Genomic DNA, 72089 nt, shown 5'->3' with positions numbered 1-72089 from the left:
TGTTCTCAGGCATGGCCGGCACAGCTCCACTATTTGCTGTAACATGTCCCTGTCCACCCTGTAATGCTCCACCATCTCCTGGTCATGTAGCCCCTGGTAGGTCACCCTTGGTCTGAACACTCTCCTCCTCCTCCAAGGCCTGCGGTGGTTGTCGGCACCCTCCTCCACAACACCGTCTGTCTCTAACACATGCTGATGGATCACAGCTATGGCAGTGCTTAACATGTACATTTTAAAAGTTCCCCGTGTGTTTACACCTATGGTGCGGCATTTGGGAATACACGGCTGTTTGTTGTGTGCATTCACACTTTATACTATTGTGCTGTGCACGCCGATGATGTCATAGGGTGCGTTTGTACGGCCGTATCTAAGGGTTATCTTCCGTGTTTTACCGATGGAACTACAACGGTGTTGCCTTTGGTGTTGCATTACTCTTGCCTGCCATGGATTACCTTTCAACCTTTCCTTACTATTTCTGCACGTTGCACCTACCATTTTCTGGCATGCATCCTGCAGAGCACTGTCATTTCTACTTTCATGGACATGGCATATCATGCGTTTTGTGTGCTACTGCCGTTGTGCTGCCTGTCCGCTTTGCTCTGCTGTGTCAGGTCTTCTATCTTTGCAGTCTGCTACCTCCCTACTTTCTTTGCATTCATATGCCTCCCCTATCCCGTTTTGCAGGTTTCTGCATGCAGAGTTGTCAGCTGCCGCCGATTGGCCTTCGTGGGTTGATTAGTGTTGATTGCTCATTAGTACTCCAATTACACTTCTTCCACATTTCCTTATATTGTTCACATCACCTTCCTGTTTCCGATATTGTTTGCGGGGCGTGCGTCACATGACTAGGTTCCGGGAACGTTGACATCCTCGTACACATGCACTTTTGCGCACATTGTGTGCTCTCAGCTAAACTATTACCCCACACCCCGGTCCTGCAGCTTTGATTTGCGATGTACAGCCCAGGTTTGCTGTGCTCCAATGTGCTTACTGCTACAGTGGCACACCCCTCTGCAGATGTCATGTATTCCCTCTGAGCCACTCCTCGGTGTATTACCGCTGCGCCATTTGGTACAACCTTACTCCAGCGGGGAATTTGCGATTCAGTATTATCTGCCTCATTTGCATGGCATTGACTACTAATTCATAGTTACCACGCCAAAGACTGCCGCGAGTCCTTGGCAACCCTTGCACCATGGTTGTGGCATTCCATGCATACCATGGTGTATTATGCTGTGGACCTGATGTCTATTACGATGCTGTTTTATAACATTGTTATATTATTTCATTATGTTGCACCTTCCGCACACATGTCCTGCGGTTCTGATGTGAGTTACTGTGGACATGCCATTTAAGTTGTTATTTACATGTTGTGCATGTTTTCTTTTGCCATTCTCTGTGTATTTCGCCATTGGCATATGGTAACAGTGTGATACCTGGGTCTGACACTCTTCTGTTACTCCGATGTTATGTTTGGGAAAATGTAAACCGTTTTTTTTGGTTTACATTGCCGTGGGCTTATGCTACGCCTGCACCACTTCGTGAATCACTATATGCCTTCATTTGCATGGTGACACACCGCACATGGGGTATTTAGCATACCTACGCTGGGGGCTATGCAGATCCGGCGCACGCCGGTAGTGCACGTGGAATTGGATCGTACCTGAATCGCTCGGGGGCCATATTTGGCGTTGTAACGCCTACGCTATGCGTGCGCCTGGTGCAAGGTTCATGAATCCCGGGGTCTGTTGCTGATCTTTCTGCTTCGTAACAACAGTGGTTATTCATGGTTAGAAACAAAATCTCTTCATTAGTGAAATATATACATCGAGTTTCAAAGTATGAATAATCATGCATTTGTTTCTTTTGACAGGCATACAAGATATCATTACAAAAATAGAGATCTCTTATCCCTAACCTTGAACTGATTCACAATAATGTATTTTGGGTAAAACATAACCTGAATCAAAGATGTTTCCTATTTACCAAAACCACCATAAATACATTGAAAATGAAGGTATTTGTCTATAATTCACAAAAAGAAAATAAACTAGCTTATTTACCTAATTAAAAAATGAACAAAGGCATACTGCTGCAGTTCAAAATACTGTTGCACATCTACTTTTGTGAAAATGTTAAATTACCAAACACTAACATAAGATTTGTACAAATGTTGTATGTGACATTCAACCAGCCCTTAGGTAAAACAAGGTCATCACAACAGGTTATCAAACAGGTAATTGGATACCCTAAATTTGTTATTATAGTACAGTATTAACTATTAAAATACAGACTTTGTTATGATAAAATGGCCAAAGAAGTCATTTTTGCTTAATATTTGCGTGACACACTTATATACTTATATATTTTATACTAAATTTATTGACTGCACAGTTTTAAAATTAATGATCATCACTATTCGGAAAATATAAATAAAATAGGTTTAAAAAATCATATCATAACAAAATCAAAGTCAAGGATAACTTCTAAAAATACTTTACTAAACTACTGAATTGAATATGCATGTGTGCACACACACACGCACACACACAGACACACACACACACACGCACACACACACACACACACACACACACACACACACACACACACACACACACACACACACACACACACACACAAGTGGTACAGAATTCACATCATGTAACAGAAGGAATGCTGCAACAGCACATCACCCCTATATAGTATATTATACCCAGTGAAGAAGACATTAACATGCTTTAATGAAAGGCACTAAACTGTATGTACATATCCAGGCAAGCACAATGAAATCCATTGTGTACAAATTAAATCTTATTGGGGTAGCCTTTTATGCAATAGCAGTCTCATTATCAAACATAAAGGCGAAATTGAAAGGGTACACGTTAGACAATAAGAAAAATAGCCATGTTCATGGTGATACGCATTGCCATGTTCATGGTGATACGCATTACTTACAATACACACTATACAGTCAAAGGCGTGTAATAAAATAACTTAATTAAATGTACATTTAATTACATATTTGTGAGATATACACATACACACACACACACATATATGTATATATATATATATATATATATATATATATATATATATCATCTTTCTATATCTATCTATATACATATATATTTATAACTGACTGAAACTGAATCACAGTTTGTTAAGTAACAATTGACTGAACAAAATTCTGTAAAACATATTTGAAAAAGTTCTCTGGTACCAAGGACAAATTTCCCCTTGTCAGCATAAATACTACCTCAGGCAACATTTATTTAATTGCAGTGTGTTCTTGAGTTGGACCTGTTGACTTAAGACCAAATAGTTATCTGAGTATATTAGTGAGAGCACAGGTTTCTTTAATGACTTATTTTGATAAAATTTGAAAACAAGCTGAGAAAAATCCTACTAGAGAGCATTTACCTTTTGTGGAAAGGGACTGCAAGATCAAGGCAATGTATGTGAGACAGAAAGTCAACCATGGTAGATAACAAACAATACATTCTTTCTATCTGAGGAATTTAGAGAGAAAGATTAACAAATAGGGACTGTTTTCTGGTAATATGAGTCTGAAACAGCAGGAATTTACTTTATGGTCAGTTAAGCCATAATAATTTGTATTGTCTGCACCTGTATAAACAAGAGGCATACTTGTCTGAGCACCAGTTATTAAAGCCAATGTCCTGAGACCTGTCATGCCAACAGTGCACTTTCTGCAAAAAGAGAGAGAAAGTGTTATGGTGCTCTGGGATTTGTGTGTGTGTGTGTGTGTGTGTGTGTGTGTGTGTGTGTGTGTGTGTGTGTGTGTGTGTGTGTGTGTGTCTATGAGTATGTAGGTCTGTATAGATCTGCATACCAGGATTACCGCCATAGACCAGTTTCTAAAGACCATAGTGGTTAAAACTGAAGAGATAGTCACCATAGTGAAGTCAATGGCTTACCCAAAGACAATGAAACCATTACAACTTCTGACCAGAAGGTGGGCTTTGAGTTACATCTTATCACTTTATAGCAGTATGTCCACCATGAATAATGGAATTAACCTGATTGGGCCATTATCTTGTCATTCCTGGAAATTGGAGAACCACTGATAGCCTTCCAGGATATGGACGGTATTGATTATCAGGCTATGATAAAGTTAAAAAGAATCTATTTGCCATTGAAGTTGTTACTCTGAGACAAAAGCTGAAAGTTTCTTAGCTGGGTATTTTCTCATAATAAAACAGTAAGGGCACAATAATGTAGCAAAGCATATTATTAATTTATGAATAGATACTGAAGGTCAGGATAATACGAAAAATGATGGAAATTATGCTATTAAAAATGTTTATTCATGTGTCACACTGGCCCCAGGTAGTAAGAAAATGTAGTAAGACTGGAATGCCATGAAATCATTCTAAATCAGAGCTGTTTAGACCTGTACTAAAACTTGTGTCTAACCTTGGAAATGAATTAAAAGTAACAACTCTAACTATACTCTTTTTTTCAATGTGGAAAAGGATGTCAAATAGACATATGTTGTAGTAATGACAGAGCTACTTTTATATCTGTGCAGACTACATTCTCTGATATGCATGCTTCTAATGATATTATACCTGTAGCATGTGATGAATAGTTGAAACTGCATTCTGTTACTATACAAATGCCAAATTAAGTGCAGTGTTGTACTTGATGGCAGATAACTGCAAGGCTTGTTAGATTCAGACAGTATGCTGACACTTAAAATAGCAGTATGTCTGTATATAAGAAGAAAACTATTAGTAGCATAGCAATAAAAGTTGTATGCATTCATGGTAATATAAAACAGTACTGTATTACTCAGATAGAAGTAGAATGTGGGTTTATAAAGGAAATTCAACCAGTTTCTACCATTCCCAGTGTAACATATAACGTGATTATGGGGAAAGATTTTCATTTGAACAGGTGTGGAGGCAATTGGAAGTTGATATTTTTTTGACAGACCACCTTATCTATGTGATGAGATGAACCATCAGGTAAATAAACCTACAGATGTGTCTCTGCAAAACTCAGAATAAGGGCTGAGTATCTACCTGATGTACTCATTAGAGTGCATGAATTCTGCAAAGATCAAGGTATACTGTTACAAAGTCCTAATGGTAAAACAATTTATGTAGGAACATAAAAGGAAGAAGAACCTATATTAGCTGAAGATATATGTCAGAATACTCCAATATGGAGTTGATGCATATCCGTAAGACAAACTCCACTCATGCAATCTGCACGTAAGGCCAAAAACTGGTCTGTGACATTAATAGAACTGTCTGGCAGGATAGATTTGTGTCCCAGAGATTCCCCCATCTGTGGAATAGACTCTGTCTCCATGTTAAGAAGAGTACCTCTCTAGCTCACTTTAAAAAGAACCTGGACAACTGGATGGGAAGCAGAAAATACACCCCTGGGACCCCACCTGTGTCCCTGCTGGACCGAGGAAATGGGTGCTGACTTTGTGGGAACATGGATGAAATTCTTGGCTAGGCTTATAAGGGCCTCTGGGCCAATAGCCTAGTATTGTCCTATGAACCTATGAAAGCCTTTCTTACCATTGTGGAGACATGGTAGTCAAAGGAAAGGCTGCTGTCAACCTGTGTGCCCAAATCTCTCATCACTGATTTCGTGCTTAGAGTGTTGTTATTAATGTGTTAATCTGCATGAACATCATCCTTGCTGAAGGGGAAGATAATGCATTGTTTTGCCTTGAGTTTTAACCCATGACTTTAGCACCAGTTGTTAGTCTGTTTATGTCCCTCTTGTAGGATTTTGACCTCATTTGTGGACTCGATGACTGCACCAAGTTTGCAATCATCAGCAAACTTTGTCAGCCATAGACCTTTTGTTTTAACCTGTACATATGATATGTAGATTCCAAACAATTGGAGCCCCATTACCAGTCTCTGTGGAAAACCACTGGTTATGGGTCTGCTGGTAGAGGTAGAGTTACCTATTTTCACTGTGTGCGTTTTATCGGTGAGCCAGTTTGCAACCCATCTGACAATATATGGGTTGATCTCCAGCTGGGTGAGTTTATCAATGATGCTTGAGTGGAGAATAGTGTCAAAGGCCTTGGCCAGGTTCAGGTAGGCCATATGCACTGATTTGCCTTCATCCAGGGCTTTGCTGCCTGTCTCAAAGAAGTCCACCAAGTTCAAGAGACAGGATATCCCTTTAATGAAGCCAAACTGGGTCAGGTTGAGCATTTGGAGGTCTCCTATATCTTTGTTGATAAGATTCATGATTATTGTTTCCATAGCCTTGCAGATCATCCAAAAATAGACTGCTGCCCCTGGTTTAACTCCAGAAACCTTGTTGTTGCCACTTGTGTAGTGTAGGTGCCAGCTTCTGTAACTACTGTTATGCCTTGTTAAAATCTGTTACAGTCGGCTAGAGTGCATACCCCAGGGGCAATAGCGGCAAACCTTCTTCCTCTTAACCCACCCCCACCCCTTTCATTTTGGTTCACTGTTGATAATTTATTATATGTGAAGGTATTTATCCCCTCTCAATAGTCATAGCCTTCAGCCCCTCCTCCTCAATACTTGTTCTTCACTAAACACCAAACAGAGGTGCAAAGTCTTCAGCTGCTTTTATTTTTAGCTACATTGTGTGCAGCAAACAATGAGCAAAGGGGAATACAAATATAAAAGAGAATAAAATCTGCCATTGCAGACTAGTAAGCAGCATACAACTTCCACCTGTGGTGTATTCATACACACAGTTTTTCTTGGAGAAACCTTCCAGTCCTTGAACAAGGGTGCCTGTATGTTTACCTTATTTCCTTGGCTGTCCTTGATAATTAGCTAGGTTTAGTAGTGTCTCTTGGATTCTACCCTGCTACTTTAAATTCCAATTGAAGGTTTCCCTCCCTTCCCCCACCCCCCAAGTGATTGCTCAGGTACAACACACCAAAGGTTTTAAAAACCCTGGATGCCGTATTTGCTCTAATTGCATCTGAAAACCCTCCAGGTTTAGCATCTCTAGTAAGTGATAGTATTATTTTTCTTTTTTTCAGTGTTGTATTTCACACTGTAAACTCACTGTCCCTGCATAGAGTAGTACAGTACTTTCTCTTTAAGGTAGCTTTAGCTTTCCAGTTATTTTTTTATTTTTGCTGGTATGGTTTATATTTGGATATTAGAAGCTTATGTTTTTGTTTTTGCTTGCTCCCAATTTCAGTAAACCTGATTCAGAGTTCCTCTAAATGATAGTTTAGACTACTTTATAATGTCACAGTTCTACTAGCTTAAAAGTGGTTCCAGTAGCTTCTTTCAAAAATAAGGGCATGAATATAAGCTACTTTATTGTGGCTTCATGTAAAGTTTTTTTGTTTGTTTAATTATCATAACTACCTGCTATGTGCAAACTCTTTTTTCTCTCCTCCACGTTTGTCTCTCTTTCTCCCAAAATTACCCTGCTCCCCATTGTGCTGTTCCTGATATAGTCTCTAAGAACCTACCTACTTTGTGACAAAGGACCCTATCGAAATACCTGCAGTCTCATCTAACAGCCTTATTTTTCCTGCACCCTCTCTCAAGGAAGCAAGAAAGTATGTGGTTGTCTAAGTCCTGCTTGTAAAGCTGACTACTGTCTACTATTGCTTCAGAGGTTTTAAAGTACGCTACATGCCTGAACAGCCAGCAGCCTTTACCCCCCTTCTATCTACCCTGTATCCAACAAACCTCTTCTACTTTATAATAACCCCCTTTACTAGCTATCACTCCTTCCCTAGTTCTAAACCAGCTAGCTCCCTTACATTCTTACCTGCAATACTAGATCTGCCCACTAGGTGACTCCCTTATCCCATCCTTTATCTCCTGCTTATCCCCCTGCATTTCTTCTGTAATTACACTACATCTCTTAAGTCCTAGACCTGCTCTTATTTTCTCACTTACCCTTTACTTCAACTGTCTACACCCACCTGTTTTTTTCTCATAGACTTCTGTTTTTTCTCTGATCTTTCCCACTCCTGACTTGCCTAACTTTCCCTCAGTTACTAGCATTGCTGATAGTTTCTTCTCTAGCTTTTCCTTCACTTGTCTCTACCCGCTCCGTTTGCCCTGCGGGCTCATTCCTTTCCCCTACCCTACCCCCAAATCTCACCCACCCCAGGGGTCCTACTCTTATACCATCTAATCACACCCCTTCCCTCTTCCACCAATCACAAACCATTCACCATTGGCCACTTAACTCCAATTCCTTCCTTTCACTTACCACTCCCTATCTCTCCCACCACACCCTCCACCTATTCCTTTCCACAACTAGTATACCTCCAAGCCTATAACAGCAACCTAACAACGTACCCTTCCAGATGTATAAGCTACCCACCCCAGCCCTCTTACAGAGGCTACTCATACTTACACTTCTACCACCTCTAACTTTAGCTTACCTGCTAACCTCCTATGAACACCCATTATATCCACACGTTCTCTACCTCAATAAGCTATCTACCTCTCCTTCTCTACCTTATTTCACTAACCATGTTAACATAATATCTACACCCAGCTATCTACTAGCAAAATACCATAGGATAGCCCACATTAGATATGGCTCTCCCAATCCCAGAAAATCTCTACCTCTATATAGTAAATTCCCAAATCCTTGACTTCAAACACTACTTTTCTCTTTAAAAGATGGAGACATTCACCCAAACCCAGGCCCAACAACTACTACTACCACTCAGCTCCTCAAACCCAACCCCTCTACTATCCATTCCCTTACCAAACCACCTAACTCACTCTTATTAGCTCACCTCAACCCACATAGCTTTAATAACAAAGTTGCACAACTCCATGCTCTCTTGGAAGTCTACTCCTTTGACATTATTTGTTTAACAGAAACTTGGTTAAAACCTGTAACTAAAGACAATGAAGTCATCCCACCCAGTTATCATATTTTGCAACTTGACCGTGCAACCAAAAAGGGTGGTGGTGTAGCTATCCTGTTTAAATCTGGGTTACAGATTATTACCTATGACTATAAACCACCTCAAGACTCTGAAATTCTTACTACCAAGCTTCAACTTAACACATTCAAATCCATCTATATTATCTGTATCTATCTTCCTCCTGGTAATATCATTGCCACCATAGAAAATATCCTTTGTTGGTTATCCCAAAATTTACCCCAAGAAACCATAATCCTAGGTGATTTTAACATTGATTGGAAGTGTTGGAGCAGTAGGCACCCTACCAGCCATATTAACCTTTTTGGTTTTTCTCAAACCATTACCTCGCCTACCAGGATAAACAAGCCTAATAAGATAGAAAGTACCTTAGATTGGATTCTCATAAATATTCAACCCCAGACATATGAAGCTGGGACCCTCCCTGATGACGTAAGTGACCACTCACTAACCTACATCATCAGGCTTAAATCCAATCTACCTATTCCAACCATATCTAGGACAATTAGAACCAAGAAAAACTTCAACCCCAATCTCTTCCAGAGAGAACTAAGAGTATGTAACTGGTCTCCCTTAAAATACCTCACACAGGAGGAAGCTGTTGATTACTTTAATTCTAACTTCCTAGCCATACTAGACCACCATGCACCAACCCGCTCTATTAGAATGAGAACTAAATCTGCCACATGGCTTTCAAAAGAAACCAGGCAAAAATCCATCTCAGAAATAAATACTGGAATAAATCTCATTTAACTAAAAACCCAGTAGACTAACAAAACTTCAGACAGCTGAGAAATGAAACTAAAAAAGATATACTGTCTGACAAAAGAAACTACTACCTACAATTCCAACAGACTAACCATAATAAACCACAAACGTTCTAGACGAGTATTAATCAATTATTACAACCAAGTCAATCCATCACACCAAACCCACAAGGCACAGACCAGGAGAATCCCAAGCAGACTGCTAATGCCTTTAATATCTTTTTCACTGAGGCCATTCAAACTCTTGCCAGTCAGCTATCTACTCAGAACTTAACTATATCCAACTCTAACTCTAACCCATCCCCTCCATTTCTCTTCCAACCAGTCCCAACAACATATATTCTTACCCTTATCCAAAAACTGAAACCGTGCACTCCTTCACCAGACCAACTACCCACTGAATATCTACAAAAGGCAGCCAAATCCATTGCCTATCCCATTTCTGTTCTCATTAATAGAACCATCAGTGAAAGACACATCCATAAAATCTGTAAAGTATCACATATTATCCCCCTTCACATGGGTGGGAACTCTACCGAGCTCTCCAATTATCGTCCCATAGCCCTACTTTCTCCCTTAGCAAAGATCATGGAAAAATGCATCCACAGACAATTGCTAGACCACCTAATCCAAAATAACTTACTTTCAAACTCTCAACATGGTTTCAGACCTTCCCACAGCACTACTACTGCCCTCCCTTCCTTTACTGACTGTATTAACAAAAAACATAACCTCAATACGCTTTCCTCTGCACTGTTTATAGATCTGTCTAAGGCATTCGATATGGTAAATGACCAGATACTTATAAATATCCTCAAATCCCTGTCACTAGATGCACTAGTTATAAAATGGTCCCAGTCCTACTCAGATAACAGACAACAGGCTGTACTTTGGCATAACATTCTATCTACCCGTCTGCCCATTAACATAGGTGTTCCTCAAGGGTCCATATTAGGATCTCTCCTGTTTTCTATATTTATCAACAACCTTCACCTAGCAATCCCCCAAGCTACATGCATACAATATGCAGATGAGTCCACACTTATATGCTCAGCCACATCTATATCTGAACTTCACTCCCTTACCCAAAATGTATTTAACACAGTTGAACAATGGTTTACACAGTGCTGTCTTGTTCTGAACTCCCAAAAAACTAAACTCCTCTTTTTTACTCCTACTTGTATGTCCCCCCAATAGACTTCACAGTAACATCCAATAATGGTACTCTCATATCCTCAGATCCAACTACCAAACTACTAGGTATCACCATAGATAACAACCTTAACTTCGACACCCATATTAGCAATACTCTAAAATCTGTTAATAGAAAACTAGGCTCTCTCTGCAGGATCAAACCCTTCCTCTCTCCTGTAGCTAGAATAACTATTGCTCACACCCATCTAATTTCTACTCTTCTCTATGCCTCACCCATATATACTAATCTCTCTAAAAACAACCTTAATAAAATGGAAAACTCCTACAATAACATAGCCAGATTTGCTACATGTAACCCTTTCAGAACCCACCACTGTTTTAATCTAAATCAGCTAGGATGGCTTGAATTACAAAATCAGCTTAAATTCCACAAACTGACCATTGCCCATAAAACCCTTTATCAACCTACCAATACCCCTATACTATCTACCCTCATTACCCCCTACAACAATCTAAAGACCTTAGGATCATCACATAAACTTCTTGTAAATATTTGTAAATCAAACAACAGGGCTGGGGACTCTCTATTCTCTAATACTGTTGGAAAATCCTGGAACCTTCTTCCTAACAAACTTTCCTCTCTTCCCTCTATATCATTCTTTAAAACCAAAACTGAAACTTTTCCTCAGAAAACACTGGTTGTGCCCCTGTACTAAACCTGACTGATCAACTAGCTGTTCTTACTTGGTTCAACCTACCCTCCTCTTCTCAGTAATCAAGTTCCTTTTTCTTAATAACAACTTACCTTGTCCTTCTATACTATTACTTACATCTTCAGAATCTCATTAAGGAGACTACTTTTACTAATATATTGTATAATTTCAGCTCCTACGTTTTCTTTATGACTATTTGTATACTAATATATTGTATAATTCAGCTGCCATCTTTTTCTTTATGATTTATTGCAACTACATTTTGTATTGTACTAATTGTATCTGTATATTTTGCACTATGTTATGAACGAATGACCTCTGATTATTCTCTGTACTGCACTTGCAATGTTCATTGTATACATTCATTTTTGTATATGTGATTTTGTTTCTTTCTTTGGAGTTTATCTCCCCGGGCCTCTACTGAAAATGGACATATATCCAGTTAGACTAGCCCGGTCAACAAATGTAAAATAAAATAAAAATGAGGCTGGTCGGGTTTATGGGTCTATAGTTTCCATGGTCTGTGGAGGCACCTCCTTTATATAATAGGATGGTGGTTGCTGTTTTCCATTCAGCAGGTACAAAACCAGTGCTTAGACTGTGGTTAAAAAAGGTACCCAGTGGTGTAGCTAATTCCTGTTATAATACATTTAGAATGCAGCCTGGGATATTATCAGGTCCCACAGAGGCTGTGTTTTTTGGCTTTGGAGAGAGCATACTGTATACGACCTGCTCCTTGGAAATACTAGGTGGAGGGCAGGTGGAAGGGATGCTTTGGGGAATATGAGGTGGGGACAGGGAGGAGAAGTTTTCATGAACTATTCAGTTAGCAGGTTGGCTATTTCTGCAGGTTCATCATATCTGGTGCTATTAACAACCAGCTCTCTGCAAATCTGGGTTTTTCCTTTAAGGTTTCTGAAATAGTTAAAGAAGGCCTTATGGTTATCTTTAGCAAAGGAGGCTAATTTGGATTCATAGTTAGCTTTAGAATGCCTTACAAGGTGTCTTATTTGCTTGATTAAGCCAAGGAGGGAATGCTTCCAATTCAGAGAGCACTCCTTTTTGCTCTTGGACAGCAATTTCTTTCTCTTATTGTATAACCTGTTAATGGCGGATGTCCACCAGGCAGGCTTGTTCTTTCTTGTTCATAGGTTCATAGGTGTGTATTAGGCTAATAGCCCTGGAACCTTTAAAAGCCTAGTCCTTGTTTTGATCCTATTCAGTACAGCTGAGTCAATACATTTGTACAGATGCTTATACAAGGCATTGGTGTAAATCCTGGTATAGGTGTCCATGTCATCAGTGAGGGCAGGGGCTATGAAGCTATTAAAGCTGTCACATATTAGGTTATAATTGGCTTTGGTGAAGTTTTTTTCATCTAGTTGCTGCTAATGGGGGGTCAGAAGCTACTGTTACTTCTAATGAAACTGATTTATGATCAACCTCACTAGGGACAGCTGCCCACATGGGGTGGTCAACGATCACTCAATTTAGTGAGCACCAGATCCAGAATGTTTGGCCCCCTTGTAGGGATGTCAACCAACTGGTCCAGGGCATTTGAGCTGATGATGTCCAAGAACCTTAGGGTAAGTGTGTTAGTACATATATAATTTACCCAATCAATGGATGGCTAGTTAAAGTCCCCTAAAACCAGGATGTCTGGTTGTATCTTAAGCGATTCAAGTAGATCCAAGTATGCAGTGTGGTATCCTGGTTAATGAAGGGGGTTCTATAACTGGCAATAACTTGGAGAGGGATCTTACCTACAGTCAATTGAACCTGGATTAGTTCAAGGGAATCATTTTATTTAACCAATCTACAGGTAGACTTATCTTTAATAAATATTGATAGTCCACCTCCTTTAGTTCGCACACTTTCAGTTTGTGGTCTGAATGTATGGAAGGCATTATAACCCGGTATGGCTGGGGTGCTTTCTGCAACTTTAAACCAAGTGTCTGTGACTGCACAGATGTCAGCATCATCTAAGGTGAGGGCTGCTTTCAGTGAATGCAGTTTTAGGTTTAGACTCCTAGGGTTTAGCAGCATAGCCTGAGGTTGCGTTTTAAAGATATTTTTAAGTTAGGAATTTTGTTTTTGTGATATTGCATAAAAATGGACATTATGGGGAGGTAAGAGTCTTAGCCAGTAACCGAAATCCCAGAGTTGACAGATGAAGACCATCTGTGGCAAAGCACCATGGTCTATCTACCACATCATCCCAGGCTAACAGGTACTGGATCCCCATAGAATGACACAACAAACTAAAACAATTATTGAAGCCAATCATTTTTTGTTTATATTGTGGTATCATTTTAGGTGAAGGTAGTATGCTGCTGAAAGCTAGGGACATACCTGCCTGAGACACATATTCAGAGAGCTCAGTCATATCTCTCTTCATATAGTGAGGTACATGTCATGTCATTCACACCAACATGAGCTATGATGGAGTCATAATGGTACTTGTGGAGAGACATGAGTGCGTGTGTGATCCGGTGGATCCTGGCACCTGACAGACAGCTGACTGTAACCTTCTCCTTGTCCAGGCTATTGAGTGAGACATCTGTGTGTCTCACTATAGGATAGCCTAGCCTATGACCAATAAATTTGCTTTAGATGTGCTTTGCCTTAGAGCCTTTTTTGGTGAGACACCTGTGCTTGTGGTTGCATGTGTATTGAGTGCTGTAGGTACTGTGTTAGGTGTAGCATGTTTGTGTTTCAGAGGTCTCTAGTGTTTAGGTAAAGTTCTGGTGAGCATATCCACGTATGATTGTTTATGTGTTGAAAGCGTGATTTGTGCAGAAAGTGTAGTATGTGGGCTGACAACCAGTTCAGTGTCACTGTTCTGTGAATGAGAAAGGAAGGATTCCAATTTCTAAGGGTATATGCATCTCTCACAAATTGAGCTTGAGTTGTTTAGGAGTAGTGGGTTGCTAGTGTACATGAAGCAATTAATTCACTGCCTCAGGATACCCATGTTAATCAGGTTGGCAGGAGAAATGGAGAACTGATCATCCATAATACTAGGTATAAATTTGTTTACTTTAATGAGGAAGGATGTGGTCTAATCAGGGGCTTAATGCTGGTTCTGTACTATTGAGGCTACCAAGGGGTATGAGATTATTAGGGTCACAGGTTCATAGCTATGTACTAGGCTATTGACCCTAGGGCCTATATAAGCCTAGCCAAAAATGTACCCTGGCTTTTGCCACCCAAGAAAATTATTTTTCTGTGCCCCTGTTGAGCAGAGCAACAGAAGTGATCCCTAGGGTGAATTTCCTATCTCCCATCCAATAATCAATATTTTTCTTGAAGAGTGCTAATGAGGAGCTTTGTTTGATATAGACAGGTAGTTTGTTCCAGAGTATGGGAAGTCTCTGGGACAGGAATCTATCCCTTCAGCATGTTCTGTTTATTGTGGTGACAAGGTTTAGGTCCCTAGAGCATGTAGTTCAGAGGGATTGGGATTCCTTTAAGTGGAGCATGTCGAACAGCTCTGGGTTTGACATAGCTTTGTATGTTAGGCAGAGATCGCCTCTGAGTAGGCGATATGTGATGGAGTAAAGCTGGAGTTTTTTGAGAAGGTCTGCATAGAGCATCTGTTTGAGGCCGGTAATCCTCTTTGTGAGGTATTTCTGTGGCCTTTCCAGTTATTGTAGATGTCTTATGAGGTACATACCAAAAAGGGTGTTGTACTCTATAATGGGTCTAATGAGTGCTGAGTAGAGGGGAACGATGACCTCTTTTTTCCTGGATGAGAAACCTTTTGTGATGAGGTGTGCCATGTAGAAGGATTTCCTGACTACTGTGGTGATGTGATTATCAAAGGAGAGACTACTGTCCACCTGTGTCCCATGGTCTCATCACATTTTCGGTGTAAATTTGACTACCACCTCTGTAGTAGCTCATGGGTACATAGTTTTTTTACCAAAGGGGATGACAATGCACTTTTTGCCATTGAGCTTGAGGCCATGGCTTTGACACCAGGCATCTGTCTCAGTGAGGCCCTTTTGTAGGATGTCCACATCATTAGGAGTTTTGATTATGGTTCCTAGTTTGCAATCATCTTCAAACTTCATTAGCCAAAGACCTTCTCTGTTAGCCTGTACTTCAGAAAAGTAGATACCAAACAGTAGAGGACCCAGAAGGGAATCCTGTGGTACTCCACTTGTCACTGGTCTGAAGTCGGATTTGGAGTCTGCTACTTTCACAGTGTGGGTTCTGTCAGTGAGTCAGTTGACAACACATGTTGTGACATAGGGATTTATACCTAGTTTAATGGTTTATCTATAATTCAAGACTGGGGGTTGGTGTCAAAAGCCTTGGCGAGATCTTGATAGGCTGTGTGAACCACAGTACCCACATCTACAGCTTTGGTGACTGCTTCAAAGAAGTCTATCAGGTTTAGGAGACATGATCTGCTTTTTACAAACCCGAACTGGGTTGGGTCTAGAGTTTGGAGATTACCAATGTCTTTGTTTACAAGTTCCATGATGATACATTCCATGACCTTGCAGACCAGGCTCGTTAGGTTAATGGGATGGTAATTCCCAGGGTCCATGGTGGCTCCCCCTTTGTGGAGTGTGTTAACCGTCGCTGTGCACCATTCAGTGGGCACAAAGCCTGAAGTGAGGCTATGATTAAACATGGTGCTCAGGTGGGGTGCCAGTTCATTCTGTAGTTCATGTAAAATGCAGCCTGGGATGTTGTCAGGTCCCATGGATGGTGTGTTCTTGGCTTTGGAGAGTGTGGTTTGTACCTGTGCAGCTGTAATTACAGTAACTTTGCATTCTTCTGGTATAGAGATGGGCCCTTTAGGGGGTGAGAGGGGGGTAAAGTTAGCATTGAACCTATCTGCCAGGATGTTGGCAATATCAGTTGGTTCTGTACATTTAGTGCCATTGTGCTGTAACTCAGAGCAGATCTGAGTGCTGCCATTGAGATTCTTGACATAGCTATAGAATGCTTTGTGGTTGTCTTTAGAATCAGTGGTGATTTTGTTTTCATAACTAGCTTTGGAGGATTTTATGAGGGATCTCAGATTCTTACTGAGGCTGAAAAGGGAGTTCCTCCAATCATGGGATTTTACTCTTTTTTTTCAACAGTTTCTTTCTTCTGTTGTAAAGTTTGTTTATAGCAGGGGACCACCAGATTGGCTTCCTTTATTTGGGGGATAGCATCTTGGTTCTGTTAGGGATAGCATGATCCATGCACTCGTGTAAGTGCTTATAAAGTGCATTTGTGTAGGATTCAGCAGTCGTAACTTTATTGTCTGTCTGCATGGGTGTCATGAAGTTTGCCACTTCTGTCTTAAGAAGTGTGAAGTTGGCTTTGGAGACATTTCTTACAGTGGTTTCCCTAATGGGGGGTGGGGGCGGGATGTGGATGTCTAGGGTGATTAGCTTGTGGTTGGATCTGACCAACGAGAAATTGACCTCTGGTGCGGAACACCAGTTGCCCATGTTGGTAACGACCAGGTCTAGGATATTGCTGGCCCTGTTGGGGGTGTGGATAACTTGATTCAAGGCACTGGATTTTTTGAATTCCAGAAAACGTTGAGCAAAAGAGTTGGTACATGAGTAGTTTTCCCAGTTAATTGTGGGGTAGTTGAAATCACCAATTATTAGGGTGTTGGGTTGTACCCTATAATTTTCCAGTGTATCAAGAAATGAGGAGTGGGAATCCTGGGGCATGGTGGGGGATATGTACCACGTTACAATTTGGATTGGACTCAGCACAGCTCCTCATGGTCCTGCAGAGTGGGACAAGCAGCAGAAAGACGAAAAAGAACGACTTTTACCAGATAAAGTATTTTTTTCTGCCTTTTCATTAGCGACTGCTTATTCTCGCAGAAAAGTGAGTTTCTAACTGCTCTACTATCTTTAAAAGCTTGTTATTGCAATTTTTACTGTACCTGCACTTTAAAATTTGTTTTTGTGTTAATTTAACTGTTTAGGCTGCCCACTCAAGTGCGCTAGCCTGTGTAAAGTATTTACAGTGTTTTCTTGTTAATTTCTGCTACTGTTCTGCAAAAAAAGAAAAAAAAATATCCTTGTTTCCCGCCTTTTCTGAGCTAGAATAGTCAAGATTTCGTGTTTTACTGAATTCTGGGCTTTGGTATAAGCTCCTGTCTTGCACATATCCTTAATTGGATAGGAGGAAGCTTCTCTGTTCACCAGTGAGAGTGGGCAGCTTTGAGCAGCCTATCTGTCCCTGGAGGAGTGGTCTCAGCTCAGAAACTAGTAGATTATTGGCTGTTTTGGGCTAATACCTAGCTCTTTCAAGTTCCCTGCCTTAAAACCTGCTTTTGCGTGGTTTTGCACTTGTTTCTGACTCAGTACAGCTCCTCGTGTTCCTGCAGAGTGGTACAAGCAGCAGAGAGATGAAAAAGAATGACTTTTACCAGATAAAGTATTTTTTCTCTGCCGTTTCATTAGCGACTGCTTATTCTCGCCGAAAAGCGAGTTTCTAACTGCTCTACTACCTTTAAAAGCTTGCTATTGCATTTGTTTACTGTACCTGCACTTTAAAATTTGTTTTTGTGTTAATTTAACTGTTTAGGCTGCCCACTTAAGTGCGCTAGCCAGTGTAAAGCATTTACAGTGTTTTCCTGTTAATTTCTGCTACTGTTCTACAAAAAAGAAAAACAAAAAAAACAAAAAGAAAAATATCCTTATTGCCCACCTTTTCTGAGCTAGAATAGTCCAGATTTCAGGTTTTGCTGAATTCTGGGCTTTGGTATAAGTTCCTGTTTTGCCCATATCCTTATTTGGATAGGAGGAAGCTTGTCTGTTCACCAGTGAGATTAGGGAGCTTTGAGTAGCCTATCTGTCCCTGGAGGAGTGGTCTCAACCCAGAAACTAGTAGATTATTGGCTGTTTTGGGCTAATTCCTAGCTCTTTCAAGTTCCCTGTCTTAAAACCCGCTTTTGCATGGTTTTGCTCTTGTTTCCGACTCAGCATAGCTCCTCGTGGTCCTGCAGAGTGGTACAAGCAGCAGAGAGACTGACCAGATAAAGTATTTTTTCCTCTGCCTTTTCCTTAGCGACTGCTTATTCTCACCGAAAAGCGAGTTTCTAACTGCTCTACTACCTTTAAAAGCTTGTTATTGCATTTTTTTACTGTACCTGCACTTTAAAATTTGTTTTTCTGTTAATTTAACTGTTTAGGCTACCTACTCAAGTGTGCTAGCATGTGTAAAGCATTTACAGTGTTTTCCTGTTAATTTCTGCTACTGTTCTGCAAAAAGAAAAAAAAATCCTTGTTTCCTGCCTTTTCTGAGCTAGAATAGTCCAGATTTCAGGTTTTGCTGAATTCTGGGATTTGGTATAAGTTCCTGTGTTGCCCATATCCTTACTTGGATAGGAGGAAGCTTCTCTGTTCACCAGTGAGAGTGGGGAGCTTTGAGCAGCCTATCTGTCCCTGGAGGAGTGGTCTCAGCCCAGAAACTAGTAGATTATTGGCCATTTTGGGCTAATTCCTAGCTCTTTCAAGTTCCCTGCCTTAAAACCTGCTTTTGCGCAGTTTTTCCCTTGTTTCTGACTCAGCACAGCTCCTCGTTGTCCTGCAGAGTGGTACAAGCAGCAGAGAGATGAAAAAGAGTGACTTTTACCAGATAAAGTATTTTTTCTCTGCCTTTTCATTAGTGACTGTTTATTCTCACCAAAAAGCGAGTTTCTAACTGCTCTACTACCTTTAAAAGCTTGTTATTGCATTTTTTTTTACTGTACCTGCACTTTAAAATTTGTTTTTGTGTTAATTTAACTGTTTAGGCTGCCCACTCAAGTGAGCTAGCCTGTGTAAAGCATTTACAGTGTTTTCCTGTTCATTTCTGCTACTGTTCTGCAAAAAAGAAAAAAAAAATAAATAAATAAATATCCTTGTTTCCTGCCTTTTCTGAGCTATAATAGTCCAGATTTCAGGTTTTGCGGAATTCTGGGATTTGGTATAAGTTCCTGTGTTGCCCATATCCTTACGTAGATAGGAGGAAGCTTCTCTGTTCACCAGTGAGAGTATGGAGCTTTAAGCAGCATATCTGTCCCTGGAGGAGTGGTCTCAGTCCAGAAACTAGTAGATTATTGGCCGTTTTGGGCTAATTAATAGCTCTTTCAAGTTTCCTGCCTTAACACCCGCTTTTGCGCGGTTTTGCACGGTTTTGCGTGATTTTGCGCTTAGCGCAACATCGTGTAACGTAGCACAGCGTCATTTTAACTGTTTTAAACTATTCCCGGCTCAGCAAAGTCTGCTCTTCAAATTTTCCCTTAGAAGTACTTAAACTCTCAAGGAAAGCACTGTACTTTCATCTTACAGTCCAACACTTACTTTAGCTTCTCAAGGAAATCTTTTGAACTACTCCAACTCTTCAGGAAAGCTCTCTACTTTCCTCTTACAGTCCAGCACTTGCCCTACTTCACAGTAAATGCAAATAAACTAAAAGCACTTACCCCCTCATACAAAACAGTAGTAATAGGCTCTGGATTTTCCCATAAACCAATATTTAAAACTTTCCAGGCATGTCCAAAGTGCAGTTTCAATCATACTCTCCAGTCCAGCTGGTGAACCTGGGAATCCTGAGGCAATGTTACAATTGCCTCATGTACACAGACAACCCCCTCCTCCTACCATCAACCTCTAATGTATGCGAGAGATAAAACTATACAGCTAAACTGGAGGCTAAGCTCTCTCAACCCAAGACTGGTGCTGCCAGTCAGGAGGAGATGGTAAACACATGCACCTCAAAACCAGTCACACATAGACTAATCACATCTGAAAATATGGCACACAAACCCACAAAGACATACTTGGAGGCTCTAAATAAAAACTTACCAAAACAGCAGAGACCTCCTAAGCAGACACACAAGCACTCACTACCCAACATAAACCATACACATACCCCACATAGACAATGTGCCACACAGTCACAGTCCTTAAGGCCAAACAACACCCCTAATACACTAGTAATAGGTGACTCTATCGTCAGGCACACTGATGTCCCACTCACCAGACTGAACAAAGAGAAGGTCACTGTAAGTTGCCTGTCAGGTGCCAGGATCCACCACATAACTCACGCACTCAGGTCACTACACAGCAAGTACAAATATGACTCTGTCATTCTCCATACTGGTGTGAACGACTTGAGATGTACCTCCCTGGACTACATGAAAAGAGACATAGAGGAGCTCTCTGATCATGTAGCCCAGGCCTGTATGACCCTGACCCTGACTAGCATCCTGCCCTCACCTAGAATGATGCCACAGTATAGAGCAAAATGATAGACTTCAACAATTGGCTAAGCTACTGGTATCATTCAAAGGGGATCCAGTGTCTGTCAGCCTGTGACGACATGCTAGACAAGCCACGTTGCTTCACCAGGGATGGCTTGCACCTGTCACCCCTGGGCTTTCAAATACTGGCCAAGGCTCTTGCCACCCCCATAGTGCCTTTTTTAGGCAAGGCTCAAAAGACAAACCCACCTTCTTAGACAATAAAAAAAATAAAAAACTAAGGGTAATGCTACTCAACGCCAGAAGTCTAAACCTAAAGATGCACGCACTCGAGTCACTCCTAGGTATGGAGCAAATTGATATCTGTGCAGTGACAGAAACCTGGTTCAAGGCTCCTGAGAGCTCCCCAGCATTACCAGGATTCAACTCATATCATACTTTTCAGCCACAAAACTCAGACAAAATCACCAAGGGAGGGGGTGAATCCATCTTCTTCAAGGACACCCACATTAGTGGCATTGCATGATACATTGGAAACCATTCATGTGCAACTAACAGTGGTCAAAACTGCCTTCCAAGTCATAGCCTGCTATAGATCACCCTCTCTGTCTCAGGACCCACACGCAGCCTTCCTGAGAACACTAGAGAATATGAAGATCCCACCAAACACCATAATATTGGGGGACTTCAAGTACCCAAACATCAACTGGGTAAACTACTCGAGTCCAAACTCATTTGCCAATGGTTTCTAGAATTCATCAACTCAAACGCCATGGAACAAATAGTCACTGTTCCTGAAACCACAGTGAAAAACCTCTCAAAAACAAACTTCACTCTCCTCAAGACAGTAGTAGGAAGCTTCAAAGCCCCTGACAAATTGGAAAATGTTACCCAAACCGCAGAATCCTATACAAGCGCACTCTATATGCACCTACAGAAATGCATGGATCGTGCCATCCCAAGTAAAACCAAGGCTCACTCCTCTAAAAATAGGAGACCAGTCTGGTGGACTCCAGCCATAAACAAGCTATACAACAAAAGGAAGAGACTACTACATGACAGGGCCAAAACCCTAAAAGGGAAGGCATCCCTGATCAGTATTAGCAAGAAACTTCGCTCCACCATAAAAGGCTCAAAGGCAAACTTCGAAAGAAAAATTGTCAAAGACTCCAAAGATAATCACAAGGCATTCTTCAGTTACGTCAGGAACCTGGGAGGAAACACCCAGATCTGCTCAGAGCTAGTACAAAGCGGCACAAAATACATGAGAGACCACAGCTCTCTCTGTTCTGAGTCAGCACTGTCTTTCTAGTTGCCCACCTGTTATGTTAATCTGACCATATATCTCATTTCTCTCTACTTTCACTGGCTTATGTGAGTAATCACAAAATCATCATTTTTGAAATCCCACCCCTTCAATTATTTAAATTTATTGGCCATCCTACAGTATTTCATAGTACCAAAATACAAAAGTGACCACCCCTTTTAATCCATCTTGCTGTTTTAAAAATAATAACTCTCCACTAAACCTTAACTTTTTAAACAGGTAAAACTCAAGTTACCTACTTTCACATCTAACTTCTCTAGTGCACACTGCAGAGTGCATTCTTTTCAATCTTACCTTTAAGCATCCCTGTGACTAGCACTTTCTCTAATACCTGCTGGAAAGCCCTAGGAAGCCTTAAACTCATACAAACACTGGACTCTCCTTGTTAACAAGGAGAAATTAATAGTAGGCACTAAACAGCCTATAATTGCAAAGTACCTTGCTAAGGAAACAGCTCCTATACTTTACAAAGAAAAAAAAAGCCTCAAACCAAGCATGTCCAAGGGTCAGCTTCGGTGATTTCTCCTGTCCACCTGGTGAATCTGGGCATACTGGGGCAATGCAGCAATTGCCTCATGTACACAGACAACCCTCTCCTCCTACCACCTAACACTACAACCTGTGAGAGATGCACTTACATAGCCAAAATGGAAGCAAAGCTCTCTCCACCCAAGACTGTGCTAAACAGTCAAGAGGAGAAGGTTAACACCCACACTACATCTCAAGCAACACATAGCCCTTCTAAACCCGCACCACCAACACCCACATATAGCAACACTAAATCCACATATGCAGAGGCCCTTAACTGTAACCTGCCCAAGCAACAAAGACCTCTGAAGCTGAAAACAAACACCAATCACAACCAATGTGTCACATAGTTCACAACACCAGTGTGCCACCCAGCAACAGCCCCTAAGGCAAGACAATGTACCTAACACTTTAGTCATAGGTGACTCTATAGTCCGGCACACTGATGTCCCTCTCACCAGGTTGAATAAAGAGAAAATTACAGTCAGCTGCCTGGGTGCCAGGATCCGCCACATAGCATGCACTCAAGTCACTCCACAACAAGTACAAATATGACTCTGTCATTGTCCATGTTGGAGTGAATGACCTGGACTACATGAAAAGAGACATGGAAGAGCTCTCGGATCATGTGGCCCAGGCAGGTATGACCCTAGCACTGAGTAGCATCCTGCCTTCGCCCAGAATGATACCACAATATAAGGATAAAATGATTGACTTCAACAATTGGCTAAGCTTATGGTGTCATTCAAAGGGGATCCAGTATCTGTCTGCCTGGGATGACATGATTGACAGACCACGATGCTTTGCCAGAGATGGTCTGCACCTGTCGCCCTGGGATTCAGGTTACTGGCTAAGGCTCTTGCCACCCCTATAGTGCCTTTTTAGGCAAACTTCAAAGGACAAAACCACCACCGTAACAGGTACAAGCATGCAAAATCTGAAGGTAATGCTACTCAATGCTAGAAGTCTAAACCTCAAAATGCACTCTCTCGAGGCACTCCTAAAAATGGAGAACATCGATATCTGTGCAGTAACTGAGACCTGGTTCAAGGCTCCAGAGAGCACCCCTGCAATACCAGGTTACAACTCTTACCACACTTTTCGACCACCAAACCAGGACCGAAACACTAAAGGTGGAGGAGTGTCAATATTCACCAAGGATATTCACACCACCAGGCTAGTTGGCCAACACAATGTGTCTGAAATTCTCCAAGTGCAACTAACACTAGGTAAGACTGCAATCCAAATTGTAGCTTGCTACAGATCCCCCACCATACCCCAAGATTCTCACTACACCTTTCTAAACATACTGGAAAATATTAAGATAGAACCAAACACCCTAATACTGGGTGATTTTAACTACCCTGCCATTAACTGGGAAAACTACTCATGTCGCAACACCTATGCGCAAGAGTTCTTGGAATTCATAAATTCCAATGCCCTGGGTCAACTAATGCATAGTCCCACCAGGGCTCCAATATCCTAGACCTGGTCATTACCAACATGAGAAATCAATGCTCCATACCTATGGTCACCCCCTTGTTTTTCAGGTCTGACCATAAGCTAATCACCCTTAACATCCACATCCCACCCCCACCCCCCAGTAAAGGAACCACCATAAAGTATTCTCCCAAGCCAACTTCATGCTACACCAGTCAGAAGTGACAAACTTCATAACACCCATGCAGACGGGAACTGAAAGTTCAACTGCTGAATCCTACACTAAGGCACTGTACGAGCACATCCACTCATGCATGAATCGAGCCATCCCAAATAGAACCAAAATGCTCTCATCCAAAAAAAGGAAGCCAATCTGGTGGTCCCCTGCCAGAAACAAACTTTACAACAAAAGGAAGAAACTTTTGCAGAAAAGAGGAAAATCCCAGGATGCAAAAACTCCCTTACTAGCCTCAGTAAGAAACTGAGATGCCTCATAAAATCCTCCAAAGCTAGTTACGAAAATAAAATTGCCAAAGATTCCAAAGACAATCACAAAGCATTCTATAACTATGTCAAGAATCTAAATGGCAATGCTCAGATCTGCTCTGAGCTAAAACAGAATGGCATTAAATATACTGATCCAAAGGATATTGCCAATATCCTGGCAGATAGATTCAGTGCCAACTTCCCCCTCTCACCCCTAAATGGCCCATCTCAATACCGGAAGATTGCCAAATTCCAGTAATAACGGCCACACAGGTACAAAACGCACTCTCTAAAGCCAAGAATACAGCATCCATGGGACCAGATGACATCCTGGGCTGTGTACTACATGAACTACAATATGAACTTGCACCTCACTTAAGTGTCATGTTTAATCATAGCCTCACCTCAGGTTTCGTGCCCACTGAGTGGTGCAGAGCTACAGTTATCCCAATCCACAGGGGGGGATCCACCTTGGATCCCGGAAACTACCGTCCCATCAGTCTGACAAGCCTTATCTGCAAGGCCATGGAGCATATTATCATGGAACTTATAAACAAAGACATTGGCAACCTTCAAACACTGGACCCCACCCAGTTTGGGTTTGTGAAGGGCCGATCTTGTCTCCTGAACCTGATTGACTTCTTTGAATCAGTCTCTAGAGCCATGGACAAGGGTAAGGTGGTCCACACAGTCTATCTAGACCTTGCCAAGGCCTTTGACACCATCCCCCACTCTGGAATAATAGATAAACTTACTAAGTTGGGCATTAATCCCTATGTCACCCAATGGGTTGCTAAATGGCTTACTGATAGAACCCACACTGTAAAAGTAGCCGACTCCAAATCCAGCTCCAGACAAGTGACAAGTGGAGTACCTCAGGGTTCAGTCCTGGGGCCGCTCTTGTTTGGCATCTACTTCTCTGAAGTACAGGTCAACACTAAGGGACTCTGGCTAACAAAGTTTGCAGATGACTGCAAACTGGGAGCCATTATTGAATCCCCAAATGATGTGGATACTCTACAAAAGGGCCTTACAGAAACAGATGCTTGGTGCCAGAGCCATGGGCTCAAGCTCAATGCCAAGAAATGTATTGTTATCCCCTTTGGGAAAAACATGTATCCATGAATTACCATATAGGTGGCAGCACACTAAACACAGAAAGTGTGATAAGAGACTTAGGGACACAGGTGGACAGTGGTCTCACCTTCGATAACCACATCGCCACAACAGTCAGGAAATCCTTCTATGTGGCACACCTCATCATGAAGGGCTTTTCATCCAGAAAAAAGGAGGTCATTGTCCCACTGTACTCATCCCTCATTAGACCCATTATAGAATACAACGCCCCATTTGGTATGTACCTCTCAAGACATCTGCAACAACTGGAAACGCCTCAGAAATACCTCACTAAAAGAATTACAGGCCTAAAGCAGATGCCCTCGCTGACAAAAACTCCAGCTATACTCTGTCGCATATCGTCTACTCAGAGGCGATCTCTGCTTAACATACAAGGCCATGTCAAACCCAGAGCTGTTGGACATGCTACACATAAAGAAATCCCAATCCCTCAGAGCTACACGCTCCAGGGATCTAAACCTTGTCACCACAATAAACAAAACATGCTGGAAGGATAGGTTCCTGACCCAGAGACTCCCCAGACTCTGGAATAGATTGCCCATACATGTCAAGCAGAGTGCCTCTTTGGACCTCTTCAAGAGGAACCTTGATGATTGGATGGGAGAAAGGAAATTCACCCCAGGGATCACGTCAGTCGCCCTGCTAGAGCTAGGGTCCAGGAAAGTAAATAATGTGGGAAGAAATAGCCAGGGAATTGTTATGGCTAGGCTTGTATAGGCCCTAGGGCTGATAGCCTAGTACCAACCTATGAACCTATGAACCTATGAACCTATGGAACCAACTGACATTGCCAACATTCTGGCTGACAGGTTCAGTGCAAACTTTACCCCCCCCTTCCCCCCAAAAGGGCCTGTGTCTATTCCAGATGATAGTAGTCCCCCAGATATCTCAGACACACAGGTAAAAGCAGCCCTCTCCAAAGCTAAAAACACAGCGTCTATGGGACCGGACGGAATACCGGGCTGTACCCTGCATGAGCTCCAGAAAGAACTAAACCCCCACTTAAATTCACTATTCCAACTCAGCCTTAAAACAGGTTATGTACCCAAGGAATGGTGTACAGCAACAATGATCCCCCTCCACAAGGGTGGCCCCATAACGGATCCTGGGAACTATCACCCCATAAGTCTGACTAGCCTAATTTGCAAGGCTATGGAGTGTATCATTATGGATCTCATAAACAAAGACATAGGGAACCTCCAGACACTGGACCCTACCCAGTTCGGTTTTGTTAAAGGCAGATCCTGCCTCCTAAACCTGGTTGACTTTTTTGAAACAGTCACCAAAGCCATAGATGAGGCAAAGACAGTTCATGCTGCCTATCTGGATCTCGCTAAGGCTTTCAACACAATACCTCACTCTGGAATCATAAACAAACTAATCAGATTAAACATAAACCCATATGTCACAAGATGGGTTGCAAACTGGCTTATGGATAGAATGCATGTGGTCAGGGTTGGAAGTGCCATGTCCGACTCTAAACCTGTTACAAGTGGAATCCCACAGTGCTCAGTCCTGGGGCCCCTCTTGTTCAGTATATACTTCTCTGAAGCACAGGCCAGCACAAAAGGACTGTGGCTTACCAAGTTCACTGATGATTGCAAACTGGGAGCCATAATAGACTCCCGGACCGACACAAGCATCCTCCAAAAGGGTCTTACGGAGACAGATGCCTAGTGTCAAAGCCATGGCCTCAAACTTAACGCCAAAAAATGCATAGTTATCCCCTTTGGGAAAAACAAGGTGCCCACTAATTACCACATAGGAGGAAACCCACTAAGTACAGAAGAAGTAATTAGGGATCTGGGGACCCAGGTTGATAGTAACCTCTCCTTTGACAATCACATTGCCAAAATAGTCAGAAAATCCTTCTATATTGCCCATCTTATAACTAAAGGGTTCTCGTCTAGATCTAGAGAGGTCATTGTGCTGCTATATTCATCACTCATCAGACCCATAATTGAGTACAATGCCCCATTTGGGATGTACCTTACCCGGCACCTGCAGCAGCTGGAGAGACCCCAAAAGTTCCTTACCAAAAGGATCATGGGCCTCAAACAGTTGCCCTATGCAACTAAGCTAAAGAAACTACAGCTCTACTCAGTTGCTTACCGCCTGCTCAGAGGTGACCTCTGCCTGACTTACAAGGTCATGTCCAACCCAGAATTAATGGACATGCTCCACCTTAAAAAAAACAAATCCATTAGAGCCACATGCTCCTTGGACTTAAACCTCAGCACAGCAATAAATAAGACATGCTGGAGGGATAGATTCATATCCCAAGGGCTTCCCACACTCTGGAATAAAATCCCAATTCATGTAAGACAAAGCCCCTCACTGGCCCTCTTCAAGAGAAATCTTGATGTGTGGATGGGAAACCATAGGTTTGCACCTGGGATCACTCCAGTGGTGTTACTGGACAGAGGCTCTAGAAGTTAAATTATAAGGATGGAGAACGCCAAACACATTTTGGCTAGGCTTATAAATGCTCTAGGGCAGATAGTCTAGTATAAACCTATAAACCTATGAACCTATGAACCTATGATTGCGGACTTGCCCAGAGTTAGTTGCACTTGGATAATCTCAGATGCATTATGCTGAGCAACTAGCCTGGAGGTGTGGATATCCTTAATGAATATGGACACACCTCTGCCTTTAGTGTTTTGGCCCAGGTTAGGTGGCCGAAAGGTGTGGCATGAATTATCGCCTGGTAATGCAGGGATGCTCTCTGGAGCCTTGAACCAGGTCTCTGTCACTGCCCAGGTGTCGATATTCTCCATTTTAAGGAGTGCCTCGAGTGAATGCATTTTGAGGTTTAGACTTCTAGCATTGAGTAGCATTACCCTCAGATTTTGCTTGCTTGTACCTGTTACTGTGGTAAATTTGTCATTTGAACTTTGCCTAAAAAAGGCACTATAGGGTTGGCAAGAGCCTTAGCCAGCACACAGTATCCCGAGGTTGACAGGTGCAGGCCATCACTGGCAAAGCATTGTGGTCTGTTGATCATGTCATCCCAAGCAGACAGATACTGGATCACCTTAGAATGACAACAGAAGCTTAGCCAATTGTTGAAGTCAATTGTTTTGTCCTTGTACTTTGGTATCATTCTGGGTGATGGCAGGATGCTACTCAGGGCTAGGGTCATACCTGCCTGGGCTACAAGATCAGAGAGCTCCTCCATTTCTCTTTTCATGTAGTCCAGGGAGATACATCTCAGGTCATTCACACCAACATGGACAATGACAGAGTCATATTAGTACTTGTTGTGGAGTGACCTGAGTGCATGTGTTATGTGGCAGATCCTGGCACCTGACAGGCAGCTGACAGTAACTTTCTCCTTGTTTACCCTGGTAAGTGGAAGATCAGTGTGCCTGACTATAGAGTCACCTATGACTAGAGTGTTGGGTATGTTGTTATGCCTTATGGGCTGCTGTTGAGTGGCACACTGAGTTTGTGGGCTATGTGTCATTTGGGTTGTGTTGTGGGGTGGAGGTTGCTTGCGTTTCTGCTTTGGAGGTCTCTGTTGCTTGAGCAGATTTTTATTGAGAGCTTCCGTGAATGTAGATGTGTGTTTTGTGTTGCTATGTGTGTGTTTTGGTGGTCTAGGTTTTGAGGGACTATGGGATGAGTGTGGTGTGGTGCAAGTGTTTACCTTCTCCTCCTCACTGTCTAGTCCAGTCTTGGGTGAAGAGAGCTTTGCTTCCAGTTTGGCTATATAAGTGCATCTCTCACAGGTTGTAGTGTTGGGTGGTAGGAGGAGAGGGTTGTCTGTGTACATGAGGCAATTCCTGCATTGCCCCAAGATGCCCAGATTCATCAGGTAGACAGGAGAAAACACCGGGAGCTGACCCTTAGACATGCATGGATAGGTGCTTATTTATTAAGTACTAAAAACTGTTTTCCTCTAGATAAGTGAGGAAAGTTGAGTGCTGTAGTAATTTGTAACTTATTTAGTGCTTACAATGAGTTCTAAACAAGTGCTGAGCTCAAAGAAACAGATTTGAGTGCTAAAACTAAAAAAACTAGTTCTAAGGGAAAATTTGAAGAGCAGACTTTATGGCGCTGGGAATAGTTTAACCCTAGCCAAGCGGTGATGCATAAAGTGTATTTTTTTTTAATATAACAGTAGCAAATGAGCAAACTGATTTAAACAAATTAACCAATTAACCAATAAAAAGCTAAAAACTGAGCCCTGTTCTAGCAGTCTTTGATCAGACAAGTTCTAACTGCACACTCCTGCCAGTAGGGTGCAGGAGAACCTTCTCCAAAAACAGATGGTCTGGATTAGTGCTCAAGTTATAAAAGCAAAGCTAGATTCAGCAGGTCTGAATTTAGTCTATGCTACAGCAAACAAGGTGTACTAATTTCAGAAAGAAACAGTTCAAATAAGCAGGCACAATTAGTCTTTAACCAGAAACTCCCAGCTCAGAAGGGCAGAATCTACCCTCTCCTCCACCAAGAGTGCAGGCCACACCTTCTGAATGTAAAATAACTGGCCCGAAGCCCAAGTGCTTAAACCAGAACTAATACACTTTTAAAATAACAGACACTAAGCCTTCAATCAGCAACTCCCAACTTAGAAGGGTGGTGCAGTGGTGCAGCGGTAGCATTGTCTCCTCACAGCAAAAGGTTCTCCAGTTCAATTCTCGGCTGGGGTGCCTTCTGTGTGGAGTCTGCTTGTCCTCCCTGCATTCATGTGGGTTTCCTCCGGGTGCTCCAGTTTCCTCCCACGTTACAAAGACATGCATCTAGAGTGTTTCTCCCCGAACCCCCACTGAAAATTGGCTCTGTTCCAAGTCAGACTTTCCCAGTTAACAAATGTTAAATAAAATGTAAGCTACCTGGCCTGCCAAAACAGTGCTGACCACAAACCTTCTTAATGTAAAACGATGGGTCTGAAGCCCAAATGCTTCAACCAAAGGCTTAGAATAACAGTTACAAAGGGTGCAGGTGGTCCTCTTAATGTACGATGGCTAGCTTTGGTGCTCAGATAATGCCAGTCTAGATTCAGCAAATCTAAATCTAGCCTATGCTATACAATACACCAGTACCTGAAAGTACAAAGTGCAGGAAAAACAGTCTCCAATAGCAAACAGTTGAAACAGTGAAACAGCAAAACAGTTAAAATGGCTAAAAAAAAAAAAAATAAAAGTAGGTGGCAATTCAGTAATACATGGTTTAAAACTGCAGTACAGTGAACAAAAATACTCATTTTTTCTGTGGATTTCAAAGGATGCCTTAGATTTCATTTGGATTCACTCCAGAGATCAGGGAGAGCACAACAATCCTAGAGCAGCTCTGGCAAACTGAGCACAGGCCCTTGAAAATGTGCTACCTAAATACATGCTAAGTTAAGCAATTTTCAAACAATATAGCGGGAACAGTCACTTAAAAAAACATTTGATGGCTTTGCTGACGTTGTACAGTCTGCTATTATATCACCCTCTACTGCCACAGCACTGCCTGAGGCAGTCTGTGAAGAGCTGAAAAAAAGTGCTGCTTTTCTTTTGCCACAATACTGTGATATGCTGAGGATCGTTTTGAACTAAAGGTCATATATATAACACACATGAAATGAATGATCCATGCGCTTGATGGTAGAGGATGCATATGGAGATTTGTGGGCATGTGCACCTGATCGATTGCATGCAAATTACACATATGGCATGGCTGAAGTTCAACCTACATATATGTATGCCACTGACATCTTCTCTGGGGTATATGGCCAGTACTTCGAATATGTTGGCAAGTCACACTGAAACACTAGCCCATTGTATTAGTAATGGGACACAGCCTACCACAGTGCACTGCTGGCATATCACTATTATGGAAGTGATGCCATCACCGTCATCATACAAACATTGTCTTGTGATACTACAGTGCACTGCTGGCTTTTCACTATAACAGCAGTGATGCAATCACCATCATCATACGGACATTTTCTTGTGATACTACAGTGCACTGCTTGCATACGTATATACTATACTATTCTTTCTTCTGATGCTTCAAAATTTGGTCTTGGTGCAGTCATTCTTCAAGAGGGTAGAGCAGTAGCCTATGCATCCAGAATTCTAACCCAGACTGAGATGCAGTATGTACAGATAGAGAAAGAGCTCTTGGCAATTGTGTTTGCATGTTCAAAGTTTCATGATTATATTTATAGCCACACAATTCAAATCAAAACTGAACACCAACCTCTAGTCACTATTTTAAGAAAGCCTATGCATACAGTTACTGCCAGATTGCAGCGCATGATGCTCAAATTGGAAAAGCATAATTTCATTCTTGCCTAATCAAAAGGCAAACTTCTTTATCGTGCTGATTCCTTATCCTGATTTTCCAGAAAAAAACAACAAACAGAATGAAAATCAGGTTGCTCATCCAGTCGTTGATTTTGAAGTCATGGAAGTAAGAAATTTTTCTTCCACATGTCTTGATGAGCTTAGAAGTCACACAGCCTTAGATCCAATACTTCAGAAACTCAACCACTTTATCAGTTGAAGATGGCCCTCAAAGCAATCTTGTTTATCTGTAGAAATGCAACCTTATTTTCCTTACAGAGATGAGATTTTGTTTGACAATAGCATCATCTTGAAAGGTCCCAAAGTGATTGTTCCAAAATCCTTACAACAAGAGTACATTATCATCTTGCATCATGGCCAACCAGGAACTGATTCTACCAAAAGAAGAGTGAAAGAAATAATATTTTGGCCTTCTATGTCAAAGGATATTGAAAGAGTACTTTCATCTTGTACTGTATGTAATAGCACTAAGCCACATCAACAGGAAAAAAACACTTAAGCTAAATCAGATTCCTGAACTACCTTGGTCAACAGTAGCTACAGTTATTTTCAAATGGAACGGTCAACATTACTTGGTGTTATTAGACTCTTATTCAAATTGGTTCGAGATTGACCTTCTTCCTAATCTAGTGTCTAGTACTGTCACTACAAAGTTGAAGCATCATTTTGCAGTCCATGGTAGTCTGCACAAAGTTATTTCTGACAAGGGTATACAGTTTACAAGCCAGCAGTTCAAGAGATTTGCTGACCAGTGGGACTTTATTCATTTTACAAGTAGCCCTGAATAGCCACAGTCAAATGATTTGACAGAATGTGCAGTTCAAAGTGTGAAACATTTATTAGAGAAGTTGAAACGAGACAATAGCGAATTTTTTTGAATCTCCTGAATCTCAGAAATATTCCTCATGGTAAACATCAAGGTTCACCTGCACAAAGGCTTTCGTCGAGACAAACCAGAACCACACTACCAATAAGTAGCAATTTGTTGGTTCCCTGTGCTAAGAACAAAAAAGCAGTGAGAGCTCAACTAACGAAAAGGCATTAGTCCCAGAGGTCCTATTATGATAAGTCCAGCAAACCGCTCAATCCATTATGAGAAGGGGAGATAGTGAGGATGCAGAAGTCCAAAGGTTTTGATTGGATTGGAGGCATGAAAAGTGTATGTCCAGAGCCAAGATCTTACATTGTAGAATCACAAGGAATAGAATTTAGGTGGAATAGGAAACATTTAGTACCAGTATCCAAGCCTGTATTGCAGCATCTTGCATGTGAAAAAGATTCTAGATCTCAGAGTGAGTCATCCAGTGTCCCAATTCCAGAGGCCATTCCAGCAAATATCCCTGATCATGAGAGATTCACGAAATTCCTGAAACAGATTATTCACCAATGACTGTCCCTTTTACTAAACCCAGTCTTAATTGCTATATCACTAGATCAGGTTGCATTTCCAGACCATGTTCCAGATACACAGCAACTTGGATATGAATGTTGTGTTTATTTCTCAGTGTCTGTATAATTGCATATCTTTTTTCAGATGTCATTTTATTGTGGGCAATTCAATAAAGAGGGATGATGTAGATCTGTATGTATGTATATCTTTAAGAAGCTTTCCATAGACTTGCACATGTTTATAAACACTAAGCCCGTGCAAGCCAGACTGCCATTTTGTAGAGAGCTGTTGAAATGTAAGCATGCATGTATGCAATGTTCTGTCATTTAATCAGTCCATTAATATTTTATGCTGCTGCTATCCATCCTGATGCATTTCTATATAATAAAACATATAAATGAACTACCCTGCCTGTTCATCTTGAATCATAACATAGGAAAATGACACTAGCCTTCAACTGACATGTATCCAAAATAGTAAGGAAATCCTTCTATGTTACTCGGCTTATAAGTACATGTCATCTAGGGCCAGGGAAGTCATGGTACCACTATGGTTGGACCTCATCAGACCCATCATTGAGTATATTGTCCACTTCGGTAAGTACCTGATCAGACACGTGCAGCAACTGGAATGTCTGAAAATGTTCCTTACAGAAAGAACACCAGGCATAAACACGTTCTATGCAGATCACCTCAAAGCTCTGTCTCAATACTCAGCCTCCTGCAGACTACAGAGAGCTGATCTATTCCTGGCATTCAAGGCATCCCTGGACCCCATTCAGATGAACCTTTTGCACATCTGTGAAACAATCAATATCAGAATTACAAGATCTAAATACCTAAATTTTGCTTGCAATATAAACAGGACATGTTGGAGAAACAGATATGTATCTCAGAGAATTCCTTTTCACTGGAACATGCTCCTCATTCATGTGAAACAAAGTCCCTTCGTAAACTAATTTAAGACTAACTTGGAGTATTGGATGGAAAATCGAAAATTCACCCCTCGTCTGGCACCCACATCTCTGATGGACAGAGGCAGTCAGTAAAATCTGTTGTGGCTAAAACTATACAATAGAAGGAGGAAGCTACTACATGATAGAGCAAAATCCCAAAAAGGGAAGGCATCTCTGATCAGTATTAGCAAAAAACTAAGGGCACTCATAAAATCGTCAAAGGCCAGCTTCGGGAGAAAAATTGCACAGGACACTAAAGATAATCACAAGGCTTTCTTTAGTTATGTTAGGAACCTGGGTGGGAATTCCCAGATATGCTCAGAATTAGTCCAAAATGACAAAAAATACACTGATCCCACAGACATTGCCAACATCCTAGCTGACAGGTTCAGCGCAAACTTCTCCCCCCCTCCCCACAAAAAGGGCAAATATCTATCCCAGCAGAGTGCTGCCCCCCCGACATCTCAGATTCTCAGGTGGGAGCCGCCCTGTCCAAAGCAAAAAACACAGCATCAATGGGACCAGACGGTGTCCCAGGCTGCGTCCTACATGAACTCCAAGAAGAGCTAAACCCAAACATAAAACTACTGTTCAATCTCAGCCTTACTACAGGATATGTACCTAAAGAGTGGCGTACAGCAACAGTGGTCCCTCTCCACAAAGGTGGTGCCTCAACGGACCCTGGAAACTATTGCCCCATAAGCCTGACTAGCTTGGTCTGCAAAGCTATGGAAAGGATCATCATGGACCTCATAAATAAAGATATTGGGGACCTACAGACACTGGATCCTACCCAGTTTGGCTTTGTTAAGGGCAGATCCTGCCTCTTAAATCTGGTTGACTTCTTTGAAACAGTCACCAAGGCCATTGACGAAGGGAAGGTGGTCCACACAGCCTATCTGGACCTCGCAAAAGTCTTCGATACAATACCCCACTCAGGCATTATAGATAAGCTCACCAGCTTAAATATAAACCCCTATGTCACTAGATGGGTTGCAAACTGGCTCAAGGACAGAACCTACATGGTTAGAATTGCTGGAGCCATGTCAGACTCCAAACCATTTACAAGTGGCATCCCACAAGGCTCAGTCCTGGGACCTCTCTTGTTTGGTATATATTTCTTGGAGGTACAGGCCAACACGGAAGGACTGTGGCTGACCAAGTTCGCAGATGACTGCAAACTGGGCACCATAATCGACTCTCCAGCCGACACAAGCATCCTCCAAAAGGGCCTCATAGAAACAGACAACTGGTGCCAGAGCCATGGCCTCAAGCTAAACGCCAAAAAGTGTATAGTCATCCCCTTTGGCAAAAACAAAGTGCCCACAAATTACCACATAGGTGGTAATCCATTAAGTACTGAAGAAGTCATTAGGGACCTGGGGACCCAAGTTGATAGCAATCTCTCATTTGACAACCACGTGGCCAAAGTGGTTAGAAAAACATTTTATATAGCCCACCTAATCATGAAGGGATTCACATCTAGATTAGGGGAGGTCATCGTGCCTCTTTACTCATCCCTCATCAGGCCCATAATCGAGTACAATGCCCCTTTTGGGATGTACCTTACCAAACACCTGCAGCAACTGGAAAGACCCCAAAAGTACCTCACCAAGAGGATCAAAGGGCTCAAACAGATGCCATATGCTGCCCGGTTAAAGAAACTCCAGCTCTACTCAGTGGCATACCGCCTGCTCAGAGGTGACCTGTGCCTGACGTATAAGGCCATGTTCAACCCAGAATTAAGGGACATGCTGCACCTCAAAAAATCCAAATCCCATCGAGCTACACGCTCGAGAGACTTGAACCTCAGCACTGAAATAAATAGGACATGCTGGAGGGACAGATTCATAACCCAGAGGCTCCCTTCACTATGGAATAAAATCCCAGTCCAGGTTAGGCAGAGTCCCTCATTGACTCTCTTCAAGAGGAATCTTGATGAGTGGATGGGAGATCATAGGTTTACCCCGGGTATCACTTCTGTGTCACTGTTAGACAGAGGCACAGTATACTAACCTCGAAAAAGGGCATAGCAAAATTAATTTAAAATGGGTGGCGAAAGCCAAACATACTCTGGCTAGGCTTATAAATGCCTTAGGGCAGATAGCCTAGTATGAACCTATGAACCTATATAAATTGTGGGGCACATTTTGGTTGCATGGCTAGGCTAATAAAGGCTCAAGTGGTTGTTAGCCTAGTATATACCTATGAACCTGTGACCCTTTAATATACTGCCATTCAACAAGACCAATATAGAACTGGTGTCCCACAACAAACTACTAGGTGTGATTACAGAAAAACACCTGAAATTTGATTTCCACCTTCAGCAAGCCTTAAAAAAGACAAATCAAAAGCTAGATTGCCTCTATAGAATACACCACTACTTTACTGACTCTGCTAGAGAAACCATAGCCATTTCTTTTCTACTCCCTGCCCTATTATATTCCTATCCTAACCAACCTCAACTCCTTTCTATCAGCTAAACTAGAACAATGCTATAATAAAGTAACCAAATTCACAAAACAACCAACAATATAGATCACATCACTGCCACTCTAAAACAACTAACCTGGCTTGAAACAAATAATTCTCTACTGTACTCAGAGTTGATTGCAACCTTCAAACTACTGTACAACCCAGAACATTTTGCATTTCTTTACACCATCACTCAACCATACACTGCTAAAAGACCTCAACACTCCACTGACAAATGATTAGTCTTTATAGCTAAACCTAACAACAATGCAGGATACTCCCTGTATTCACACTGCATTGCTAATAGCTGGACTACCATCTCACTTCACTTAAGAACAGGCTGAAACCTGAAAGCCTGTAAATGCCAGCTGAAGCAACACCTGATACTTATGTGGCCCTGCACCTGCACCAGCCTTAGTTGAACTGGCTGTATGAATTTGAGTAATAATTCTCTACTACACAAAACTTAATGTACTATTATCACAGCTATACCCTCCTCTATCATCTCATCCCCTTTATCTTTCTTGTACCTCCTCCCCTACTTCCCTTCTTTGAACTGAGCTGACTCTTTATCTTATCTTCCTCTATCTTAGATTTTGAACAAATCTTTATAGCAACAAATATTACTATGTATAAATTGATGAAAATCATGCTATTTGTTAACCAGGTAGGCCAAATGGAGAAAAGGTATTGTTTTAAGGGTGACTCAGGAGCAATGGCTGAGAGAATCAAACACTGAACCTCAGAATCTACAGCTCACAACCTTAACCTCTGCACCAACAGTCAGACTATGAATAATGATGACAGTGCACTGCATATACCTTCCTGTATTTAAATATTTATTCATATATATATATATATATATATATATATATATAGATATATATATAATCTATGTAACTGTTATTTTTAATCAGAATTGTTTGTAGATGATGTAACAAATGTCAAGCATTTCTGACTAATGGAACTGTTGCTCATGAATGAAACTGACAGTAAATGCAGTGCTCATTTGGACATTCCTGTTAAACAAATGCCAATAAAATAAATAAATAAAGTTAACAAACAATGCATGTGAGAAAAAGAATCCTGCAAATTATGCGTATATGCTGATGAAAATCTAAGCTAGTCTCTTTGGATAAGCATGCAGTTTAACTTTGTAGAGAGAGAGAGAGAGAGAGAGAGAGATGCAAAATGAATGAATAACTTCAAAGAAAATAATTCCTGTACCATCCTAAAGAAATACTATAACACTGTTACTGAGATTAACCTCATAAGCCATTTCTAGACCTAGAACCAATAATGTTCTCTTTTTCAAGCGTTAGAAATGAGTCTGGTAACTGCTAAGTCTAAAGTGCCCTGCCTTACACTACACTTTAATCTCGAACTTAGTCTTCAGCTAATTTATCTTCATTTGCAATCTACCCCAATAAATAAAGCTGTTTCCTTACTATTATCTGCTTGAAGAAAGCCTGATGCATTTCATTTTAAGGATGAAGTAGTACAAGGCCCTTCTACTTCATCACATGATTTAAGGTGACACTTTAATTTGCCAGAACAAATTAAATGCATAGCAATTAGGTCATATTGCCTTCATTTGCTTATGCGGGGAACTTAATTAATCACCATTCTAGGTCCATTCATTATAATTAAAATCTAGTGCATTGTTCTTCTATAATAGTGGTTATTAAAGTAATCATATCGGTAACTAAGTATTACTAAAAGTATACTTTTGTAAAATAAAAATGTAATTCTATAAGTAATTTATTTAAAAACTACAGCTCACTTGGCTTATCTTCACATGCACACAGATGGAATTTGGAACACTCTCCCATTTGACTATCCTACACATGCCACTGGGTTTCTAACACAAAATCTAGGTATTATATGCTAAATCCTATGACAAGTTGTTATGTAACCTAATCTCTAACTTCTATTTGCATGTTTAATTTAACTCGCTCAAGCTTAAAATGCCTTTCCTGTATACTTTAAGTTCAGACCCATGCTACAGTATGGTGTCTGGAACTTTTTTGGATTTGGCTTCTTTAACTAAGCAATTTACCAGCTAATAATAGGCAGTATTAGAAAGGGCAAGGAGTTATTAATAAAATGATACTAAGTTTGCTAGTTGAGGATGTCCTGCAGTGAAGAAATTATTCCTTGTTTGCCACTTTTATTCATATTTTCAATTTTATGTTATATTTTCATAAATGATAGACCTACATGTTATTAATTTGCATGGTGTGAAACATCAGTGTGGGAGATCCCTGTCAATGCTGATTTATATCACACTATACTGGAAATGTTGCTAGTTGTTTGCTAGTAATTATAAAAATAAGCAGTATTTCCATATGTAATTAATAGTTCAAAAATGAGTGACTTACAAACTGTTGCATGATGTTAAGTGAAACCTTAGATGTTGTTAAAGAAAACTGTCTTTGATATTTGCACTGTAAGTTGCACACCTTTAGAGATATCCAGTATTATCTGTAAATATCTCAATAAACATGCACTTACAGAAGAATTTCTTGTTGACATGTGAAAGCTTATATCTGCATAACGGAAACATTCTGATAATATATGTCAAAGTTGTACAGTTAGGAAGATATAAATGTTTGTTTGGGAAGTTTGTGTGCATTAAAATATATTACAGTATTTATGGAAAAGACTATGAATATGCAGACTATTATCACTGTAAAGAAAACATCTAACTGATAGCATTGCTATTTGTACAGTTTTAACAGCTTTAATTGTTCACAAAATATTTACATTTGTTTATCCTATGTTTTTTAAATATATTTTTAAGAAAATGCTCTGGAATGCAAAATGAGTGTGGGCTGCTACAGGTCCGACATTCCATACCACACTGGTTTTAATGAGTCAGTATTGCTCTGTGAAACCATGCAATATTAGGTACCATCTTTGTTCAGATTTATACAAGACCTGCTTATTATTTTGTATAATGTAGAGTACAAAAGTGTGTGTGTGTGTGTGTGTGTGTGTGTGTGTGTGTGTGTGTGTGTGTGTGTGTGTGTAAGAGTGTCATGAAAGAGCAAATACTCATATGAGTGTACTCCTAAAGAATGAACAATTTAGATAGAACTCTCTTATGAGCAATCACACAAAAAATAAACATTTTTTTTCCCTAATTTTATTTGCAGGGGACAAGCCCCCCCCCCCATCCCGCATGTGGGAGCTGCATTCTCCACACCCCCTGTTAATTATATATACTAACTAACTTTAAGATTGCACAACAGTGGTATAAGGGCAAATTCCATTACCCAGCTATAACACAATCTCATACAAAATACTGCTGGCTGTAACTCCATTCAGCATTTGCTCATGTCAGCAGTCACCCTTTCACATTGCAACTATATATATATATATATATATATATATATATATATATATATATATATATATATGTGTGTGTGTGTGTGTGTGTGTGTGCGTTCGTGTGTTGACGTGCTAGGATTGCCTAACTGTGTGACTCTGAGCATGTCACTTAACCAGACACTGCTAACCAAACACACCTAAAAAGACCTACATGGTTAACAAATAGTATTATTATTGTCAGATTTTAGTTCAGGAAAAAAAAAACTCACTCAGTTAAAGCTTTCATACAAAATTTCCTTTGTCCCCAGTTGCATGGAAGGCATTAACCAAAAATGTGCTCATTCCAAAGCTGGAATATGGCTTCCCTCTGCTAGTGCTGTCTTCTGGCTATACCTCTTAAAACATTCCAGGTTGTTGTTGTTTTATTTCGGCTTTTTCCTAATTAGGAGTTGCCACAGCAGAACTCCATTCCGCTAATGATTGGCAGTTTATTTTTATGGTGCTGAGGTGCCAGCCCGATGCCAAGCCTTCAACGAAAGCACGCCCATTCACACATGTCTTTTGAATGCCACTCGACCATGGGGAGGACATGCAGATTCCACACAGAAGGCACTCCAGCCGAGAATCGAATGGGAGAACCTCTTGCTGTGAGGCGACAATGCTACTGCTGCACAACCACAGCTATTTAAAACATTCCGGGTGACACTAGATAAAATTTATAGATTTGCTTTATTGGCACCAACATATACCTACTCTGAGAACTACACTAGTTAATACAATTTTTGGAAAACAAACCACTGAAAAATCCACAGAGAAGCAGCCTCAGTCTATCATGGCACACAACCCACGTTTATTAATATTATGAGCGCTTTCATTTGGTACAATACCAAACTTCTTCAGAAAAACACATGTAACACAAAACATTCAACTGTTATACTTTAAAATTCATCATGTGATCAATCACCTGATCCAATTCCAACACTAGTCATGTGGTTTGCCCTACAAATTACTTAGACACACACATTTTATATGCTATAAAGCTTAATTCGTTGTTACATAAAACTTTTATGTTAATAAAACATTATTTTACATATATTTTAAAACCATATTCAAACATAAAACCATTAAAAATTAAAAAATATTTAATAGTTATTTGTTAACATCCTTGCCATACCTATCTATTCAAGCTCTTTAACTTTAGTATGGAAGTAATTGAACAAACATCATTTAACCCAGGTAATACATATGAATGGCAACGTTGTTGCCAAACTAATTCACATGCTTCTAATTTTAAAGATGCAGCCCCCCCTTCTTCTTTTTGGATTTGGTCAATAATCCTGAACTTAAACCAGTGTCCTGGATGTTTTGGTTTTTTTACATAGCTTGCTAAAGCATTTTCTAACTTTTCTTTCCTTATAGCATTGAGATGTTCATAAAGTCTCTCTCTCAGTTTTCTATCTGTCTTCCCTATCTAGAAACTGGGACAATGTTGGCATAAAGCTATATAAACAACTCTACTAGAATTACAATTATATTTATGTCTTGTCTTATACTTTCTATCTTTGATGGTAAATGAACTTCCTATGCCAATGTGCTTACAATGAGGGCATGATTCACATTTGAACATGCCTTTAATTCTACTATTAGGTAAATCCTGAAAATTTAAAATGTTCTTAAAATTCAAACCTTTCTTAAAAACAAATTTCAGTTTCATATTACTAAAATTATTGCAAACTGTGTCTGTAGCTAATAAGGGCCAATTTTTATATATATAATATTTCTTATAGCTTTTGCATCTGTCCTAAAAGTAGTGATGAATAATAAGTTGTTGGAAAATTCACTATTAGTTACACTATTACCCATGTTTATGTCATTTAAAATAAAATCCTGAGCATTATGCTCACTCAAAATTGCTTTATAAACTCATTGTGTTCATTTATTCACTACTTCAATTCTTATCTCATTCACAAAATTGTCCGGGTATCCCCTCTTAATAAACATAGAAGTCAAGTTATCACATTCTACTAAAAAATCAATTTCTGTTGTGACCATTCTGGCTGCCCGAACAAATTGGCCCTTTAATACTGACTTTTTTTGTTGTAGGGGATGTTGACTTGTATAATGAAGAAAAGAATTTGAAAATATAGATTTCCTAAAAATTTTAGCTTTATAACTATTACCTTCATGGTCTTTTGTAAGTTTCCCATCTAAAAAAGAAATTTCATCTTTCTCATATGTGTGAGTAAACTGTAAAAAAGTTGTAGTGTTATTTAAATATTGAATAAATTTACTTCATATTCACTACCATTAAATAAAATAAAAACATCATCTAAAAACTGTAGGTAAAAAATTTATAATATTAAAAAAAATTGTTGGTGTCATTAAATATATACCTGCTTTCCCATTCAGCTAACACCAAGTTTGCATAACTGCCACCACATGGTGACCCCCATGGCCACTCCTTTTTCTTGCAAATAGAATTTCGTGTCAAACAAAAAATAATTGTTGTTTAAGATAATATCTAAAAGTTCCTCTACGTTCAACAACTCAAGGTTTGTGGCTCTCCTACTTCTCAATTTTGAGCAAACCCATTCAACACCTATTTCATGGGGTATACATGTGTATAAATCTTTCACATCAACAGTTAAAAAGGCATATTGTTCACTGTATGTTAAAGCATTAATATCATTCAAAAAAGACCATGAATATTTGCTATATGCAATTCTTTGACTATGTATTTCTTTAATATACTATCCACATACTTTGCTACTGGATATGTCAAAGATTGTTCACTATTCACTATGGGTCTTAAAGGTGGGGGTTCTGTAAATCTTTATGGATCTTCGAAATCCCAAAGATCACTGGTATTTTTGGTGCAGGCATAGAAAAATAGTTATGTACTTTCAAATCAATTCTACCTTCAATAAATAAATCACTAGTATACATTTTAATTCTATTATATGCAATATTTAACTGATTCAGTGAAATCAGTTCATAATTACGTTCATCACTTAACATCAATGCCATTCATCTTACATAATCACTTTTTTCCAGGAATACCAAACCACCTCCCATGTCAGGTTTCATAACTCTTACCCCACTGAATTTCAAGTAGTTTATTAAATCATATTCCAAGGTAGACATATTTTTATACCTATTATGTCCCATTCCATCATGAGTGAATACATTTCTAATGTCTAATTCACATATTTTTTCGAATGTGGAAATAATAGGAGCTAAAGGTGGATTATAAGTGCTTTATAAGTGTCCACAAACAGTCACTTACTGCTTGCACGGAATTCTAAGCATGGACACAGCTACCCATTTGTGGATGTCTTTCAGCAGAGACAGATTACACTAATAATAAACTGACTGAGGGTGACAGTGGCTGGACCTGTGACCAATTCAGTGGTGAAGTCCAACTGAGTAAATTTCTCTAGGAATGAGCAAATCAACTTCTCTATGGTCAAGCAGTGATCATAACCTATACCTCAGATATTTAAAAAACAAATGCAGATTACTTCTATATATCTCCATTCTATTATGCAATTACAATACATCATTTTGTGACACTTTTGCTTTGCAGCTTACGAGTGAAGATGTTTTAGAATCGAACTGCAAGCGTGTTCTGATGCACCTGGCTATGCATATACATGTAACGATCTTAATTATAATTATTATGAGTATATGTTACATACATGTGCTTTCCATTACTGTTCACAACAGAAAGAAAGAAAACATGACCATACAGCATTAAATGTTAATACAAATAAATAAATAAAACAGAGTTTAAAAATCAAATTGCTGACAGTTCATGCCTTTCCATGTTATCAACAGTGATAACGTGGTCATTTTCAGATCTAGCTTCACTCCCATCTCCCACAGCTCCTCACTGCTGTAGAGATATCACATTATAAAGTCATTGTATCCTATTTCTAAATTTCATGCCATAACACTCTCCTCTGTGTCCTTTTTAAGTGTCTGAGCACTGTTGGTCCAAACCTGTCTTACTTGTGGAACCTGAGCATTTTTCTACTTTTCTATTATGAAACATTTTATCGTAGTGTGTTCGCTCTCCTTTAGTACCTTCCCTTCTTCAATTCACGTACCTTTACACATCCAAGAATCTGGTTCAGTATGCCTTCTTTGGCTTCACTGAAGTGCCAAAATCTATTTGCTGTCCTTTCTGCCTAGTTTTTGCTATCTAACTTGAAAATAAAGTAACTGTGAACAAAATGCACACAAGTCCAGGCTATATCTTTACCTATATACATACACATATATATATATATATATATATATATATATATATATATATATATATATATATGTATATATATATATATACACACACACACACACACACACACACATGTGTGTGTGTGTGTGTGTGTGTGTGTGTGTGTGTGTGTGTGTGTGTGTGTGTGTGATATAACACGCTGGCTCTGGAAAAGAAGTAATGTACCTTTAAAATATGTATTGCAATGTGAACATTCCAAGGAATGGGCATTTAGACTACAGTTTGCATTAGACAGTTGACAAGGTCTTAATTGTCACTTAATGTTATACAGAAGAAGTTTGCACAAAAGTATCAGACTAAGAAGTTGGCTGTTCATTGAAAATTCATCTGAAGGAATGCCGTGGCAGTGGGGAATAAAAGCTCAATCAGGGCTGTGCGTAGATTATGATTAGTCTAATTATGGATGTACCTATTTCTTTGAGCTGAAAGCTGAACCAGGGAAAGGCTTGCTGCTTTGGATTTTATTTGGGGCATGGCAGTGGTCTGCAGACTTGGACTTTCCTTGGTATGAAAGACTGCTTCCTTTATGAAGGGGCTACTGTACTATCTACTGGTAGAAGCTCAGAAACAGAGCTCTAAGCAAAAAGACAGGTAATTTTCTAAATATACCACCACATGAGTTTATCAAAACCTTATCAGAATTATAATTACAAATAATGGACTTTCTGATAAGACAAGTACACCTGCAAACAAGAGAAGTACAAAAGAGAAATCAAGAGCTGGCAGTCAAAGATTTGACAGATGAGCACTATTAAATGCTTGAAAAGGTAGCTACGATTTTTAAGTGCATCTATTTAAAGGTAAATATGGATAGGCATCATTGGTTGGGTTTGGTACAGGGTTTACTTCTGACCTCAGGTTATCGGGTAGGCTTAAAATGGTGCTTCAGGGCAGTTAGACAAGTATTTGCATATAAACCTATGAAACTATTGTCCACATGATTGCTTGTTTGGTATTGCTCCTATTTTCCTATGTTCCAAGGAACTATGAACATTTGTTGTTTTCAACAATTTAGCATTTGTAATATGGAAAAGAAAGTGCTGGTTGAACTAGAGCACCAGAAAGAAGCTGAGAAGGTGCTAAAAAGCTGAGAATGAAATTAAAAACTAAACACAAGTACAGGTTATCATAATACAAAAGCTTCAACAAGAGATCTTATTACAGAGTATAGCTCAGGACAAATAAATGTCCTGTTACACAGTTAAGAAAATGCTTGTGGCAAAGCAAAGGACAATCAGTTTCAGAATAGGTATACAGATTTGAAACAACACAAATTAATTGACCTAATGGTACACAGTCAACAGTCACAAGAAACTATAGAGGACAATGATTGGAAAAGTAAAAAAAAATGGACTCCAAATATTCAACTGATAATGTCAAATAACAAAGAAGGTTTGTAAGAGCAAACACTAGAAATTTTCTTGAATGATAGGAACCCTAGATTACAGCCATCCAAGAATGGGGTTTCTATAAAACACTTTCAGAAAAACAGACAAGTAGAATAAGGCAGTAAATAAGCAAATAGTGGCCTTGATTACTCTACATGGACTATGACCTCTGAATTCCTGAGGTAGTCAAAGATGGATTTGACTAACTACTGATTCATATGCCTCCATGTTTAACACTGAGGGAGTTATGTGATATAATCCATCCTAGCAGCAAGTGTTGGACTTGTGGAGTTAGTATTTATCAGCATGGTAGGCAATGGTTTCCACATACCTGCCCAGACTGAAGAGAGAGGCAGAGACAGACACAGGATGATCAAAAGAGAGATAGAGAGACTCACTCAGAAAATTGAAAGAACTCAAGAAGATCACAAACAGAAAAAGAGAAGCTGTAATTTGCAGCACTTGCCTGAGAGAAGAGAAAGGGAAGAGTGCATTATAAACAGGGAGTCCTGAATATCTAAACAGAAGAAAGTAAATGGAAGCAAGTAATCCAAATGAGTACATTGGACTAAGATTTTAGGGCTTTGACTTCTGAGGTAAAAGGCAGAAAAGGAAATTGCAGAGTGCAAAAATCCTAAACACTGTTCCTGAGAAGAGAGTTATTGGACTATTGCATCTTCATAGAGTGCTGCATTGAGTTCATGAACTACTGTTACATAGGCCTGATTAAATGGACTGTATCAGCATTTGAAAAGACAGCAATTTAAAGGACTCTTTATTTTATGTTTGTTCACAACTTAAATGTACCTGTATAAATAACCATTTAAACTTGACTGCTTTGTGTTATATAAAACATTGAAAAATACAATATATGAAATCTATCTATATCTATATGTAGATAATGATATATAGGTGTATTTCAAATGGTAGGCTAAGACCAGCACAAGCACCTGAATGTAGATATGATTGAACATTATACCATGACACCCCATTAATATTCCAAAACGTGCATGCTGATTGGTCACCGTGCACCTTGTATATTGACTTATACTAATGGAAAAAAGTCCAATCGCCCGGACTTTTTCCATTACTATAAGTCTCTTTTAAAACACTGTCTCTCTATGTTAAAGGAGTTTAAATAGCGAGACAGCTTTAAAAAAAGCAACTGACATCTCCGTTGCTTTTTTTAAAGCTGTGTTGCTATGTTAAACTCCTTTAACATAGCGAGACAGTGTGTAAAAAGCAACGGAGATCTTGCTTTCTCTGTTGCTTTTTTTTAAAACTGTCTCGCTATGTTAAATGGGTTTAACATAGCGAGACAGCTTTAAAATAAGCAACGGAGATCTCCGTTGCTTATTTTAAAGCTGTCTTGCTATGTTAAACCCATGTAACATAGCAAAACAGTTTGTAAAAAGCAATGGAGATCTTGCTTTCTCCGTTGCTTTTTTCAAAACTGTCTTGCTATGTTAAATGGGTTTAACATAGAGAGACAGCTTTAAAATAAGCAACGGAGATTCTCTGTTGCTTTTTTTAAAGCTGTCTCGCTATGTTAAACCCATTTAACATAGCTAAACAGTAAAAAGCAATGGAGATCTTGCTTTCTCCGTTGCTTTTGTCCACAGTTCTGATGTACTGCGTAGGCATAGCATGCACAGTACATCAGAACTGCCGCAGAATACCAGACAGCTGCGGAAGGGCAGCAAGGAGGCAATATACAATGCCATTATTTAAGAAAAATATATATTTTTTTCTTAAATAATGTCATTGTATAATAGCAATAACCCACTTCTTGGTGTGGGTAATGCTGGATTTACCCACGGTTGGCTTTGTTTGGCCACTCGGGCTTCGCACTCGTGACCAAACCACGCCAACCGTGGGTAAATCCAGCATTACCCACACCCAGGCGTGGGTTATTGCTATAATATCTGCCTCTGTTTGTGTAGGTTTGTGATATAACAGTGATTGGGAATTTGTTCTTTTCCCACTGTTGTGCAATCTCAGAGTTGCTATATGTAAGTTGGATGAGGTATAGGAGCACAACCTTCCACATGAAAGGTACAGGACGTCTGCTTGTGCCCTTGCAAAAAACATTGGTCTGCTACTTTTTGTTAGTGTTGTTTTTTATGGGTTCCATTCATTGTGATTTTTCTCTTTTCAAAAGCTGTTCAACCAGTGTATTTCCAATAGAGTGTAATACATACAGACCTATGTCAGAAGACGGACTGTTTGGAAAGTTAGACTTCATATGATCGAGACAATAAAACTGACTTTCCTAAAAGTAAAAAAAAAATAAAACAAAAAAAAAATCTATGTTTTGAAGGGAGGCAAGAGCCTCTATACCCCCCCAAGAGGGGGTTGCACCCCCATACACCCTGCAAATTATATATACCAACTCTGAGATCAAGCAACAGTGGGGAAAAGGGTTAATTCACTGACCCCCCCACTGTACTGCAATCCCCATAAAAATGCTTAAACTTTTCAGAAAGTCACTCACATAGTCTCATCCATATGAAGTTCAAATTTCCGATCAATCAGTCTTCTAAATCCATCTCCCACCCCACCTTAGTATTGGGTGCTAACCCTATAAGCCTAACTCTGTCCCTTCCTTCAATCCTAACCCTACACCTTACCTTCATAGAAACCTTTAATTAACACTGCCACTACACAAAGATTCAGAAACACACACAAACAGCACTATACCTAACCCCTAACCTAACCCTGAACCCAACCCTAAAATGCACAAATTTGCACACAAACATACAACGCCTGTCCTTCCTGACACTAACCCTAACTAACATACACTTGCACAAACACAGTCACCCTTGCAACTCCACTTGCCTGTCACAACATTACACATCACTGACATTTCCACCATTCAGATTGTGATGAAAGGAGATACTGCCAGCCCAGCTAGCTGAAATTTTGTAAATAATAATATGCCATTCGTGAATATAAAAATGGTTTATATAAGATGCTTGTGTTTAGAATGTATTAGAACTGCATGTCATGTGTATATCAAACTGCTTGTACAGACTTGTGTGTGTGTTGAAATGGTATTTATAAAATGTTTGTGTGTAAAATGGATCCACAGTGTGCCCTACTGGAAGAGAACAGAAATGTACATGCATTATTGTAACTGTCTAAAATGTATATCTTTTAACAGTGGAACATGGAATACAGGAGGTTACCTTCAGTCCAACGAACTTCGGAAAAATAACTGAAATTAAATTACTTTAGGGATAAGCCATCAAAGATGGTATCATTCAGTTTTCAATGCAGCAAGAGACACAATGAGGGGAATTTAATAAAGCCTACTCAGTTTTATTTTCCATGTAGGCATTACGCCGTGCTGCTTACATGAAAGTAAGCAGGTTTTAGATTCAGTAAACACTGTTGAACAGTGCACATGCACGTGCCACCATAGGAAGTTCTGTGACATGCAAATCACCTCATAAACAGGTGAATCTCATGCAAATGAGGCATGTAGAGGAATCCAGTAAGCAGATAGGCAGGTCTGCAGACCTCATATCAGTGTTTGTAGTGTATATGGAAAAATCTCATGTACAGGAATGTAGACAGACAAAAGGGTCTGTAAAAATGTAGATAGGTGGACAGAAATGGCATACCATGTAAATATATGAGTGAAACTATCCTCTGTGTGTCTGAAAAATTAATGAAAATAAGTTAAATTAAATGTATTTATTTTTTTGTTAACAATCTGGGTATGTTTGTGTAAACACGCTTTATAAAAAAAATAAATAAAAAAAAAAAATTGGAAAAATAATTAATATTATGTGACAGAAATGTATTACAGGACCCTGCATGGGGTATGTGCAATGGTGCATCGGTGCTGTTGCTAACATGGCAGGGCTTTGAAATGTGTAGTTGTCAGGCTGTGAGCATTGATCCCTAAGCAAATGAGGTGAAGTTACTGAATAGCATTATGGGTTAATTGTGTCCGCATATGCAACTGTGTAGGTAGAGAACTATGTTGGTGTTTACAGAGAAGGTAGCTGACATCAGGGGAGGGTGTGGCCAATAACTTCTAAGCTTATTTCAGCTTAGCTGCGTTTGATTGCACAGCACACCACAGTGCTGAGCATGCCCTTTCAGAGGGGGTATATGTACTAAGTTCTAAGCTTTGTTTAGCTAAGTAGAGCATGATTTTATTTGTTTTCATGGCATGTCACTATGCCGAGCATGGAAATCTGGGGTGTGTGAGTACTAAATGCTAAGCTTTGTTTACCTATGCAGTGTGTGTTTGTGCAGCGTGCCACAGTGCTGAGTATATCTAAAAGCCAATGACATATTAATTAGTTTTGACCCCATGTTTAATTTAAAATAGGGCCATTAAATTATGTTAATGATACACTAGGCAGGTGGAATGCATTATATGTAGCAAATCACACATTCAGCACCTACAGCAGAGCACTATAAAGTATGCATACACCCTACAATCTGATTTCTTCCACATACTCTGCACCATTGGAGTAGAGACTTGGGAAGTTTACCAGGAAAAAATGCCAGGGGCTGCTGCAGGTCTGCTACATATGTATGTGCCTGATGTTGAAGTTATGCTGCTGCTGGTGACAATAAGCCTAGACAGAGAAGGAGAAGAGTGTTCAGGCCCAGGATAACCTTCCAGGAGCTACATGATCTGAAGACTGTAAAGCACTACAGGGTGGACAGGGATATACCACTGAGCTCTGCATCCCTCAACTCAGAACCAGAGCCAACAGAGGGGAACCCATCCCAGTGGAAACAAAGGTATGTGTAGGCCTTAGGATACTAGCTACAGGTACTTTCCAAAGACCAACAAGGGACATGATGGGGTCTCACAGGTATCAGCATCCAGGGTACCCCACCAGTTCCTGGATGCCATGCTACCACATGCCCGTGAGCACATTTCTTTTTCCCCTCACCCCTGAGGTGAGGCCCAGCAGTATGCAACACTTCTACCCTTTAACACACTACCTTGAGGTACTGGATGCCATAGATTGCACTCATGTACACATCAAGTCCCCACCCAGTGAGGCGGGTAGAATCTACATCAGCTGCAAAGTGTACCACTCCATCAACTGCCCGGTCATGTGCAATACCCAGGGCATTATCATGAATATGTGTGCTGGCAGCCCTGGCAGTTATCACAACTCCCATATCAGGCATGCATCACAGCTGTGCCAGATGTTTGCTAGGGGTGACATCCCAAATGGCAATTTACTGGGGGATGCTGGCTATACCCTGGAACCCTGGATAATGACCCCCCATCAGAAATGCCCACACGCCCATGGAAGAACACCATAATGAGGAATATGCACAAACTAGGAACACCATAGAGTGTGTGTTTGAGCTTCTGAAGTCACTGTTCTAGTACCTCAAAATATCTGGTGGAGCCCTGCAGTACACTCCAGCCAAGTGCACAGATATTCACATTATGTGCCATGCCACACAATATGATCCTGCAGAAACAGCTGCAGCAGGATCAGCAAAGGGAAGGGATACACAGCCCCCCATCAGTGCTTAGGTCACCACAGCCACACTCACAAGAGGGCTCAGAGGAGGAACCCCCTGAGGATGTCCCTGTAGGCAGATGTAGGCATGTCCAGTATGCCCTGGCTTTGGGTAAGAAACAACACATAGCACATTCACTGACAACCTAGGGCCCTAGGGACTGACACCTTACTACTACTCTTATAACATATAGTAAAACTTTTGATGCCAAGCAACCCACATAGCCTGTGTCTATCCATGTTTTGGCTATGTACTGCTTGCATCATACAGAGTCAGCCCTGAACTGCAGTTCTGTCAACTGCTACATTTGCAAGGTAAGTTCCTAGCCTACACAGTACTTGTCAGGATTAATATAATATGGTATAGTATGTATGGATCTACTGCATATATGCAAGGAAATATAGTGCGCTATTTGGACAGCTGTAACATCCACATGGGACTACAGATACCCAGTCCAATAGTATGTCTCCCCTAATAATCAGTAGGACTCATGGTTGGAATATTCACCACAACAGTCAAGGGAGATGTTAAACAATGGGGTCACATGATATGGACTACTGTCTCTCCCACCAGATCATGTGCTGCTCTTCCCCCACACTCTACACAGCAGTGTTCCCATATAACTGCTTTAACAGTAAATCAGCAATGGTATATCAGCAGACCAGGCAATCTCAGCGCTGTAGCATAGTACTCCAACACACATTGTCTGTCCCACATAAAGCAGAAATAACAACATACATATTTATGCTGTTGAATATATGACAAATGCTCCTCCCTGTCTGGCAGCGTGTGTGGCTCAGTGGATTAGGGAAGTTAGCATGGGTGAAGTTATTGATGGTTCTAATCTGCAAGTATTTACATCTTTTGCACTCATATTTTTCTTTTGTATCTCTTGATGTGAAAGATCAAGAAAAAGAGGCTCGGGAGCAGGAATTAAGGCCAGATTGAAAAGTAATCCACACAGGCCTGCACTTCCTTCCATGCTGCTTGCAAATGTACGCTCACTGGGCTACTTAAGGCTGGATCTTTCCAGACAATCTAAGGTGAGAAATAGTTGTTTACTTGTGTTCACTGAAACTTGGCTGAACTTCACTATAAATGATAGTACAATATATGTGGAGGGGAAGTCATTATTTTGTGCTGACAAAAATCAGTCACTCAGTGGCAAATCTTGTGGAGGGGGGTGTTTGTGTGTATATCAGCACCTGGTGTACAAACTGTGAAATAATTGCCTCTCACTGCTCAGAGAATATTGAGTTCATGTCACTAAAATGTAGGCCCTTCAACTTGTCTAGGGAATTCAATGGGGTGAGCATAACAGCTGTTTACATCCCCCCTAGTGCTAATACCAATGTGGCATTGAACATTCTGTATCTGTCAATAAATGACCTCCAGAATAAAAACCCTGAGTTTACCCATATAATTGCAGGTGACTTTAATCAAGCTGACTTGAAGTCTGTATTACCCCATTACCATCAACATGTGAACTTTGCAACAAGAGGGGTAAACTCTCTGGATAAGGTGTACACAAATGTAAAACTGGCCTACAAAGCAGTACCTTATCCACATCTGGGCAACTCAGACCATCTGGCCATCATGCTGCTTCCTGCATACACCCCACTACTGAAAAGAGGCAAATCTACAACCAAACAAGTAAGTATATGGGCTGAAGAAGCAGTCTTGGCACTACAGGACTGCTCTGAATGTATGAACTAGTCAATGTTTAGAGATGCAGCTGTAAAGAACCACCATATTGACCTAGAGGAGTATACATACTCTGTAATGGCCTATATTTCAAAATGTGTTGATGATGTAACAGTCATCAAATGTATCACCATGCAGGCTAATCAAAAACCCTGTCTACCTAGTGAAGTATATGAGCTCCTAAAGGCACAAAATGCTGCATTTAAATCAAAAGACAAGGATGCCCTATGAGTGGCCAGAGCAAATCTTAGTAGAGGTATAAAGGAGGCTAAGACGACTTACAGACATAAAATTTAGGGACATTTCTCTTACCAAAGGGACTCTAGATGTTTCTGGCAAGGCATTCAAGCCATAACCAACTAGGCTTGCATCCTCCCCATGTGATGACAACACAGAATTTCTGAAAAAACGAAACACTTACTGCAGATTTGATATAGACAATTAATTTTAATTATAAAAGAGGTAAGAATATTAAGGATATGGTGGTACGAACAAAATTTTTTAATCCAGGGAATAAAATACCACTTCAACCATCTAGTATAGGCACATTCCCATGTAGGAAATGTCAGGCTTGCCCATTTGTATATAGAACTTTTTCTAATATTAATAATTTACCATTTTATTCAAGTGGTTCATACACTTGTAGAACTAATAGGGTGGTTTATGCAATCACATGTGGATGCCATAAGTTCTATATAGGGCAAACCAAAAGAATGTTTAAAGTCAGGCTGTTAGAACATCTTAGGGACATAAAAAATAAAAAAATGGAGAGCCCTTTGGCTCAACATTTTTATGAATTTCATAATGGTAGCACTGACACTTTAAAAGCAACTATTTTACAACAGATAGCAAAGTTAGAGTCTGATGTTGCAGTTGTGGCAAAACTACTTTTAAAGTATGAAACTGTTTTATTTTAAAGTTTGGCACTTTATTACCTAGAGGCTTAAACACAGAATGCTGTTGGAAAAATGTGATTTAATTGAGTAATTTTATTATTTAATTGTATAATAGTTTTATTGATTGATTGGTGTGACTATATATATTGTGCTATGTTACTGAAACTTTACTCCTTGAAGGCTTACAGTGGCCGAGGCGCTAGAGTTTGAAGACAATAAACCTGTTTTGGATCCTGGTTGGTGTTTCTGTGTCGTGCTGAATCAACTTTTCCAGTTTTAGTTTGTTTTGTTGCTGTTTACTAATCAAAAACCCTGTCTACCTAGTGAAGTATATGAGCTCCTAAAGGCACAAAATGCTGCATTTAAATCAAAAGACAAGGATGCCCTATGAGTGGCCAGAGCAAATCTTAGTAGAGGTATAAAGGAGGCTAAGACGACTTACAGACATAAAATTTAGGGACATTTCTCTTACCAAAGGGACTCTAGATGTTTCTGGCAAGGCATTCAAGCCATAACCAACTAGGCTTGCATCCTCCCCATGTGATGACAACACAGAATTTCTGAAAAAACGAAACACTTACTGCAGATTTGATATAGACAACAACACTGCGCCAAATAAGCTCCCTGTTGAACAGGGTGAGGAAGTACTATGTCTAAGAACATTTGATGTTCTGAAGACCCAGAGGCGAGTAAACCCAAGAAAAGCAGCTGGTCCTGACAATATTATGGAAGGGTTCTTAGAGATTGTGCTACTCAACTGTCCACTGTACTAACAGATGTATTCAACACATCCCTGCAACTAGCCATTGTACCCAGTTGCTTCAAAAATACGACAATTGTTCCCTTACTCAGAAAATCCCAACTGACAAGCCTAAATGATTACTGGCCAGTTGCTCTTACATCAACAGTAATGAAGTATTTTGAGCAGTTGATCAAGAACCATATCTCTTCAAGCCTACTTTCAACACTGGATACATTACAAGTTGCTTATAGATCTAACTGCTGCACAGCTGATGCAATAGCTATAGCACTTCACGAATCCTTGGCACATCTAGAGAACAAGAATTGCTATGTCAGAATGCTGTTCATCGATTTTAGTTCCCCCTTTAATCTGTCATCCCCCAGAATCTGATATCAAAGTTGATCCAGCTGGGCATCAACATCCCCCTATGTGACTGGATATTGGACTTTCTCATCAACAGACCCCAAAATGTATGTATGGGAAATAACAGTTCAATCAGTGTTACACTGAGCATGGGTGTCCCTCAGGGCTGCATCCTGAGTCCTCTGCTGTTCACCTTGTTTATGCACAACGGCATGGCCAAGCATGAATCCAACAAAATCATCAAGTTCCCAGATCATGCCACTGTAGTAGGTCTTGTCAGAAATGTTGAGGAAACAACCTATAGGAATGAAGTGGAGCATGTGATAGGCTGGTGCAGCAGCAACAATCTGGCCTTAAATGTAAGCAAGACCAAAGAATTAATAGTGGACTTCAGGAGGACTCAGGAGACACAAAAACCTCTGAAAATTAAGGGGTGGAAGTGGAAAGAGTCAAAAACACCAAGTTGATGGGGGGTGTACATCTCAGATGGCCTATCCTGGTCAACTCATATTAGCCACACAGTGAAGAGGGTACAACAACAGCTGCACTTCCTATTGAAACTGAGGAAGGCAAGCCTGTCTCAGTCCATTCTTAAAGCATCCTATAGGGGGATCATTGAGAGCATCCTCTAATATAACATAGTTTGTCATGGCAACTGCAAAGCATCTACCCACAAGGTTTTCCTGAGGGTAGTGAGGACAGCAGGAAAAAGTCATTGGTTCCTCACTCTTCTCCATGGATGATCCACACAAGACTCGGTGTGTGGGAAGGGCTAGGAAGATAATCAATTATCCCACTCAAGCTGCTCATGGCATGTACTTCCTCCTTTCCTCAGACAGGCAGTATTGCAGCTTACACTGCAAAACATCTAGACTGAACAGGAGCTTCTTCCCTTTATCCATAAGGCTCCTGAACTTGAGTGCCAAGCATGGCAGTGAATAATGAGATCAATATGCCATTTGCTATGAAGTATCAGCTATAGTAATCACTCTGGCAAATCACTTTAATAACTTGTACAGTTAGCCTGATTTCTTATGTTATTACTTCCTGAATGTGCAATATTCAGGAGTGAGTAACCACTCCATACATGTGCAATATGAACATCAGACTATATCATACTACAACTGATGAAGTGCAATATTCTAAGCAATCACAATGTGAAGTCATAGTCTTGCAATACCTACTAGTATAATACTGTCTAATGTCTTCCTGTCCAGTTGTAGTAATTCATTGTGTTGTCGATATTTTAATTATTATTGCATGTACGTTAGTCTTACTGTCAATCAGACTATGTGTTCATTGTTATATCTTGTATGGGGACCAAAGCAATGTCATTTCATTCAGCTTAAACTGCTGTGTATATCTGATCAACAATAAAGTTTACTTTAACTTTGACTTTTGCACGTTAGATATTTATTTTATTTATTTATTTATTTGCATTTGTTTACCGGGCTGGTCCACTGAGCCAAAAAGTGTCCATTTTCAGTGGAGGCCGGGGAGAAAAGCTCCACATACAAAACAATTTAAATACAATCACATTTTCTACATACATAGAGATAACAACTTAAAAAAACAGAAATACAATCTTATCATACATTTCTAGCTTGAATAACAAAGGCAGTATACATTATATACAAAATATCCAAAGTACAATATATCATCTGCTTTGGATACTGTAGAGTGAAGACAGCAAGAGATAGTTGCATAACTGTTAAACAGAGTGAAGAAAAAAGTTAGTGAGATCAGGTGGGGGAAGATGCACTGTAGTCGTAGCCACATGTACATTGCCATAGGGCTAAGAGATGCTGTTTTAGAGACCTTTTGAAGGATATGTGACTGGAAATAGTTCTGATAGATCTGTGTAGGGAATTCCAAGTTTTAGCAACAGTACATGAGTAGAGAGATTGGCCAACTGCTAGACTGAGTATTTGCACTTTTAGAAGAAATTGATTTTCAGATCTGAGTTGTCGGGAGGGCTTATGGAGAGTAAACTGCAAGGTGGGGGATGGGCAATTGGAAGGTTTGGTAATGATGTGAGCTGCAATTAGTGTAAGTAGGTTAGGTAATGGGGAAGTCTGAGCCATTTTTGTTTGTGTAGGGAGATGCAGTGATGGGAGGAGTAAGCTTCGTTGGTAGCGAACCTGGCAACCTTGTTATAACAGGACTCAATCTTGGACTTTAAGTCGCTTTGAATGTTAGTGAACAAATGGGCACTGTACAAAAGTGAAGGAAGGAAATAGAATAGTGCAAGGGTTTGTCTAGCAGTGGGTGTGAGGTACAATTTATGCTTTTAGAGGGTGCCTAGTTTCTGATGTTTTTTTTATGCAGTTTTGGATGTGTAGATCGAAGGTTAAGTGTTCGTCTATTATAACTAATAGCAGTTTATTTTGTATTATTATTATTATTATTATTATTATTATTATTAGGTATTATTATGTCAGTGTTTTCACATACTATCATTCTGTGTGTGGTGTAACATTATGAACCTCAGTCACATATTAAGTACAGCAAACAGCTGGGGAATGTCATGGACATTTTGAGTAAAGTGCAGTACTGCAAAAACAGGGACAGGTGTCAATGTCTGTAACATACCTCTCGACCTCTTAGTGCAAGAAATCTGGTCAAAGCCCGACAAAATAGGGGGAAGAAGGTCCATAAATAGAGGCATATTTTAAATACTGCACTCATAAACTAAAAAAGTTGCTAGAATAACAAATTTTGTTTGAACAGACATTTTTCTGAAGGATTTGAAATCAGAAACTCAAATGTATGTCATTATTTCGTGGCTACAATCCTATGTTTATCCAAGTGATTTTCCAGAAAACCACAAATTTTATGAGGAACAAACCAAAATTATAAGCCAAAACTCTGGACATTCTGCGAAACTCTGGACAGTTGAGAAGTATGGTCAGTAATAGACAAAATCCTGGACTGAAGTACAGTGGGCTGGAGTCACTCTATAAGTACTGACAGTCACACTGAGCATGTCCAAATGCATAGTTAAAATGAGTGCAATTCTGTTGCTCTATCATCAGAATAACCTGTTATGTATAGATATGTCTATACTGTACATACAGACATATACATATACATATTTATTTATTTATTTATTTATTTATTTACATTTGTTTACCAGGAAATTCAGACTGGACACAGTTCCTTTTTCAGTGGTGGCCCAGGGAGAAAAGCACCACAGAATGACATGGTAGATGGTAAACAATAACAATCAAGGTATGTATACAGTAGCAGTGATTATGACATGGAGAAATACAGGAGAAAATTTGGTACAATTGAGTAGAAGCTCTAATTGCAAACATTGAGAAATAATAAGCAAAACACGGTGCTATACATTTTGTAAACAGTGAATAGATAACAATAATAATAGACTAAATGATAACTAAATCCTGGAAGGATTAACAAGCAGTAAGTAATCTTCAGCTCAGTTTTATAGTGATAGAGGGGATATGCTATCTAAATCTGGGAAAGGAGAGAAGGGTTGAAGGGGAGGGGTTATTAGTCAGGGTTTGGACAAGGACAAACCCAGTGTGAATTTAAGTGAGATTTGTCTTGAAACGACTGCAGGAAGGAAGGGTAGTTATGGTAGTGGGAAGGTTGTTCCAGAGCTTGGATATAGCACAGGAGAATAATGCTTCACCTGGTGAGTTTTTGGCTTTGGTGGCCTGGAGTAGATTTTTCTTGCAGGAGCATAGTGATCTGGAAGAGTGGTAGGGTTGGAGAATTGTATGGAGTGCTGGGATTCAGAGAGGGTGGTTTACTAGTTTATGAGCAAAGGTGAGTTGAGTTTGGTATAGGAGTTGTGGGAGTTCAAGCCTGCCAAGATCTGTAAGGGAGACACAGTGGTGGCTGCGGTAAGAGGCAACAGTGGCAAATGTAGTGATTTTATTGTAGCAGGCTTCAAGTTGGTTTAGGTCTGACTGCCTAAGATTTGTAAGTATGGGTGATGTGTAGAGTAGGGTGAAGACTAGTTGGGAATTGGCTATAGAGATTCTTCCTGGTTTGGTGAGGTATCGGTGGCTTCTATATAAGGCACCCAGATTTTGGTGAACTTTTTTATTGTTAGTGATATGTGGGTGTCAAATTTGAGATTATTGCCTATCTGTACGCCAAGTAGTTGGTGAAATTGAGGTAGTATCCTTGGCTTGAATAATGAAATGTGGGGTGTCTGGGGTAGATTTGGAGGATTGGAAGATGAGGAGTTTGGTTTTATTTGGATTGAGGAGAAGCTGGGCATTAGATTGATAGCTTTCAACTGAAGAAAAGATTCTTAGGTGATCTGTTGCAGTACTGTTAGAGTTGTGGCTGACCAGATGAGGGAGGAATCAGCTGCATACTGTGTGAGGGAGGTATGTTTGGTGGCATCTCTCTCTCTCTCTCTCTCTCTCACATACATAGTATATCTAATGCTATGTAGTGTCAGATAGATATATACCGATATATACATAGCTATATATAGCACAATGATACAGAGACTGACCCCATATATCTACATGATATATATATACATACACACACAGCTACATTTATATATACATCCCTGCTAATTACATAAATATGTGTGTGGATTTCTGTATTGTCCTACATACCCTAACAATGGTGAGTAAATCTGCACTATCACACATCAGTACTGTTGCTCAAAGGATCCATACTAAGGGTGCAACAGTATATAATCCACTTGTCTACATACCCCTATGCCTGCTGGATGTCATCACATAGAGATGCAGGTGAGCAGGTGGTGTAATGTACAATGTTGTCCACATGTGCATGGACAGGGCATATTGTTCCTGCTCACAGGTTTGCCTATCTAACTGCAAGCAACCACATATGGCCATACTGGTAACTGTACACACACATAGCTAGGATAATAACAGTTATCCTACTGCTAGTATACTAGATGCAGATAAAAGTACAAAGCAATATCACTCTGCAGGTCACAGATGCTGTTCGGCACAAGCCTAGTTTGTGTAATGTACAAATCCTGTGCCTGCAATTACATATACAACAGCCTCAACCTGTGGTGCATGTGATAAGTACTATGATCTATAGTGAATATGACTAGATAGGCAGGGGTTCTATTCTCACTCCTGGCTATTTTGTGTGCATCTGTGTGTGTGTATGTGTCCCTGTCGTACAGCTACCATGCCCAGATAGACTATCTATCTGCAATGGTTATGCAACTTTTGGTCCAGTAACTTGCTGCTGGCTTCCAAACTGCCATCTTCTACAAGGCCTGATAATGTCATCCACCTTAAGACTACTAGCTGACAGTGTAGTATCAGACCTAAGCTGTGGCACATGCAATAAATGCTGTTATCTATAGTGTGTAAGACTAGATAGGTAAGGGTGCTAATCTCACTGTAGGCTACTTGGTGTGCGTGTATGTCCAGATGGCATAAATATGATCACCTTGGTAACTTACAAATAGGTAGGGTTTTACAGTATTTTATTTGTAGTGTGTGATGTGGCTCCTCAGAGGACTGACCACAACAAGGCCTGCTGATGTCATCAAGCATAATCTGTCCTGAACTGATAGTATTAGCAGACATGGGGTGTGTTGCGGGCATCATGTACTGTGATCTGTAGTGTGTACCATTACATAGGTAAGTGTTCTCATCTACATACAGCAACTTGCACTATGTGTGTGCCTTGATGTGTCCTTTACGCAGTGATTGGAAGTGGTGCTTGCCTCAATGTCACCATGTTTGTTTGTGAGCCTGTTAGAGCATTTTACATCCTGTTATGGAACCATAGGAAGTTTGACCTTCACTAGCATAATGGCCATACAGCCCTCACAATCATAGACATCTTTATACCCATAATTACAGGATCAGCACAAATTGCCTCAGTTCAACAGGAACACAAGCAGATACCCTCTGTTGAGATGATGGTCGCCTAGCCAGTCATACAGATGGCATATGCTGAGGTGCACTAAGGTGATCTGTGTGCCATTAGGCAGAGCTCTGTTTCAAAGGTGTGTTTAAGTCTGCTAGACAAATGTCTCATACAAGCATGTAGCACTAATATCACATACGAGGTAAATGTCCTTACAGTGAGTTATCTATGCCTCCTACAGATAGGCAGCATATGCAGTCGAGCAGGGTCACACATTGCCCTGTATGCAAGGCACAGATCACCTCTGAGTAGTTTATATGCCACAGGTGACAATGACACTCATTGCAGATGATCCTCATTGAACACATACTGAAGATGTGAAGTGTCCTTGTTAGGGACTATTCTGTTATGTGCAATTGCCAGTACTACTTGGAAAGGTACATCACCAAATGGCCATTGCACTCAGATATTGGCATGCTGAGGGAAGAGTACTTGGAGGTTATGAGTATGTCACATACAGGTGATTGTGGCCTCAGCTATGCCATATAATTCCTGCCATACCACTTTTGAGACATGATGATCTGAGGCACATTCGGTGTAAACCTATGTGGCCAGGTCTGTATGCCCATTTTATTCACCCTTGAGTATGTACATCACATGTTGTGACTGATGAGCTACTTACTGGGTACATAGCTCTAACTGATGGAAATGATACTACATATACATTTGCATGTAGTTTATGGCCACTAGTATGTCAACAGGGATGTGTTTGCAATACCCTCTTGTATGACAGTGACGTACCACAGAGACTCTATGAGCGCTCATAATTTGCAGATATCAGCCAACACTGTTAGCCACAGTCAGTCAGTAGTCATGTGTATTGTGACTGAATGTATTGCATGCAGTAGAGGACCCAGGACTGTGCCCTGTTGAACACTGTTGCTCACAGATCAGCTACTGAAGGCGGATGTCCCTATGTTGCCTATGTGTGCCAGCAATGGGTCACTCATTGACCCCTACCATGGCAGTATCATGGATGCCTAAGTGGGGACTGTGTAAATGTTGCCTGAGCAGGGGATATAGTCAAATGGTTTGGCTCAGTCTAGAAGGTTGCATGCCCTGATGTACCTTCACCCAGGTCCATGGTAACTGCCTCAGCAATGTCCACCACATGTAACGGTCATGCTGCCCCTGTCACATATCCAAAATCTGTACAGTCAGCTGTGTGTAGAACACATATATGTGTGCTGATCAGCTCCTTGATGATCACCCCATGGTCATGCAGATATGAATACTCAGACAAAGTGGTGTATAGTTATGTTGGTCAGTGGATGCACCACCTCTGTGCAGGGGTATAACAGTTGCCATTGTCCTCCCAGATGATGTGTAGCCAGTAGTGTTGGTATGATTGCAAGGGTTTCCCAAAGGTGTTAGTAATCCTTGTCAGATCACATGTGGGATGCAACCAGGAATGTTAGCATGTTCAATAGATGCTGTGCACCTTCCAATTGGAGGCCAGTTATTAACTGGTCTGTAAATATGGAACTTATGATACAGGTTGTAGGAATGGCATGTGTCACATGTGGTGGGAACAAGGGAGTGTAGTTGGCACAGACAGTGTGGGTGTACAGGTTAGGTATGTGTACAAACCCATCATATGTGTCATCATGGCGTATGAGGTCACCGAGAATCTGGTCCTGTCCTTTGAGGTCACACATGTAACTACACTGTGTGTTGTAGTTATGCTTTGTGTGAGTGGCTAATGTTGTCACTTACCATATCTACACAACATCACAACAACATTATGTCCTTGTTTTAGCCAAGGAGGTAGTGCTTCCATGTTAGGAGGGGGCACCCTCACCCCAACTATCACACAGCACTGTCCACCTGTTATTGTACAGCCTACTAATGGCAGTTGTCCACAAGTCAGGTTTGCTGAGCTGTGATGAGCCTGTGCCCTTCCTGTCACATATGGCCAAGTTCATATATTTGTAATGCTGCTAATATAATGTATAGGTGTAGAGCTCTGCATACTTGCCTGTCTCATCTGAAGGGAGAGGTACAGTCACGTTATGTCAAAGATCCCACAGGAGGTAATAACAGGCTGTCTTGGTGTATATTCCTGTATTGTCTGCAAGGGGGAGTACATGCCGCTAGTTCTAAGGAGACTGATCTGTGGCCAGATCCCACCAGGGAGGACCTTATATTGGGGGGCTGTACTGGTCACCCATATTAGTAAACACATGATGCACTAAGTCTGTTCCCCATGTGGGAATGTCACAGCACTGCTGCAGGGCTTTGTAAGTAAGGACGTGGACCATCTTTTGGGCAAGTGAGCCGCAGCATGACTAAGCAACACATTGTGAACATAGTATACTTCTCTAATGTGTTTGTGCTCTGTACAGACACCTTACATAACTCTCTTCTTGTAACATGCTGGAAGTAACTGCAATGCTTACTTGCACAGAGGACAACTAGCACATAGTGCCAAACAGTGTCCCCAGATCTCTGAGTCATGTCACCTGAAATACCACAATAGGAGATAGCATGGATATGAGCACTGACACTGTTGTACACCTACTGACACTGGACCAAACAGTGTTACCTTTGCTCAAGGCCAGATCATGCCTAATGACTGTAACCGGTGGAGTCCATTGACTGTTACACTACACAATGGATGTCAGACATATGTCTCACTCCAACAACTATGGCCTAACAAGGTGTATGACAATATTAGGCCAGCAGGCCTTTCTGAAAACTGTGTATATCCTGTACAGAGTGTTATGTCAGCTGGTGGATAGGCAAGTGTCTGACAGTCATTCTCTGGGAAGATAGCATTGGGAGACCTATGCTGCAATGATGCCAGTCACCAGTGGAGTTCACCATCCTCAATTATTGGTGTACCCCATCTACCTATTCCCTCTCTGCAGTCACAGACACTGTCAGTGACCTCTGGCTGAGTACATTAGCAGGTGATTGCATATTGGGAGCAATCACAGAATCCCACAAACAACCAACAGCTATCCAGGATGTCCTAAAACACAGTCAGCTGTACTCTGAGCCACTGACAAAGACTAACTGCCAATGACTGCACAATACTATCCTGTGGGAAATAATCCACCCCTACAAAATATTGTAGTGTCCGTACACTACACACACAGTTGAGCCATTACACATGGAGCTATAGACACAAAGTAATGTAGCCTTTGACTCTCACTTGTTGGTAGGATGTGGGATGCAGTCACTGTTGTACAACCTATACTGACAGGTTTGAGATGTAAATCCCAGACTTTCACTGCTATACTGAATGTGGCAGTCATCACAGCTATTATTTCATTGTGTGCAATGACACCCTTGCTATGTCACTACACATGCATATCATACAACTGTAGCAACCACACAGATTCCATGGTACATCAATACACAGTGTAGATAACATGTCCTATGGAATCTGTGTCACGACCGTACATGTGTAGCCTGTCTCCTAAATGCTTTTGAGGTGATGTGTATGGCTCCATACAAGGAGGTGTCAGATCCCAATGTGTACTTCCTGCTTATCCATGACAGGACTAACAACTGTTCTGCATGCTTACAACATCACTGTGGTATACACAGTACATGCTGAAGAGACAGGTATGTAACACAGACAGTATGCCCTACATAAAACAACCCCCCTTGCATGTGAAGCACACATCTGCTGTGACACAGCATGTGCAGCTTACAAAATAGGATGCAGAACAAAACACATAACTGGTATTGGGCAACTGTCTGTACTGGACAAAGGATATTTGTAGATGGGTCATCTCCATCACCACAGCTTGTAGATGTGTGAGTTCCCAAAACCTTGTTGACACTTGTCAAGGGTAGCAGTCCTGTTCACAGATTAGGGATGTATTAGTATGCTGAATGCTGCCATTGTCCTTGTTAGTCTGTTATACACATATGAACCTATGGAGCCATGCACTAATAGTGCTGTACCTTGCTAAAGACATATTTCTACAGTGCTGACATGCCATTCTGTACTGCTTTATTACTACTGTGCATCCATAGGTTATGCCAACAGACTCCTGAAACAATAACATAAACAGGTCCATGACAGCCATTGTGTAACTATACAGCCATTACAACATCATACAACAGAAAGTACACAATACTATGTGGTGTAGTTATGACAAATGCCAGCATACAGTATCTGTTGTTAACCACTATAACTGGCATGACAAAACAACACTGCATTACACAAGTACATGTTAACTAATCTAGTCACCCTGTGCATCAGACACATAGCTTCATTTCCCTACATCAATGGTGAGGATGACAGGGATGTGGCACAGGTATCATCACTTGCACAGAGTGTTGTGTGGGGGTGCATGAGACCTAGGCTGACCCAAGCAGTTGGCAGCATGAGTGTGGGAGGAGGGAAGGGGAGGATGATGGACCATGAAAAAGTGTGTGTGTCTGTGTGCTGTCTGAGTTTTGACAGAGGTGTGTGTGTGTGTGCATGTGCACAGTTAAGCCTTAACATAGCTGTACATGTGTGTATGTTGGGACCATTGGTGAGTTATACATGGTGGTCTCGACAGTGTCTCGAGGCTGGCTCTGCCAGTGCAATTACTGGCAGTTGCAGCTGCAGGCAGAAGCAGGCAGCAGCAGTAGAGCAGTCAGTCTACTGTATACCCAGGACCATGAGCCCATGGCCTGCCACATTGTGGTGTGGACAGCACACTCCCCTCTATAGCGCAGGATGTACTGCTACTACGGGATCATGATTGTGCATGACCACGTGGACTCTCAGCAGATGGGGTTGCTGGACCTTCTGTCCACTGCATCACTGAACTGATACAGGGTGTCCCCAATGTGGTGGAGGCAGTCACAGATGTCAGACTGTGCTGCATCCATAACCATAAGCAAATGTCTGCTGTTACATTCAGAACATGCCTGTGCCTCCATGATGGCCCAAAACATGCACTGAGTGACCCGTGATGTGACACCTGCAACAGGTGGAAAGACAACAGGCCTCCTACAAGCACCCCTGTCAATCCACCTGTGTGGGACCTCGCCAGTTCTCTGGCTATGGCCAGTGTCTACACTCATTGTATTCATAGTTGCCACAGTTTCCAGTTCAAAGTCCCATCCTATGACTGTCCAATATCTGTGGCCTCTGGGGACTGGGTATGTGTGGACATACTGACTGTGTGTGGTGACAATGGAGGTAGAAGAGGGATGTCTACCTTTGGGACAGATTCAGTGCCTGGCACCCCCACCTGTGCCTCACTGTGGCCACCATCATCATCAGAGTCCGAAGAGACACTGGTTGGGAGGGTGGCTTAATGGCTAAGCTTTTGCCTTGCCTTATATATAGCAGGAGTCTCACAAGGATGGCTAATAGCTTAGGCTAGGCTTGGCTGGCTAGCTTAGGCAGTTAGTATAGTACTCTAACTATAAACTATGACATCAGATTGTGTAGGGAAGAGATACTAACCTACCTGGCAACCTGTGATAAGAAAGAAAAAAGTGGTACACGAATACCTGCACTATTGTGTACGAAAAATCCACCAATACTCATAATAACAATAAGACCCACAACTGGATTAGCAGTAATTTTTCTTCTCTGCTTTCATCCAAAAAAGACTTCCTCAGAACAAAATACACATGCAACTCAAGACCTTTATAACAATCACTTCAAGTAAATCAAGTAAACCTTGAGCAGTAAAGTTTACCTTTTAATTAATCAATATGAAACTATACTTGATAAAACAACACATAAAAACCCAGTACACCTGTCTTAACAAATATATTGAAATACATGTTTCACTGCCTAATTTATTTTCCTTTCAACCTTTTGTTTTTTAAAAGGCATTTTAGAGTAATTGCTTCATTTAAACCAGGAGGCTTATCTGCTCTTAATTTTCACTGCCAAAGTGTTTCTTTTTGTTCAACTACACTCCTGTGATAAGCCCCTCTAAGATCCTTAGGTACCTGTTCCAGAATGGAAAATAAAAACATTCTACTCTGTTTACGCATGATTAAATATGGTATTATGCTGGCCCTTAACTTTAATAGAATATAAATGTTCCTTAACAAAACAAAGACATGCTTACCAGGAGCAGCACCATGGCCTTGGCCAATACCTGACTGACCTGTGAAAAGTTGAGGGTGAGTTAATGTCAGTATCAATGCATGTTGCAGCACAACAAGGTAATACATCCATATATCTCACATTTACAGTAGCTACTGTGTTACTTGTTTTACTGGCCACATTCTGAGCATGAGAGTACAACTGAAGTTAAACCCTCCCCAAAGAACAAAAAACTGACAGTCACATAGAGCTATGTGCAGCCTGACACACTGACTGCTACAGTATTACAATGCTGATCACAGTAAGCCTACCTGCATGCTACTCTGCTGTGGAAACTGTGGCACCCACCTCCACAATATATGGTGTGATGGATGCCTAAGAGCTGTCATGTGTGCCTAGGTTTTCCAGGAATTCCTCAGTGGTTGAGAACAGTTGTTCTGCTGCAGGCCCTCCACTGGTAATGGTAAAATCCCTGGATACATCTGCTGCCCATCATTATGCAGCATTGATCATGTCCATTTAGGAGTGTTGGACCTACTCATATGTCCTGTCCTGATGGCCCATGCCATTCACATCACAGACAAGGTCTGCCCACAATATAGCCCTCTGTTTCCTGTTTTGCCTCCCCATGGACAGTAGGATGTAATGATGTTGCCAAAGTCCTTCCAGTATAATTTCACTTTCTGCATCAGAGAAGGGTGCATGGCATCTAGGGTACATGATTCTGGAAAGACAACAAAAAGGGAACACATAACAAGATCACGTATGTGGAAGTACACTATATAGAGATGCAGCAAGAACAAAATGGCTGGCACTATCCACTGCTTGCTCACACATATCATACTCCACAGTGTGCAACCATACTAAGTGTCTGGATACAACTGAGATAGTAGCAATAATCAGGTATTTCCATGTATGCCATGCCAGATACTGCTGTATGAGCATACACCCAATACTCGAGCCTACTGTGGTGTGTCCCCTATGGGCAACCCCCCAATAATATGTCATAAAAACAGTGCCACACAAATAGCAGTGTGCTATTACAACAACTATAAAGAGGACAGCCCAAAAAGATCAGTGTGCCACAATGGCAGACAGTGCACCCTTGATGTATTGCACGTCCTGTGCAGGTGTAAGACAGCAGGAGCTCAATGACATGTCATTATCACATGTCTAAGACAGGCTTAATGCTGTAATCCCTATTCCCCGTAAGTCTATTCACCCGTCTGCATCCTGTTGTACACAAAATCAGTTACATACCTGATAGAGTGTAGTACTCCTCTGTTGATATGTGATGATATAAAGTTTTCACAACGACATGCTCTGTGCGAGGAAGATCTCATACAGAATGGTTCCCCATAACCAGCTGCATGCCTTTTAAACATGCTTCTCATCAGCAGGTGATTGCCTCTAAACCAATCTGTGGGTATGAAATATTAATTGCAGCCAACACAGCTGATCTGCACTATGATCAGCCAATTAACCTGCAACCACTGTACAATATATAAGGCCTTCATGCAGATTAGGGCCCCTTTCTGATATGTTGTGCTGGACATTACTGGGGTGAGGAGAGCACATCATCACATAGGGTATGTCTGTAGCAGAAACCTTTACATAGATATGTGTTTGCTACAGCCTACAACTGCTGCTGCAGGTAATAGACATAGGCAGAGAATGTAAGCACTTTGGAAGACAAAAACCTGTAGGAATAACTGTGGGAGCTGTGTCAGCCTTGTAGTACAGACAGAGCCAGAGTCAGGCTACCCTTTCCACTCCAATTAAGGCATGTGTTTAAGGTAAGTATGTTAGGCAATGGTATTACTAACAGAGTACTTAGCAACATGTTTTGTGCGTCCTTGAGTAAGATGGGCTATAAATAAAAGAATATGTCCACTATTTGGGCAACTGCCAGGCCATGTGTTACAGTTTGCTAGTAATTTGCAGCATGTATGAGGGCAGGCCTTATCACAAGAAGGGACTTCAAATGTGTATGTTAGCTATGAAGCTGTGCTAATCTGCACAGTGACTTTGGAAGGATTGTGCGGTGCACTCTGCTGATAGTGGCCCTCATTTGCAGTACCTGTGTTGACATTCTGTGTGAATGCATATTAATGTATGATGTGACACTTTATGCACATATAGTTTTGCTATAGGGATATGTGAAGTGTGTTCCTACCTACAGACCTGTGACTTCCATCAGTGAAAAGCAGACATGGTATTTGAAATGCATTGTGTGGATAAAGAGTGCATGAGTCAGTCATTAATTTCTGTCTTCACAGTACTGTAAATTCACTTCTACACAACACTGGATTTGAACCTAGGGCTGTATGTGGCAAATTGTACTGTTTGCAAGGCAATTAACAGACTGAAATACTGAGTCAGTACTACAGCAGGTTTATTTGCAAGATATATGTGCACACATACAGGCTGTGACTACATCCATCAGTATGTGCATGGCTTTAAATAGATGTATGTGTGCATCAGGGTTCCAGCTGAACATGTATTTTGCCATTAATGCCTTAGCAGGTATCTTTCTACATGTTGCTGTAGAAGGGCACATTTACCTGCTATCTCAGGCCACACTTACATCCATTAATATGTTTTTGGCTTTCTAGTGGAGTAATATTGCACTAGAGTCCAAGGTAGACTCCCACTTTTTTCCATTACTTTTTAATCAAGTTTGCAAGACATAGCATGGTGCGCAGCTCCGCTGAAACAAGCTTAATGACTGTAACTGGCAATTACTATGTTTTGTTTAAACAACCTGTTTTAATTAAGAGTTGTGTGGTATGGCAGGTTAATGCAGTGGTCTGCAGGTACAATGGTCTCGGGTTTGAAACATGGGACAGGTGTTTATTTTGTGTGTATTACAAGTTTAAAAACACATATAGCCAATATAGCTGTATTTAGCTGGGTTTAGTGAAGCTGCGTGACATCCTAAAAAAATATAAAGGAAAGAAAAATAGGAAGATAGGAAGGTGGCGAAATGGGGTACAAGCAGGGGGAAAAACATAGTGAAAGGCAGGCCAGGATGTGCAGGAAGGTTGTAGGAAAGAACCATAGCTTTCCATTTCTTGTACTGCAACAACTGTGCACTTTAACAAAATTTGTATATGACTTTGAACTCTCAACCCTAGAGAGAGGATTGAGGACAACATAACTGTGTTGTCAAGCCAGTTGGACCATTTTGTCCAGTGGACATGTGTGGGAAATGGAGACCTATGTATGGGAAGATATTTTTTGTTTTTTGAGACAGGTGCCCATTTTTTTTTTTTTAAGGTGAGAGTGAATTTTTGGGGAAGGGATATGGGTACATCTGGGGGAGGTAAGCTGGGTAGGTGAGGATACATTTGCAGACAGACAAGACAAATAAGAGTGCAGACAGGGGTGGTGCATAACACATGAGGGGGTGAACACCTTGGATAGGGAGGTTGTTGTAGAATCCAAGTCCCATGTGCCTCCAGAAGGCAGCAGCATGACTCACATCCCTGCCCATGGGACTGTCATCACTCCTCCTTTACTGCTCCAGGGGTGACAGTGCTGAAGGCTGTGCACTGGGGCAAGGCTGCCTCACCTGTTCAGACAGCATGCCCTAAATCCGATGCAGGCCAAGGTCAAACCCACAGTAGACTATTCTGCACACCAAGACTGGCAGCTCAGCCTTGGTGACAACATACCCTCCACCACCGCTGCCCAAGGGGGGCCCGGCCCCATCTCATGGACCAGTACTACCTGATGCATCAGGTAGTGCACGGGCAGCAGAGGGGGCACCACTGGTCTAGGTCCCAGACATGCTGGGAGCTGGTGCCATGGCTGTTTGAAGCAAGGTAGGTGGATCAGCCAGAACTGGCCTACCTTGACGTGCTGTGGTAAATGAGGTATGGCAATAACATAAGGTTAGTAATAACCAAACCATTGTTAGTATTAACAGAATGGCACATCATTTGAATTAATCCAGATACATATTAATGTATATTATGTGTAACACAACAGTAAATAACATAACAGTCAGTATGTTAACAGCATGCCAGTAAGAATTAAAGCACAAGGCCAACAAAACAAAATATGTTAATACTAAATCATGATAACACATAATAATACCAGTACATTTTGTAAAAATATAGCTAATTTAACAAAATGTGTTAATATTAAATCATAATAATAAATAATAGTAAAAAATTGAAGATAAGGGGTGGGGAGAGAGGGAAACAATCCATTACTGACAATGCAGACTATATCCCTGAAAACACTGATAATAAATACTCTACAGGCATGTAGTGTTAGTTTTGAGTACAGTGACTACAGTTCTCCTATAGCTAATATAGGATGTACATACCTCTCAAGCTGTTAGCATGGGTCAGTATGGGCCAAGTAATCACAAATGCAGGTACACAACTACACAGAACACTTTCACATAATGTGGACTTCTAGGACTACCAAGGTGTTCTGTAAGTGGATTTGGTAATACATTGCATTCCAAGTTATCCTTTTTTAGGTAATCCTGTGACAGATGCATTATGCAGTTATAATTACATTACAAGAAATTGTGAAACTTGAGAGGCATGTTTGTGTACAGTACATAAACTAGACATCAGTCATCCCTTAGTTGGCAGGCATGGGACTAGAACTTAATAGTTGTGACTGCAGGGGACATCTGTAAAAAATGTAACATTGACTGCAGCAGCTTAGAACAGACATGCAAGGAATACAGCCATTCTGTAAATATGTAGACAGATATATTTAGGAATCAGCAATGCTGCTTAACACTGTGTTGGTATTGTTGATAAGTGTTGTGAAATGTAAACACAAACATATCTGTTCATAACATGGGCTACCTCACCCATATACCTTTTGTTCCTGAAGTGGGAAAAAAAGAGAGCATTATGTGACTGAATTAAATTTGCATTCTAGAACTATTACAGTGCTATACTTGACTGCAGTGACAGTAAAACACACATGCACGGAATACAGCTATACTGCATTTATTTAAACAGATTTCTGTAGGAATTAATAATGCTGCTTAACACTTTATTGGTATTGCTGATAAATGTGAATTCCATACACAATATCTGCCAATGGAGTGGGCTGCATCACCCATATACCTTTAT

The sequence above is a fragment of the Protopterus annectens genome, chromosome 2.part1 (assembly GCF_019279795.1).
Source record: "Protopterus annectens isolate FY-2018-M chromosome 2.part1, PAN1.0, whole genome shotgun sequence".
NCBI classification, from domain to species: domain Eukaryota; kingdom Metazoa; phylum Chordata; order Ceratodontiformes; family Protopteridae; genus Protopterus; species Protopterus annectens.
This window is presented reverse-complemented; position numbering follows the sequence as displayed.